General features: G+C 42.3%; 2 protein-coding genes across 3 annotated transcripts; both read right to left on the bottom strand.

Moving 5' to 3' along the window:
- Nucleotides 1–1,304: 1,304 nt before the first annotated feature.
- Nucleotides 1,305–2,183, bottom strand: LOC111140919 (nascent polypeptide-associated complex subunit alpha). Its single transcript, XM_022493182.1, has one exon. It carries the CDS (start codon nucleotides 2,069–2,071, stop codon nucleotides 1,424–1,426), a length of 648 nt encoding a protein of 215 aa, XP_022348890.1. The 5' UTR covers nucleotides 2,072–2,183; the 3' UTR covers nucleotides 1,305–1,423.
- Nucleotides 2,184–31,302: 29,119 nt separating this feature from the next.
- LOC111141196 (T-cell immunoglobulin and mucin domain containing 4) lies at nucleotides 31,303–64,575 on the bottom strand. 2 transcript variants are annotated; one of them, XM_022493602.1, is made up of 9 exons: nucleotides 64,474–64,575; nucleotides 59,351–59,689; nucleotides 56,719–56,973; nucleotides 54,947–55,030; nucleotides 53,763–53,846; nucleotides 35,254–35,300; nucleotides 33,742–33,832; nucleotides 32,413–32,452; nucleotides 31,303–31,502 (listed from the first exon to the last, which is right to left on the bottom strand). In XM_022493602.1, the coding sequence occupies exons 1-9, from the start codon at nucleotides 64,529–64,531 to the stop codon at nucleotides 31,418–31,420; spliced, it is 1,083 nt and encodes a 360-aa protein (XP_022349310.1). In that variant the 5' UTR covers nucleotides 64,532–64,575; the 3' UTR covers nucleotides 31,303–31,417. The 2 variants fall into 2 exon arrangements, with proteins under 2 accessions (XP_022349310.1, XP_022349311.1); XM_022493603.1 differs by lacking the exon at nucleotides 54,947–55,030.
- Between the last annotated feature and the right edge of the window lie 7,514 nt (nucleotides 64,576–72,089).

Here is a 72,089-nt window from a genome sequence, read left to right as displayed (position 1 = left end):
GGCAGGCAGAGAGAGAGGAGGAAGCAGGCTCCCTGGTGAGCAGAGAGCCCAATGTGGGGCTTGATCCCAGGACCCTGAGACCATGACCCGAACCAAAGGCGGAGGCCTCAACCCACTGAGCCACCCAGGTGCCCCACCTCATGACTTCTTATGTGAGAAAAATAAAGCTTCATTCAGTTAAGCATTTTGGACAGGTTTCTGAAACAGACAGTCAAATACAATCCCAAGGGACACAACATCTGTCCTTTTGTGAAGTCATCTCCTATAAGAGTTCAAGTCAATGCAAATATTAGGAGAGGAACTATTAGCACAAATAGAGGGAAGAAAGATAATAATGACAAATAAGGACAGGTCAGCCCTCTCTTAGGTAAAACACATGGTCACATGACTCACCCTAATAAAAACCTAAGTTACGTAAGTGATGAATGGACATATGAGCTATTGCTGTGGAAACAGAGAGGTAAAAATACAGCACACTGAGAGAAGAGAAGAAGTTTAATAGTAGATATGGTAATTCATCTGAGTCTTGAAAAACAGAATCTTGATAGGCAAGGGCTGACAGGGTACAGAGCATAAACGGGGGCTTGTACGTGTGTTTAAAGAATTAAAGAATTCAGCCAGTATGAACATCGAAATGCTTACTAATACTGATGATTGTCAATTATTGAGGACTTACCCCACATTAGTTGTTTTATGTCCATTTTCTCACTAAATCCTCCCTACAAACCACAACAAATAAATTATTATTACTATTATTATTACTTTATTAAATGATATTATTAACTAATAATTATTATTACTAATTATTATTAATACTAATAATACTTTTAGTATTATTAATATCCCCATTTTACAGATGAAGAAATTAAAGCAACAAAAAAGTTAAATAATTCTTCAGGATAACAGAGCTAGCAAGTGGCAGAGAAGAGATACTGGCCTGAATCAGTCTGGCTCTGGAGCCCAGCCTCTAAAGTCTCTTTACCCGAATGTTAGGTGATAACATTCTTATGAAGGATACCAAAAAGCCAAGAGTGGCTACTGGCACATGGAACTGAGTGGATTCCAGTAGCTAAGACTACTAAGTTTTGTAAGAGCTTTCTATTGTCAAGGTCCTGGACTAAAAGTAACAGACTATTTAAGACTTAAAACCACACTCGGGCCCCCAAACATCACTTGTCAAGAAAGCTGAGCCAGCTCCCATGTAAGGTATATACCACCTATGCTCACAATACTGCTGGCCAAGGAGAATAAAGAAAACAGAAGATTGTCCTAAAGAGCAGAGCCAAAAGCCAGGAAAGATAATTTTTTTTTTTTCATCCAACAAGAAGCCATAACTTTATTAATGATAGAAACAGTACAAATTTCAAACCAAGCTGCAGTTATTCTTTTGAAACACCAAAAAAAAGTCCTCGTTTTCAGATGGTTACATTGTTAATTCCATAATAGCATTTACAATGTCATTACTGTTGTTCTTCAGGGCTCGGACTGCCTTTGCTCTTGACACATTTGCTTGTGACATGACCAATTCTATGTCCTTAACCTCTACGCCGGTTTCATCAACCTCTTCCTCTTCACTCTCCTCTTGTACAGTTGGAGTTTGTGTGTTTTCTTGAATGTTTGAGACAGCTTCACCTTGAACTTTGAATTTCTCAGCAGCTGCCAGTTGTGCTTGCTGAGATAAATCCTCGATCTTGGCTTCCCCAAAAACTATGTAGGTATCTGAAGCTGGGCTCTTGTAGACATCTGGTTTTGTGATGACAAAGAGGATATTCTTAGATTTCCGGATAGTGACTCTTGTAACCCCTGTAACCTGTCGAAGACCCAGTTTGGACATAGCCTTCCGTGCCTTCTTTTCACTCCGGCTCTGTTTTGCTTTACTGACTGGTTCTTCGTCAATTTCAGCGGCTGCTGCCAGCTGGGCTTGTTGTGTGGTTGCCTGTGTGGAATCCTGTTCCTCAAGCTCTGGTACTGATTCATCACTGTCAGATTCTGTTCCAGACCCTGTCTCAGCCTGGGGCTGTGGCAACTCCTGCTCTGTAGCAGGGACGGTTTCTGTGGCTTCACCAGGCATTTCTGAAGGGAATAAAAAGGAGGCCTGAATTGACTGGGATCCGTTCTGCTGCCCAACCCAGAGTCAAATATTCTTAAAAACTCTGCGAAGGGTGTGCGGGGGACGCGGAACCCAGGAAAGATAATTTACAACAGAAATACTCTCAGGGAGCAGAATGGAAGCCTCATGAAGGAACATCTACCAACAAACCAATGCTGAGGCCAAGGGGGCTTTAGAATTGCTCCAAACCAGTGACTGCTCTATAACTCCATTCTTTTTCAGTCTAAATGGGAATAATTATTAAAATTATCCTGATACTCCCTCTTTCATAACTGTATGTTGTTGTCTTAGATGAAGAGGAAATTTTAAGTCCGCAAAACAGAATCAAGAATTACTCTCTTCAGTTTCCAGCAGTATTATGGAAAGGCCCGGCCCCTCAAAACAGCTAGATTCCACATAAAGCATACTTTTAATTTCATTGCTGGACTCACAGAGGAAAGTGTAATTCACAGAGAGAAGGTAACACACATGTGTACCCCCCTCAAAAAGCTGAGCTTGAATTAGAGCCATGAACAGGAAGCACCTAGGAACAGTAATGGCTATACTCAGGGTGAAACGTTTTACACGGTTTCATTTCTAAGACTAAGTTAATACCTAAGACCTTAAGTTAATAGCAATTTGAGGTAGAAGATAAATCTGAGTTTCATAAAATAAGCTAAGGAATCTAAAATGAAGTTAAGTGGTCTCCATATTGATAGTATTTCATTGTATAGCACACACAGAACAATTGCAACTCATCTCTGGATGAAATTATGTTCAAATAAAAATCAGCCTCATATGCTCTTTTAACCAAAGATTACCAGACATGCAAGAAAATGAACCACCATGAGGTGGCAACTGGCCACATGGCAACTGGCAAAATTGGAACATGAGTTTTAAAGTATGGTATCAATGTTAAATTCACTGATGTTGATAATTATATTGCAATCAGGTAAGAGAACATATGTATTCTTCAGAAATATCACCGAAGTATTGAGGGAGAATGGGGAGGAGCACACAAATGATAAAGCAAACAGGGTAGGATGTTAACAACAGAGGAATCTGGGTAACAGGTATTGAAATGTAATTCTGACACTATCCACCCAGAATTAACAGCACAGTCCTCCACAAGACTGGCCACAATTCAGACACCATCTATGAGTTCTCAGGTCCCAAGCCACCTATATTTCCTGCACACCTGCCTATAAATTGAGAAATTCTCACTATCTCTTCAGGTCTGATAATTTGCCAAACAACTCATAGAACTCCGGAAAACTTTATACTTATAATTGCAATTGTGTCATAAAGGATACACTTTAGGACGAGCCAGGTGAAGAAATGCATAGGGAGATGTTTGGGAGGACACCAAATGTTAAGTTCCAGGTCCTTAGGACATGTCACCTTGCCAGTATTGATTTATAATTACAATCAGGGAGGTTCTCCTGAGACCGTTTTTATTGGGACTTCATGCCATAGACATGATTGACCTCAATCTCCAGGCTTCCTCGCCTCCCCAGAAGTCAGGCTGATGTTACCGGACTCAAAAGCCCCATCTAGTCACATGACTGGCATTTGCAGCCTGGCAGCCCCCATCCTGACTCTTATGATTTGACATATGGACCCATATACCAAGAAGAGTTGTCAAATATCTCCCAAGAGTGAGGTTTTCTTCCCCATGAACTATAAGAATAAAGGATGATAAATTTCAGAATTCTTAAGACCTAATCTCCTACTCAACCAACAGACAATATGTTGGATTCATAGGAAATGAATCTGTCAACCCAGCCTGAAAGAATTTAAGAAACACAGACATTCTGTGTAAGGCAAACATTCCTGTGTGTCTCCCTTACTCTCCCATTGCCACCCCACTCACAGTACTTCTAACACCAGATGGGTGGACATTCCACACATCAAGCAACTCTGTAATACCAGCTGGGTGTCCTATAATTCAATTCTAACACTAAGTGCTCTAACACTAAGAGAAGTTAACACAGACTCCAAGGGCAAAGTCTCAGTCCCAGGAGAGATGGCCTTCCACTTCAGATGTCAACCTCAAGTAAAATGTCCCAGGTTACCAGGTTCCCATGACCATTCCCCCACCTTGGATTCCATTATTTGCTAGTACATCTCACAGAACTTGGGGAAAACTTACCAACATTTACCGTTTTTTAGTGTTTTTTTTTTCTTTTTTATAATAAAGGATACTGTAAAGGTTACAAGTGAACAGCAAGATGAAGAACTACCTAGGGCAAGGTCCAGAAGGGTCCCAAACATGGGAGCTTCTGTCCCTATGGGGTTGGGGTGTGCTGCCTTCAGCACATGATGAGTTTACCAACCCAGAAACTCCCTGAACCCATACTATTGGGATTTTTTTTTTTATTAAGGCTTTCACGTGGAGGCATGATCAATTACCAATTGAATTTTAAACCCCTCTCTTCTCTCCAAAGAGTAGGAGACAAGACTGAAAATTCTAAACTTCTAACTATGGCTTGATCTTTCTGGTGACCAGCCCCCATTTGGGAATACAGTCACTTCATTAGAATAAAAGACTCTGTTACCAACCGGGAATTTCCAAGGAATTAGGAGCCCTAGGTCAGGAACCTGAATCAAAGACCATATATTAGAACGAAAGATACTCCTAGTGCTCTTCTCACTTAGGACATTACAAGGATTTTAGTAGGTCTCCATCAGGAACTGGGGTCAATAACTATACATTAGTACAAAAGATTCTCCTAGCCCCCCAATTTACAAGGGTTTTGGGAGCACTGTGCTAGGAACTGGAAGCAGGAATCTCTATACATATAGTCAATATAATAATTATCTCCCAGTTCAGCCTCCCCATTGTACCCATTCGTGAAAACCAACTCTCATAAACCTTAGGACATCGTGGCTTCCTGAAGGTGTGTGTGCATTAGGGATGTCACCAATCTAGGTCGATGAGGCATCAGGTGATGAAGAGCAGAGCACCAGGGGAAAAGTCCTGAGAAGGACAAAGATCAACCTGGCAAGTCAGGTGGAAACCAAACAGCCTGGTGCTGCGGAGGATCGCCAGACCAGTGGTGCAGGTGTGATGGATAGGCCCCTCTGAGGCTGCCCGTGATTGAAGCCACATTGTCAAAAACAGACAGTAAACCAGGAGAGAGAAGCAAGAAGTTAGATGGTGCTGTCAACGTGCCAGGGGATATGCAGCAAAGAGTATGGACTTGCATGAAGAGTATGGAGAGGAAAAAAGGAGTAAAAAAGGGGGTGAGGCTGTGGATGAGTTTTTAAACAGCCTCCAAGGACACCCGTGAGAAAATCTGGGCCATCTGATAGCCTAACAATGATGAGTTTGCAAAAGGTAATCTTCTCACCTCCCAGGACAGGAGGTTCTCTGCTGGGAACTGGTCTGTAACCTGGCTGGAACCCGCGGAGGGCCCCCATCACCTAGCAAACCCCGGAGATTCCAGTGCAGTGCTGTGGAAGATGAGAGGGTCCCAGATCTCTCTCTCTACAACCTGAACAGCAGATAAAGCGGATGGGTGGGCCAGTCCACCTCCATCCCCCCCAGGAAGGAAGGGATGCATCTGGGGCCATTAGGAAGGTTTGGCTCTGTTCTAGAGCTGCGGCTCATAACTCCTGAGAACCATGGGGCAGCTGCTTCATGAATTTCATCTTAAATTTTACTGTAGAAGGACAAGCCTGTTAATCTGCAGCAGACCACAAAACCCAAAACCCCAGGGGAAAACTGGCAAGGTGCTCTACAAAGTCCTAGGCATTCTGTGAGAATGTCTCAGGGATACAAGTGGTGGGCAGTGAGGACAAACAGCAGATGGGGCTCCTAGGGGAACAGCTTCCCCTCCACGGGTGTCAAGTTTCAGCTAACATTTATGAAGGATTTACACACGCCAGGCACTGTGCTGAGCAGTTCCGCCTGCTTAGTTCTCATAGCAGCCCTAATATGGGGATGCTGTTAATATTTCTATTATACAGGAGAGGAAACGGAAGCTCAGAGAGGTTAAGTAACTTCCCCAGAGTCACACAGCAGGTATAATTGGCAGTGGTGAGATTTTAACTGAGCTCATCACAACTGTGTTCTCAGAGGTCCTCTGTAAGACTCCCTGTGATGGACCGGTTTTCTACCCACCCCCTGCCACCAACAGAAGAGCATTTATTTCACAGGCAGCCACCTTAAGACTGACAGCCTGAGTTGATCAAAATCTCTGATGGCAGCTCTGAAGAAGTGAGTGTCACAGCTGCTCTGCAGTTTACTCTGCCATCTGTTAAAATGAGGAGAATATTAAATATTGATCTCTTGTGGATCAGGCAGGCTTTGTGAGTTTTAAGGATTTAATGTCTGAAAAGTGCCTCTTGCAATAACACTAAGCACCTTACAGTAGCCCTCTGGCAGCATCAGGCTTTTTCCTTTCCTCACTCCAGAGATGATGAAGGAGCAGAAACCCATGTGAGGGCTTTCCCCACACAGTCACTGCTGAGGGCAGTGTCAAGAAAAGGAGGAAGGAGAGAAATGGGGAGACAGAGGTCTGGAGGTGCAGATGATGGAGAGAACTCAGAATAAACATGGGAAATGGATAAATTGATGTCTTTTACACTAAAGAAGGAAACAGTTTGTCTTCTGACGAGTCACTGTGTTGTCATGAGACCACTGAAAGACAGGCCTGGTGTTTCTACTTTGCCTGTAAGAGGACTTGGTTACATTTTATATCTGATTTTAATCTATTTCCTTAGCTTAGAATTTCGGCAAGCAGCTTCGCCCTGACAATAAAACCCAAAACTATGCAAAATGAGGTAACTGTGTCTTGTTATGATCAGGCTTCATATTCTTTTTGGGCAAGTGGGCAGAACGTAATACATTATTATGCTAAGATGAAAGAGTATACACTGGCCCAGGAAATGCACTAAAAGAGATTCAGTCCTTGATCACCCAGGATTTTCTCTGAAACAATCTCTACTTACTTCGGAAACAAAGTCTTAGAAAAAGAATAATAAGTTGCTTTTTAAAAACTTTGTACTTAATTTAGAAGTGTTTAAATTTTTTTTAATTAACTTAAAATGTTGATGATACAGAAAGAATCTGAAATAAACATGGAAATACTAGCATCTCAGTGGTAGGCATGTGGCTCTTTCTATGGATTTGAAATAGATCATACTTTTGAAAATAAACCCAAATTACTGAGAAGAGAGAAGTCCAGCTGGCATGAGAATTAGAAGCTCTGGACAGCCTCATTTGGGGGATATAAAGAGCTCATAATTGGAATCTGAAGTTGAGTGAGATTAAGGTAAGGAATAAAACTCTGAACAATTAGGAGGCTGCCAATTAAATCATCTGAAGACATTTATAGAGCTCTACTATATACCTGGGGCTTTTCCAGGCCTTGAGGATATAAGGTTGAACAGAATAGATGTGGTGCCTAACTCCGAGCTTCCAGCCTAGTGGAAGACCAGACAAGAAATAAACAAACGAGTGAATAGTTACGCTGTGGTAAGTGTTCTGACAGGGGTGCCTGGGTGGCTCAGTGGGTTAAAGCCTCTGCCTCTGGCTCAGGTCATGGTCTCAGAGTCTGGGATCAAGCCCAGCAGGGAGTCTGCTTCCCCCTTTTTCTCTGCCTGCCTTTCTGCCTACTTGTGACATCTCTTTCTGTGTCAAATAAATAAATAAAATCTTAAAAAAAAAAGTGTTCTGACAAACAAGCATGTAGGGCTGAGATAAAAATGATGAAGGGGCTTTGCTCAATTTAGACAAGGTGATTATAGAGAGCCTCTATGAGGAAGTTCAATTTAGCTAAAAACCAAAGGAGAAGGAACAAGAGAGGAACAATCCAGAGTGAGGTCAGTGGATATGTACATGCCTGAAGCAGGATTATACTGTATAAGTCGTGGGGACAGAAGACCAGAGTGGCTGGCATACATCCTTGAGGAGGGAGAGGAGCGAAGGTGTGGTTCAAGAAATAGTCAAGGGCCAGACCAGGCATCGCTCTGGACACACGGGAAGGAGCCGGCCTTTTATCCAAAACAAATATGGCAGCCACTAATCATCGCAGTTACAAAGGACTAACAGGTTCTGAGGATACCCTGAAAAAGATCACTCTGGCAACTAATATGAAGAGTTGGCTTGGAGATTGGTCGGAGTGGAGGCAGGGAGAGGAGGGAGAACAGGGATCATCTAACTGCAGCCTGAGAGCCGAATCTGGTGGGCTGCGCTGCCTCTTTTGTACGTAAAGTTTCATTGCAACACTACACGCTCCTGTTCCTGTATAGTCTATGGCTACTCTCACACTACAACAACAGAATTCAGTGGTCGAGACAGAAGCTATATGGCCCATCAACCCCCAAATATTTCCTATTTGGCTCTTTACAGAAAAGAGATGTAGTCCCCTGAGTTTGAAGTTAGCGTCACTAGCCCCAATAAAATGATAACAGCCAATCAGCTTTCATCCAACAGTTATTGAACATCTCCTGTGTTCTCAAGGGAAAGAAGGACTAGAAAGATAAATACTGCTAATAGACCAGATATTTTCTTTGGTAACTGTCCATCCCATCAGATCGATCCCCTCACTTAGGCTTACCTAATCCTACTCTTCTGATGCCTCCACTGTTTTCTGAAGCTGGAAATCTGGGTCAAGTCCTAGACCATCCATAAAGCTTTCCCTGACTTACAACTTACCCTATGTTTGAGCCCCAACCATAAGCATCTCCTATGTTATGTTCTTAGCCCTTGATTAGGCTCTATATACTTATGGTTTTAGATGACCAAAACAGTTTTCCTATGGTTATGAAAACATGAACTCTCCCCACCTTGTCCCCTAGCCTCCAGGGTGCCACTCAAGCTTTTAACCCAATGAGAGAACTCTAGTTCCAAGGTGACAGCAGTTGGTTCAGAGAAAGAACATGACCTGAACAAAAACTTTCCTCCAGGGTCATCTGCCAGAACCAGTGAAAATGATGATCCCTTGTCTTTGCTGTGATGGTATTAAAAGCTTCTGAAAGCCTAGGATTGCCAACATCCTGCCAAATGGGCCTGTTCAGATACACACACCTGACCCACCCTCAGGAAGGGGAGAGGTAATGGTGAAAGAATCAAACGGGAGTCTTGATGGTTTTCCCTGTGCGCTGCCTCTCACAGGACCTCGCATTTTTACTAAGGACACAAGCTGATAAGTCTTGACTATTTGAGTTGACTGGGTTTCTGCCATTTCCAACAGAAATCCTGGCCATTATAATAGCCTTCATCAACTCTGCCAAAAGAAGACCAGGTTGGGGTCATTGGGTAGCTCTATAACCCTCCTCCTGGTGCCAGGGAAACACAAATTGCCAATACACTAAATGCTGGCTGTTTGGCAGGCACATAGGCCTTTACACTTCGATCTTGGCAGTGAAGGCTTCACCTACAATCAGACTCTGCTAAGAATAAATCTAGGGAGGGTCTACTACAAAACCAGGATACTCTACCTTTCATTACTGTGGGCGCTGGCTTGGCCACAAACTTGCTGTGTGACCTCAGGTAAGCCCTCGATACCCTCAAGCTTTTCTCCCCTAGAAAATGAAGAAACTGGTCTTTCTGAACAACCATCTCCATGCCCATTCCTGAGCTTGGGTCTGCCCAGTTCCTCCAGGAAAAAGTGCATTTTTATCCCATCACTTTGGGACCAAGGTGACGGTTTCCACAGAGCATTATTTGATTTTGTCCTAGAAAATTTAATCTCCGAGCCACATGTAGAAGCAGGAGCCTGCTATTTACTCTGGACTTCTGGGTCGGCCTGGACTGGGCAGCCTCCACACACCAGGCAGGGACAGGCTAAGGGCGATGGGAACACTTCTGTTTTTGACTACGGTTGCATCATGGGTCTCCTGAAACACCTCAAGAGCTTCTTGAAAAATGTATCAAAAAAGGATAAAAAGAAGATTTTAAAAAGTCTTAGAGGCCAGTATGAACTATGAAGAATTCTAAAGCTGGCTGAAAATGTTGGTTTTCTTGTTTCCTACAAAGGCACCTTATTAAAAACAAAACAAAACAAAAAACAAACGATCTCTGGCAATGGTTTGTTTCTGTCCTTAGCTACATTTCTCATGAGCTCTGTTAGTCCTGGACAGCCTGGCTATAATAGGTCAAAGTCATCACAGTGTTTCTCAGCTAGGGCACCATTAACATTTTAAATGAGATTTTTCTTTGTGCTTCAAGGTTCCCTGCATTACAAAACATGGACTCTCCCAGCTCAATGCCAGACGTATGGTCCCCTATCATCATGATGCACAGTCCAAAAAGACTCCTAATCATTTCCAATAACCTGAGGCAGACAGGTACTTTTACAAATGAGAGAACTGGGATCTGAAGATGTGACAGGATTCCCCAAGATCACACATGAGAGGGCTAAGGGACGAAACTGAAGCCACATATTTTGACATCCAATCCCAGTAATCCTTATACTAGCTTAACCCATCTCTGATAGCTGTGGGTTTCAATTCTACAGCTGATGTTGTTATAAAACTTACAACAAGCCTATTAATATTAATCCCAATATCAGCCATTCCCTTCCAATTATACTTTGATTGCACTTGATACATTCCCATACTGTAGTTCAGCAAGTTTTTTCATATTCATGAGAGTCTTCCCTATCCTATGTAGCTCATCATACTCGCATTTGTTAGTAGATAAGAAGTGGCCTACAGAATCCAAAAGCAGACTCCTAATTCTTGCCCATTGCCCTCAAGAAGCAGAGGGAGGAACCGGTGGGCATTCCCCCAGAAGGTGGTAATCAAAAGATATTCAGCAACCGAGGAAGCTACTTGGTCCATAAAATCCTAGCATTTCTGACATTTGGAGTCCTGTTTGGTCAATGTTCAGGTCTTCTCATGAGTTGCTCCTAGTGAGTGATTCCACAAGTTGTCTAGGATACTTACAGGGGGATGGTCTAAGTTTCTAGCAGTAATCAGGTGTTAGGGGGAAATCAGCTCCTCTCCTATCCATTACAGCTCCCCAGATCCCACCCCATCACTAAGTGCTAGAGGAGATGCACAGATAGGAAAAGAGAGAGGTTGGTTACGTTATTACAGTAGCTGGCATTTGCTCTGCATGGTCTTCTTATAATAGAGTTGCTGGCAACAAGGATGGAAAAGCCTGCCCACATATCCTTGGTCTCAGAAGCCTCCTCACACTCCTGCACACCATATCCATCAATATTGTAGGAAGGTGAAAAAGGACAGAGCCTCAGGACTCTATGTTCTCATGGTATTTTCAGAGCAATTCATGAGCCTCTTTTAATGCATTTGCCTCCGCCAAGATATGCTTCAGACAAGCTCATATGATCAATGATCGAGCGATGCCAGGTCACTTTTTCAGAGTTTGGTAGACCAACAGGTCTAGAGTTGCATTTTAATAGCCAATTCTCTCCTATAATCCAGAGTCTTTTTTTTCCCCCTGCATAAGAAATTTGAAGACAGAAAATAGATTGACTCAAAAGTTTAATGCAAGAACAAAGCTAAGGTCCTAGGTTTGTGAGCGTTTAAAGCGGTAAATATAATGTCATGGGAATACCAATTTATAGCTAATAAACATCAGGGAAAAATGAAAAATAAATATATGTGTGACTGTGTGTGTCTGTGTGCATGCGAACCTCAAAAAAATGTGGTAGTGGCAGAGTTTTCTTTCCCGTTTTTAGCAGTGGTATTAGAAACTCATTAGGAGTCAATTACCGTTTTTATTTCTCTGTAATATCCAATTACAGTTTTGCTGTCGAAATGTTCCTGCATATCACATAGGCCATTTAAAACTAAAATTTTGCCCTTCCCTCTCCCCCCCACCAACAAAAGAGGGTCAATTTTGAAATACAAGCTCCAAAAGTCCTTTTTTAATTTTTGACTCTTATTTTTCAGGGAAACCAGAGAAACTGGCTGGTTCCTACAAAAATGCTGGCAGCTAAGCACAAGGATGCCCTCTTAATCTCCCCTCCCTTTGTAAAGCTGAGAGCTATACAGACTGTTTATCCAAATCCATTCTTCAACAAATATTTGTTGCAAACAAAGAGAAAGCAATACTGTTAGCAAGGAAAAAAATGCTACATTTGTGACGGAGAGGGGGAAAAAAGACCCTAAAAAAATGCAATTATCCAGCATGCCTTAAAGCTAGTCGTAACTATTTTAAATTACTCTGTATATAAATATCAGTTACCCCAATGGGAAAATGTAAAGACCAAAAAGAAATGCCAGAAAAGATGGAGTAATAAATCTGGCACTATAGTTGGTAAAGTTATGCAGGACAGAAATGCTTAACACCCCTCCCCACACCCCCCACTCACCTTCAAGTCTTTCCTGTGAGGCATATTTGCATGAAAACTTTCTGACAGTGGGGGCAGAGATAGAACTTGGAAGCAAATCAAAATAACGGCTTCAGACAAAAACCACTAAGACTGATTTCAACTCAATTATTTGCTAGGGATGAGGAGCTCTCACTACAATGTATTTGTAAATAATCTACTGGCATAGATTTGGTTTGCTTAAACACAGCTTTGCACCCTGCTCCGCCACTTTTTCATTCTTCTCCTCCCAAGACCTCAGCTTCATCCTCAAGAGGTCCCAATCCAGAAATAATCAGGGAGAAGATTGTTGTCTTGTTGCAAACTACAGGTGGTAAAGTAGTAGAAGTATTTTGAAAATCTTGTCACAATGTGGACAGCAGAGTTTTTAAAGCTGAAGTGATTGAACTTTGATCATTTTGGCTCCAAAATTCTTTGGCCAATAAAGTATCTCAAGCCTTTGGACCCTAAATTTAGTCAAAATCCTCAAGCAATAGAAAATCCTCTTTTGTATTCCCCCAGAGACCAATGTTCATGAGTAAAGATGCCCAGGCCAAGCATGTCTTGCGCCTGAGGACCAAAATTTGTTTATTTATGTGTGCGTGCATGTACACATACACACACACACACACACACACACACACACTCACACAGAGTGGGAGGATTGTTTAAATAAATTCCAAGGGCAGAGTAGAGGTTTTAGAAGAGCAGTCATCAGAAATACTGTAGATGAAAAAGGCAAGAACCTAACAAAGATTCTCTCCTAACCAAATGTTAGACTTCTTGAAGCCCTTTTTGATTAGACCTTATCCTTGGGCCTTGTTTTCAAGTACAAAAATCCCCCCCTGGGGGCAAGGGGTGGTGGAGCTGATCATCTAGTCAAATTCCTCATCCCTCCCAACCCCCAGGTGATACCTGATCATCCTGGCCCACCTTCTGCAAGCCTCCTGTGACATTGACTCATCCGGAAATGTCTCATTAGTAAATTTCCCATCCACTGACCCCCACCCAGCTCCGTGGCTCTAAAATCCCCACTGGTTCATGTTTTTTTGTTTTTGTTGTTGTTGTTGTTGTTTTAAGATTTATTTGGGAGAGAGAGAGAACAAGAGAGAGAGAGCAAGCAGAGGGGAGGAAGAGGGAGAAACAGGCTCTGTGCTGAGCGAGGAGCCTGTTGTACCGGAGTTTTCACGTCCGAGAGACCACCAAGGAGCCAACACCAATGCAATCACGCGAGGGTTTATTTAACAAGCTTAAACTTGGGCCCAAGCATGCCAAACACAGGGGAGTAGGGACTTGGACTCCGAGCTTAGTTAAGGCAGGGGTATTTATGGGTTCCCGTTACTAAAGCAGGGGGGTGGATTCCTGGAACCAGAGCAGGGTGGGGGTTCTAAGAACTAAAGTAAAGTAGGGGAAAGTTCAGCCCTTGGGCACAGGGGTCTGAGATGGCTGCTGGAGCTAAGATGGCTGTACTTATGCTAAGGCTAAACCTGAGGTGGGATGGCCCTAATTTTTCTCCGCCTTCACAGAGCCCAGTGTGGGGCTCTCGATCCCAGGGTCCTGGGATCATGACCTGAGCAGATACTTTTGTTCACGTTCTATTTGGAACTGAGCCCAGTTCTACACTGAGGTCTCCCTTCCCTGTGGCAATAGATCTGAGTAAATCCGTTTTTACCACTTTCACTACTGTTCAGCTCTGGTTTGCCTTGAGGGAAAATCATGGAAGTGCAAAAAATAAAAATAAAAAGCGTCTGTGGGAGGGCATTTCTGGGGTAGTTTGCATTCATGTGAGCACCTCCTGTCTTTTTGTGGGTTTTGTTGTTGTTTTATTTTGTTTTTCCATCGAATTGCCTCTAATGTTCAAAACACCATGAATGCAGGTATGTCTTTTCTTTTTGTTTTCAAGTCTTAGCTCAAAAATCCTCTCCTCACTTTCTCACTTCCACATCATAGTGAGTGATGGCTACATGAATTCAGGGTTTCCTGTGGCTCCTATGCTCCAAGTCTTAAAAGTGGCTTTTTATTCAGAGAAGGAGCCAAATGGGAGGGGTTGGGTGGTGGGGGTGTGCGGCGCAAAGAAGACCATCCTGGGTAACTGATCTAAAAGAAACTTTCAAGGTGGTCAGGTCACTGAAGCTTAATTGCTTCAACCTTTTTTTTTCCCTCGACCTAGAGTCTTCAATGATTATTGAGGTTCAGAATGTTACCCTAATAAAATTTTCTCTTTGTCATGTCAGCAATTACTAAGAGTAGAAATAAACATTTGGAAATGGTTTTAACAACAAAATCCAGGGGAGTTAGCTGTGATTGGAGGATGGGTTAAGGAAAAAAGAAATTTTTAACAATGCAGGAAATGCAGTTCACCCAGAAAATGCCAATCCCCACACATTCTGGTTTATTAAAGATGTGGAGCTTGCTTCTGAAATTGTCTTATAGGATAAAAAGCAGTGACATCAACTAGCAAGGCAGTGACGAGGGTATGGGTTCTAACCTCTATTTTGACCATTTTGGCAGAACAGAAGGCACTCCAAGGAAATGGTAGGAGCTACACTTGGAAAGGGAGGTGGGGGGGGGGGGCAAGGTGAACCAAAGATTTTGAAGAAAAGAAAGGCCTTGATTGGAATTATGACTTAGAAGGCTCCCTGGGAGAGCTAATCCTTGATGAACTGACAGGGGGAGAACACCACAGGCAGAAGAACCAGTTAGGAGGGTACTGGGACAGTGCAGACAGCAGGGAGCCGGGCAGCAAGTAGAGGAGAGGGTGGATCCCAGGAAGCTCTGGAAGGAGAAGCCAGGTAAGAGGCTTGGTTTGGAACATGCTGGCTTCCACGAATGGCATTTGGACCAGAACTGTTTGGAACAACGGGACATGATGGTGAAAATGAGGAACAGGTTATCGGAAATACAGAACCAGAGAATCAGAACCAGCTAAAATTCGTGGATTTCCTGCAAGGTGCCAGGCCCCTTTAACTGTATAGGAGGTATTGACACAGCAAATTCGTCTATACAACCAAACAGACGCCACCTGCTGCAAAAACCAAAGAGCACGAAGAGATCTCAGGAGTAGCCCTGCTCCGACAGCCGAGCCTGGAAATGGCTTCACATATGCCTCCCTCGCTTGGAAAACCCTTGGCCGTGCACGTGGGTTCCTCGGCAACCGTGTCCAGCCAGTTACTAGATTAATCCTATAACCCAGCTCCTCTTTCCTGGGTGGGGGGGTATGGTGAGCTGATAAATGCTGCAGCTGGACCGAGGGGCCGGCTTGCCCTGACCCCCAAGAGAGGGTTGTCTTTGGCTGCTCCCTTTTAACCCATCTCTGAGAACTTGAACACTAGTGTTTCGTTCCTCTGCCTTGATAAGAACCTTCTTCTCCCAGATCTTCATGGCCCCCAATCAGGGAAAAGGTCTTCCTCTCAGTGAGGATCCCCCAAAGACTCAAGTGGACCCCAACATTCAGGCACGTGTCACTCACTTATCTGGCTTCAGGCAACCATGAGCTTTCTTCCCTTTGTCCCACTCTCTACTTAGTAAAACTGCCAGTTAAAAATAATGGAAAACCTCTTAAGTGCCCAGCAACACTGCGATCGGTTCATAAATTAAGGATCCTCCATGAAGTCCGGCACCATTCAACACTTAAAAATTCAGTGAAGCTTATCTACTTACCACTGATACAGAACAATCCCTAGATGCTCAGTTAAATGAAGAAAAATGCTAATAGTGTGTTTTACCACCATTTGAGCCAGGAAAGAGATTCTGGGTACTCGTATCCAACGGCTGTGGTACAACACTGTTTTTTGAATGACAAGCAGTCACTCTTGGAACTAGCGCCCACAGGCTTGTCCCAGGGGTGGGGTGCTGGGGGTGGTGTCAGGGGGAAACAAAACTTAACAAGGAAATGAAGGATTCTAGCCACTACTTGACTTCTTCTATTCTACGGAAATCGGTAAAAACAAGTTTTCTGTTAGTGTCTTGTTACCAGGATACCATTTTTCCAATTACTCACAAAGAGCAGAGATTATTAACCCTGTGATTTTCTTCCAGTGGGACTATTCAAGATTGCACTTCCTACCATCCACCGAGGTTAAATAATGAATTACGCATAGCACAATGGTAATGAAATTCTCAGAATGAACTTCTGTACGCTCCAAATAGGTTTTCTGGGCAGGGTGGAAGGGGGCAAAGAGAGGAAAGGCAAGCATTAAGAGTGTGAAGGTCTGATGGACCCAATTTGATTTTGTAGAACAGTGAGGAAGCCCCCAGAGCCTCTGCGAATGTACCCTAATTCCATTCAACAAACATGAAGCCACAGTGTCTGGGAGATTTTAGAATGAAATGCAGCAGGAACCAGTTGCAATGGTGCCCGCTGTAGAATTTCCTTTGGAATAACCTCTTTGTAATTTCCAGCAAAGGAGGACAGCTTGTCAAACTCTGACCTCAGCAGCCTTCCCTGTACAGAAAGGGAGTCGGTCTGGAAAGGCCTGCCCTGGCTCATTATCCCTTATATTGAGTTCACGGGAGATCTGTGAGGCCCTCAGGTGAGCCCCCCACGTGCAGGTCATTGAGGGGCAGAAATGGGTACAGCTGTTCCTAGGAGGGGCTGAGGGCTGAGCCTGGGGCTCTGGCTGTTTATCACACCAGCAAGCCAAGTAAAAGGCAGAGCAGCCCCTGAGAGCTTGTCGAAAATGCAGAATCATGCGCCCTACCCCACACCTTCAGAAAATGCATTTTAACAAGAACCCCAGGTTATCTGTACGCACATATAATTTGAGTTGTACTGATGTTAAGTAGCAGCCATGAGAAGTGCTGCATTGAATACAAAACGGGGCGGGGGGCGGGGGATGCCTCCCTTTTCAGACTAAGCTTGCAGAATATTCGAAATTTATTATTTTCTCAAATTTTGGCATGGCATGGAGGTGTTGGGAAGATACTCCTGCCGAGAAGCATGGCCTCCCTAGTTCACCCCGTGCCAAGAGGTGGAAGAAGTAGGAACACTGCAGTAACGGTTCTGTTGCAGGTGTAATTACTAATTCAGTCTGATGTCGGGCAAGTTCTCTGCCATTTCTGCATCTCATTTTCCCCGAAAGTGACATGAAGACTTTAGAAAGAGAACGTCTTCTAAGGCAGTGACTGTCTACAGTTCTATCCATGACAAGAACAGTATCTGCTATGAGGTCTTCAATTTCCCCCCTTCACTGGCCCCTGGATTAGACAAGGCCCTCTTGCTGGAGCCTGTTTTGATCTTTTAGGCTTTCTTGGTTATGCTTAGCAGCCTATCACTGTGCCAGAAGCACTCAGATTTACCTGGAGGCCAGCCTGGTCTGCATTTCCAGGACTCTTTGCTTTAGGGGACCTCTTAGTCACTCAAAGGCACAGATTGTGAAAGTCTAAGCTTTTCTCAGGACATAAGGCTCCTTCACAGAAGGAGGGATTGCACCAATACACAGAGAGTTTATAAAGATGAATAGTTTAGCTTCTCTGGTATTTGCTATGTGGTGATAACTGCTAATATTTGCTATGTAGTGATAACAATCTACCACAACATAAGCCCAGCTGATTACCCTGAACACAGAATCCCAGGGTGAAAAGTCTCCTTAAAGATCAAGTACCCCAATTATTATTTAAATATCCCCTTTAGAACACAATGGCAAGCACATCTTTCAGTCACTGTTTAAGTACCCTGATTTGGGGGTAACTAATGACCTCCAAGAGAGCCCATACCATTCCACTTGCTCTCTAGAAGTTTCCCTCAGCTTATGGGTCACTTCTGGTCACTCTGCCAACTGGGTTTGTTCTTCCTCCTAAAGCCCCCCAGCCCCTCTTCTTCGGGGTAGGCTTCCAGCTACTGTTTTCTAATGAAGCGTCCCATCCCCAGTTCCTCCTAAGATGTCGTTCCACCGGAACTTGACATCTGTACTCTGGCTGTGGAAGGGAACAGGACTCATCGTGGCTGTTTTGCTCACTCTTTTTCGGGAAAGAGGTGAAGGGAAGGCATGATGTGGAAGGATGATGTGTTGAGATACATTTTATGTTTTGTGCTTCCTCTTTGTCTCACCATGCTACCCAGACCAGGTAGGGGGACCTTTGTGCTCCCACACTTCTGGGGTGGTTTGCATTGCAAAATTAAGAACAGAAGTTGCTCTCAGAACATTCTTGACTTTTGTTTTCCAGGATCTTATGCTCCTTGACAGACTTGGGAAATGGCAGGAAGAGCAGAGAGAAGGGGTGATGGCCCTCAAAACAGAATGGGTGAAGCCAAAGAAAAAATTGAGAGATTCTTCTAGAATGAAAAGGGGATGGAGGTAATCCACAAAGTAGTGGTGACCTTTGCCAAAGTGATGCTTAAGAGATGTGGCATCCCATGCAGAGGACCCTATTACATTTTTAATAACCATTCAATATATTGCTTAGGCTATAGTTTAAAACCTTGAGCCCAAAGCCAGAACATCTGGGTTTAAACCCTGGCTCTGTGTGAGTCTGTGTAACTCTGGGCAATCTCGTTACCCAGCCAACATTTCAATGTCTTTATAAAATGGAGATAATAATAGTAGCTGGTTTGCAGGGTTTTGTGAAAATTAAATAACATAATCCCTATAATGTGCTTGGTACATTTCTAAGTGTTAATTAACTATTATACACGGAGGAAGTTGACGTGAAAACATTTGACAAAATTAAACACATAATAAAAATGTAAGTCATCATTATTAAGTATTTGGTATTTCAGTTGACTTGAAAAGAAATTTCCCCATTTCCTAAAATAAATTAAACATCTGGATCTAAACATATAGAATTATAACAACAAAAGGAGAGAAAACGTTTACATCCACAGATGGGGAATATTACTTATTTAGGCCTAAAATAACCCAACACTGTCATATAACTTGGATCCTGTTCCATAAATAATCATAGGAAGGTTAGTGAGGGGACGTTAAAGCACAGTATTCAAAACTTCTTTTCTGCATATACATCTGAATACGAACATCTTTTAAAATTAAAGTTTTCCTTCATCTGCCAGGCAGATAATACAAAGGTCTTATCAATAATTCATCCTGCCAAAGAAACTCATTACTCAGCCAAGGCTATGACGAAAATCCTGTCAAGAAGCCTTGTTTTGGCTAAATAAGACAACTTAATTTAGTGCAAAGTGAATAATCCGACTCTAAATCATTCATTCTGGGATTAAACATTATGGATTTCTCCATTATATATGCATCCCAGGCCTGGACATGCTTGGCCCTGAGGGATGGCCCCAAGGGGTGGTCAACCCAGTGTTCTTGGAGCCTCTCTGAGGCTACGAGGTCTGGTGGGCAGAACAAAAGTAAAGGAGAGTTTTGGAGAAGCTAAGAATTTAGAGTTGGAAGTTCTCAAAGTCAACCTTTTGCATAATCTGGTTGTCCCCTCCATAACTACTCTGAAGGTTGGTCATCCCCTTCTATGGGAATACTATCGTGAATATGGAGTTTCTTACCCATTTTAGTTAAAACTTTCTACATTTAAAAGAACAGAAAAGCCAACTCAAGCTAGTAAAAGCAAAATGGCAATTTATTTCCTCATATAACACCGCAAGAACAGTCTAAGATTATACTTTCAGGCTTGGCATGATCGAGGCTCAACCAGTGTCACCAGGATTTGCTTTTTATTCCCCTGTCTGAGCTGCATTTCCCCTTAAAGAGTCGCCCTTGTTTGTGCAAGCACAGTGGCGGCAGCAGCCTCCCATTCTCTTCTTCACAGTCAGCAGAAAAAGATCAACATCCTGCATAACTGAAACAAAAGGTTTGGAATTGGGTCCTTGGGGCTCTAATTGGCCTAACTTGGGTCTTGTGTCCATCCCTGACCTACTCATTAGTGCAGAGAAGAGGGGTAGGGTGATGCAGTGCTCTGATCCCCCAGGCTCGGTTGGATAGCAGATAAGTCAGGTGCAAGGAAACTACAAATAGTGGAAAGGCAGAAGAGAAGTATCAAAAAATCAGAACAGATGAATGCTAGGTAACCAAAACCCTATTCACCACATATTCGAAGTTATTCTGGTAAAGCATTCCTTTGGTTAGATAGAACTTGATTTCTGGAATTTAAAGTTCCCAGTCCTAAATTTGCCTTCTAGAATTACATAGAACAAGACTACTTCCTCTTTTCAGTGGCAGTTCTTCAACTGTTTGTAACACATATCAAATCTCCCTTGCTCTATTCTCCTCCAGTTAAATGTACCAACATACCAGAAAGAAGACTTTTGGGATTAGAAATAAATCAATGCATACTATTAAACAGTAGAATCTTATTGTGGAAGTAAATATATTTTCGTTCTGTTCATCTTTGTTTCAAAGAAAATGGTTTTATTAATAAATTTGGTAATGATTAGTATTGGCAAGGCTATTGGGGAAATATACATTTTTAAGACCAATGAGTTCTGAAAATGTCCACTGGGTAATTTGGACTAACCATTGAAGACACAGAAGCCCAAACAAAATGCTTCTCAGTGTTCTTTAAAATATCAAAGAGCTGGGCACCTGGGTGGCTCAGGGGGTTAAGCCTCTGCTTTTGACTCAGGTCATGATCTCAGTCAGAGTCCCGGTCTCTAGGCCCAAGTCAGGTTCTCTGCTCAGCAGGGAGCCTGCTTCCCCTTCTCTCTCTCTGCCTGCCTCTCTGCCCACTTGTGACCTCTCACTCTCTGTCAAATAAATAAATAAAATCTTAAATAATAAAATAAAATAAAATATCAAAGAGCTAACAAAATAATGAAAAATCACTAGGCCTAAAACTAAAGAACATGCTAAATCAGAAAGGAAGTCTAGAACTCAAAGTTGCCTTTGTTTTGGAAGTGTTTTCTAATCTGGAAAAATATATCTACAAAATTAAATTGTGGTTTTGGCTGCCTCATGAAGTTAGATGAAAAATGTCAGGGTGTAGAACTCATCAAATTTAGGGAGGTTGATAAACCATTCTCAGTATTAGCTAGATCAAAAAGGGCTATACCCTCAGGATAAGGGTGAACCAGTAGGAACTCTGGGCTCTCAGGAGCTTACAACCTGACTTCAAGTCATCTACGTAATCCATGGAACTTGAAGCAGTAGACTTGATTTATTATGGTCCTAGACTGATGACACACAATATAGCAAGTGCAAGTTCTTTCTGGAAAAGATCACAATATGCTGGGACTCAAATTATTCCTACAAATACAAACCAAATGCAATAACCTTCATACAATCAAGATAGCCAGGCAGACAAGAAATTAAGACACCATGAGTAAGAATATGACAAGACAAAAGACAACAAAAACAGAGCCCAAAAGACCCCAAAGAGTGGAATTATCAGACAAGGATGCATAGTATTTTCAAAGAAATAAAGTTAAGCTTGAGTTCCAAGTCCATTCAATGGCAAAAAGGAACATCTCTTTAATAGATGGTGCTGGCACAATGGGGTGTCCACATTCAAAATAAATAAATAGATAAATAAAGTTGGACTCCCTACCTCATACCACACACAAATCAAAATGAACCAAAGGCCTAAATATAAGACCAAACCAAAACACTTTTAGAAGAAAACAGAGGTATATTTTCATGACCTTGGATTCAGAAATAGATTCTTAGATATGACACTAAGATAACAAGCAACAAAAGAAACCATATGCAAAATGGACTTGATTAAAACTAAAAACCTTTGTGTAAAGGATACTATTAAGAAATTGAAAGGCTAAATATAGAATGGGAATTATTTTCCAATCATATGTCTGAGAAGAAATCAATATCCAGGATATATAAAGAACTCCTACAACTCAACAACAAAAAGACAAAAACCCAATTTAAAAATGAGCACAGGACTTCAATAGATACCATCCAAATAAGATGTACAGATGACCAGTAAGCATATGAAAAAATGCTCAACACTAGTAGTCATTAGTGAAATGTAAATCAAAACCAGAAGATAACACTTCATACCTACTAGGATGACTATATATATTTTTTTCAAATAGGCAATTAACAAGTGTTGATGAGGATATAGAAAAATTGGAACTCTCATACATTGCTAGTGGGAACTTAAAAAGGTACAGTCACTGTGGAAAATGGCAGGATGGCTCCTCAAAAAACTAAACACCCAGAATTACCATATGACCCAGAAATTCTACCCTCAGGCACATGGCCAACAAAATTCAAAGCCAGTACTTGAATAAAGACTTGTATGCCAATGTTCACTGCAGCATTAGTCATGACAGCTAAAACACTGAAACAACCCAAGTGTCCATCTTTAGACGAATGGATAAACAAAGTGTTGTATATACCTACAATGGAGTGTTACTCATCCATAAAAAGGAATGAAGTTCTGATATATGCTGCAACACAGACACACCTTGAAAACATACACTATGTGAAATAAGCCATATATAAAAGGACAAATAGTATACAATGCTACTTATATGAAATATCTAGAATTGGGGAATTCATAGAGGCAAAAAAAGTACATGGTCATCATCAGGGGCTGAGGGAACAGGGAATGGAGAGTTATTGCCTAATAGTTACAGAGTTTCTGTTTGGGATGACAAAACATTTTGGGAATAGATCATGGTAATAGTTGTACAGCATATAAATATAATTAATACCACTGACTTGTATACTTAAAATGGTTAAAATGAAAAATTTCATATTATATATATATATAAATAACAGAAATAAATTTCATTTAATGAATTTTTCATTTTACCCATTTTAAGTATACATATATTTAAGTGTACATATATATCTCTCTCCACAATTTTTAAAAATTATATATCTATTTATCTACCTATATATCCACAATGTAAAAAGAAAAAAAGAATCCAGATAGAACCCAGAGCCTTTTTCTTATATTCTTCACCATTTGGCAGGGATGAAAACACCCCCACAATGAACCAAGATATATGAGGTGGATTTAAAATTGAAATGAAAAGTAACCCAGCATACATCTTAGGGGCAATAAAAATTCAGTGCAGGGTCCACTCTCCACATTTCTGGTGCTTTAAAATTATGATTCAAATTCAAAATGGTGCCCCTGCCATCTTTCTAGATCTTCATTCCATTGGAAGCCCAGAGGGGTGGCAAGTACAAAAAGCATGCATGAGAGGCAGGAGACAATGGCAAATGACAGCCGTAACTAGTGCATAGAAGCTTCAGGAGTGACAGGGTCACTTTGGAACAGTTTCCTGTGGAACACAAGATTAAGCCAGAGCCAAAGCTCAGGCAGGTAGGGGAAGCTGAAGGTATGAACCAGAGGGTAAGAATGTTCTGGGGCTGGCTATGGTGAACCAAGAAAGGACAGAATCAGAGCAAAACCAGAGCAGGGCACAGGGTCTGAAGACAAAGGAAGGTAAAAACAGGATCAGAATCCAGGAAAAGGTGTCAGGGCAGAGTGGTCAGGAATCAGGCTAACTACCATGAGGGCTGGTTAAATGTCAACCTGTGAGACACACTCTCAGAGGATCCATTGCCCCATGCTTCAGATCTCTACCAAGATCATTAAAAATTCAGGTAGCAGGGCCCAATTCCAACTCAGTGAATCAGCATCTCTGGGGGGTGGACCCAAGTAAATGCATTTTAACATACTCTCAGATGAGTCTTAGGCCATCTAAATTATGAGAACCCAGATCAGGGGACACATGTGCAGCTCTTGAGGTAGACCAGAAGTCTACAAGTTCAACATTCCAGTTCTGCAAGTGCACCATATGTATCCTCAGTGCGGAACTCTGCAGATCCTGCCAGCAACTTCCAGTTAACATAGACTTATAACTCTACACTGACTAGGGCTGTGGACCTGATCTAACAACAGTGCCTACTAGTCATAGAGCCGCTACCCTGTACCAAGCACCGGGCCAACTGCTTTTCTGGAATTGCTACACTTAAGGATGCTCCCATGACTATCCCATATTTACAAATGATCAAGCTGAGGCTAAGAGATGGCAAGCAACTTGTCCTGGGCCACCCGCCGGGCAAGAGCAGCTTTGGGCTCTAGGCCCATTTAACTCCAAGACCTGTGCTCTTTCCACACACCAACACATTGCAAAATTTTCCACAATAGTTTAAAAAAAAAAAAAAGGCAAAAAAGCAGGGGGCTGGCAGTGGAGGTTATAGCATTAATTGATGGTGAGTCTTAGGTTAATTAAAAAACTTTTTTCACTACAGCATACCCAGGGCACAGTGGTGAAGCAAGACTCTGCTGTCTTTTCTAATCATCTTGATCCCCAAGCCAGAAGGTATTGTCAGGTAATGTAATCTTGTTCTGGCCTTTTCTTCATCTAAGTGAAGAAGGGGCTGAGATTAAGTTTGGGAAGAGATTGAAAAGCAAAGCTCAGAGGAACAGATTAAAATGATGCTGAGGCATCCTGAAGCAGGAGAAAAAAAAAATGATAGGACTTTATTGATGGAGCTGCTGAAGGGAGATAAGACACATCTCACAGGGACCAGAGAAGGGAAGGAAAGAAGCTGAGGAGGAACAGAGATAAACAGGGTAGAGAGAAGAGATAAGAGGCAGCATGAGGGCGAGGCAGGGAAGAGGAAGACGGGATCAGGGGCTCTGCGGGAGAGTGGGACCCAGGCCCTCTGCTTTCTCTTTTCTCAGGTACATTTTTAAAGGGAGAGGGAGCCACACTCATGGAATAAGTTAAGTGCCAGATCCTGATTCATCTCTGAGCCCAAATAGTCCCATTTGAAAGTAAGGCTAAACTTGAGTCTCTTCAAGAATGTGAGACCCTCTGGCTTTGTGCCCTTCACACTCCCCCATCCATTTCCAGGTTGGCCCAATCAACACCGAACCTAAGACCCCCAGTGCAATCCCGTCCACCTCACAAGGGAGTAGAGTCATGAAAAGCTCACTAAGACCCTTCATATACCTGGAAGGTCCAGAGTGCAGGGGTGGAGGACATGGGCTTTGAAGCTGCTCCAGGGTTTGAACCCCAGCTCAACCGCAGGCTACCTTCTTTATGAATCTGGACTTCCATTTCCTCAGCTGTCAAACAAGGATAAAACTGGCAACCCCCTCATAGAGAGATTCTTATGATTCTATAAAATCATGCATGTAAAGGGCTTAGGGTAGCGTCTGACATCCAGAAGGGGCTCAAGTAATATTAGTGATGACTACTAGTGCTGTTATTAGGCTCAGGCGCAAAACTACATACACACAGTAGGCACCCCATGAAAATACTTATCCATTGGGTTGAGGGGGAATCAGGACATTTGCTTCTAGTCCTGTCTCACTCACCATGGTGGGAACACAGGCCGTGACTTTACTTCTCTGACAGAATATTGTGGGTTTGGAAACTCTTAGAAAAGTAGGAAACCGCATAGAAATACAGAAGAGGTTATTTCCCTTACTCTACCATTGCACTTTTACTCCTAGCTGCCTACTTTCTGACATACTTATGAAGTTTCACCATGGCTAAGAATTTTTGCCACAATTTTCTTCACTGACCTGGGCTGAATATTTCTGCCTCATTCTTCTACTGATGCCTGACATTCGCATGAGAGGTTCAGTTCCCCAGCTTCAAGAAGGTGTGTATGCAGAAATTCTAAGCTTTTATCCTGTTTACATCCCTCCATTCTTTTTGCTACTCAGGTACATTAAAAATGTTCCAAACATTTGGAATCACAAAATGCATAATACAGACGGAAGTGGTTCTGTAGACTGTAAGCCGTCAGAGAAGAGGGACTAGGTCTGTCCCGTTCATTTACCTGCCCCAGTACCCAACAGGACCCTTTGGCACACAGGAGACATCCAAGATACTTCCACTGGATGAATGTGTCAGAAATCAAGGTCGTTGACCCAACAGCCATTCCCAGTTTCTCCCTTGCTGATTGATTTTAAGTTTTGGCTAAACGGCTATGTGTACATCTTGGGGCTGAGTCATGTTTGGTGTAAATTAGTCCCAGATATTTCATTCTCCTTGGCCAAAGGGTAGGCATGTGATCCAGTGAAGTATATGGACGATGAAACATACGGGAGGGTTTTCTGGTAACTTCTATGGCAGATTTTCATTTTTGATAAAGGATAAGAGTCATATTAGGGGGAAAGTCCTATTCCCTTCCATGTCCTTCCTTCCTGTTTGGGATCCTTTGGTGTGAGGGCACATCAGAGTTGTGACAGCCATCTTGCAACCATGGGGGAGGAGCCAAAAGAAGTCACAGAGACTCTAATAGCTCATTTCCATGAAGCTGCTGAACCAACCCTCAAACAGCCTATATCCAGATTTCTAGTTACATGAAATAATTGTCTCTAAGTCACCACTTTTTAGTATTCTCTTACTTGCGGCTGAATATAATCTTTCTAAGACAATGAATAACTGTGCCCTGAGAAGGGTCTCCCATTATATATAGGTACAAGAGGGCAAAGAGTTGCCTATTTCCAAGTTCTTTACTCTGCAACGAAGGTTTCCACTTAACCAGTCTTCCATGTTTCTCTTATAATCTTAGCATCATTCCATTACCCCTCCGATGTCTCTGAAAGATTAATAGTACCACCTTGACCCCCAGACATTCTCTGTTTATCTTTTCTGTTTTCTCGTTATCACTTTCCACAGACCAAATATTATATCTTGGTTTTTAATTACTTTAATGGGCCTCATCCATAGTAATTGGGACATTTAGGTCATTATCATATCTCCTCAGATCTTCTTGAACAATTTTATTGATCATCTCTTTGAGCAAAATCATGTGGGGGTACTAGACCCACATAAACTTGTAACTTAGGCCAAAAGTTGTCCTGATTAATTAGCAACATTTCCTTCTGGCGCAAAGCTGCCCTCCCTTTAGAATCGTGGTTCTCAGTCATTTGCGTATTGAGGTGGCCTAAAAACTCCCCTGATAGCCAGGTCTCCCCCATGCCCATTAAAATCAGGATCTCAGAAGGGCGCCTGGGTGGCTCAGTGGGTTAAGCCTCTGCCTTCAGCTCGGGTCGTGATCTCAGGGTCCTGGGATTGAGCCCCACATCAGGCTCTCTGCACAGCGGGGAGCCTGCTTCCCCCTCTCTCTCTGTCTGCTTCTCTGCCTACTTGTGATCTCTCTCTCTCTCTCTCTGTTGAATAAATCAATAAAATCTTAAAAAAAAAATCAGGATCTCAGAGGGGAGTCAAACATCATTATATTTTGTTACTGAAATCCCCATATGATTTCCATATGCAGCTGACTTTGAAAATCAACCAATGCTTTAGGCCAGTTCTCAGTCTTTAATGTTCATACGAATAACATGGAAACCTCGTTAAAATGCAGATTCTGATTCTGGTCTCTAGGGTGGAGACTGACACTCTGCACTGCTAACAAGCTCACAGGTGATGACCATGATATGGTCTGAGCCCCATGTTTTGATTAACAAGGGTCTAGCATCTAGATTTAATAGTCTATTTTAAGACTGGACCATAGCAGTGAAAAAATGATCACTGCAAGAGAGCCAAGAACTCAGGGTGGTTGTTTCTGTGTCTGGTTTAGTTACAGACTTAAGTGGACAAATCGTCCCAGTTTGCCTGGATTTGTAAACATGTTATGGTCATTAGGGGTTTCTGAAGGGGTTCCCAGCATGTGGGACTTTGAGTTTTAAAATGGGAAAAATGGGCCGCCTGGGTGGCTCAGTCGTTGGGCATCTGCCTTTGACTTGGGTCATGATCCTGGGGTCCTGGGATCGAGCCCCGCATCAGCCTTCCTGCTTGGTGGGAGGACTGCTTGTGTTCCCTCTCTTGCTGTTTCTCTGTCAGGAGTGTGGATGGAATCTTTAAAAAAAAAAAGGGCGTGGGGACAACACCTCATTATGACAACACCTCATTACAGGGTGTTCTTCAAAAAGGAACAGAACAGCCAAGCTTCACAGTTCCACATTCTCATTCCTCTTTCTGGGTACGGCAGTCCACCCCAGGGTCAAGGGTATTCTGGGAAAGATGGTTCAAGGGAAAGAAACACTGAGTTGCATGCACCAGGAACTTAATGTGACCTCAAAAAGGTAAACAATCGGGATGCCTGGGTGGCTCAGTTGGTTAAGCAGCTGCCTTCAGCTCAGGTCATGATCCCAGCATCCTGGGATCGAGTCCCACATCGGGCTCCTTGCTCATCAGGGAGCCTGCTTCTCCCTCTGCCTGCCATTCTGTCTGCCTGTGCTTGCTCTCTCTCCCTCTCGCTCTCTGACAAATAAATAAATAAAATCTTCTGGGGCGCCTGGGTGGCTCAGTGGGTTGGGCCGCTGCCTTCGGCTCAGGTCATGATCTCAGGTTCTGGGATCGAGCCCCGCATCGGGCTCTCTGCTCAGCAGGGAGCCTGCTTCCTCCTCTCTCTCTGCCTGCCTCTCTGCCTGCTTGTGATCTCTGTCTGTCAAATAAATAAATAAAATCTTTAAAAAAAAAAAAAAGGTAAACAATCAGGTAGATCCAGGCTGACCTAGAAAAATCCAAGAACAGTTTTATGACATGGCCACAGAGAGAAGTCCAGGAGACGTGGTTTAGGTCTGTCCTCTGGCCCCATGTAGCCTGGGGTAACTCAGTCACCTTATCTGGGCCTCAGTTTCATCAGATAAAACATGAGAGTTGAATTGCTGGATGTATCAGGATCTTTCCTGGACACCCTCCCAGCCCCCACTCCCCACGCAGCACCAGTAAAGCACACAACTGCAGAACAGCACCTTTCCAGCTCAGATGGAAAGTAAACGCATCTTCTGTTTCATGAGCAGCTAGCTCCAGCACGCCTCAAGACCCTCATAACAATACCAGCATTCATCTTACTCCAGCATCCTTCTCTTTGCTGCTTTGATGTTCAGAGAGCTGAGAACTCATGATGCTTTTTTTCTTTTTAATGGCGATAACATGTTGACAAATCCAAATGAAATTCTATTTTGAGACCCAGCCTTTTGGTTACAAGTGGCTTCCTCCTTCTGATCTTGCCTTCACCCAGGGAGCTCACTTCTCAACTTTTTGTTTTCTTTGGAGAGACAAAGAGTCTCCCCAGCCACCCATTGCTGGATTCCTGTTAACCTTTCATTAAGCCCACTGACAGCTGGCTCCAGCTCTTCATGAGTTAGTTCAACACATTCCCATTTAAATGTGTCCCACCTGGCTTCATTAAGGTTCCTGCCAGGTTCTCCACTTGCGGCTTCCTCTGCAAATGCAAATAAGATTCTGAGTAAATAATATGGAGACAAGGGAAGATTGAGCTATAAAGGGGTTGGGATGGGGTTTGGGATGGGAGAACCATCAAAACACTCATGTCGCCGTGGATTTGAGCAAACTGAAATCCATTTGGGACCCACGCAGGCCAATATTGCAGTTCTGTATGCACTGAATGTTAAACTAAGGCCCTGGTTGTGAAGTACAGGGTAGTGGTTAAGAGCGTGGAGTCCTTCCAGCCTGGTTCAAGGCCCCGCTCTGTCATAGGGGGTTGGTCCATGCGACCTTAGGCAAGTTCCTTCACCTCTCTCTGCTTTTGTTTTCTCAACTCCAAAAGCAGGAGTAATATACCTGTTTGGCTGGGTCGCTGCGCGGATTCAGTGAGAAATAGCCTTGAAACAGTCAAGTACCTAGACCATAGCAAATGCTACCTAAGGATTGGATGTTATCTCTGATTTAGCCTAGAGAGACCAAGGTCAAGGTTGCAGAATTAGTTTGTCATAAATCCTCAAGGTTGGATTGTGGACCCACCATGTAAAAATCAACTGTAAGAACAGCATCTCCATCAAAGTCCTTCCTTGCACAAATGGAAAATCAACACTGATTCCATTCTGTTGCATTTCCCATGTATGTTTCATCTCATTTAAATTTTTAAGCTCTCGAAGGGAAGCGATCCTCTCTCCTGGGCCCTAGATATTAGGAAGTTATTTGAGGGTGGCTACCAATTCATCCTGATTGCGTGGAGAGGGAAAGAGGAATTACTAGACCAACAGTCTCCTCTGACCAGGGAGTCTCAGCTTAAAGATTTATGTATCTTAATTCTTCATTTTGTAAAACCCACACCCTGCCTCCTAGACTTTGGAGTCTCAGACTGGTTTCCTTGTTCTAGCCTGTCGTCCTGGGTTGCCCAGGACATTACTCTCACTAAGTTGGAGTGATAAGTCCATCCAGTGGACACAGACGCATTCCACTCTGAACAGCACCAGCACTTCCCTAGCCTCACTCATCTGTAGTAGCTGCCTGGCCTCAGGCAGAGCCCAGGGGCTTCTTCCACACCATGGCTAGAAGTCAGGAGATAGGACTCTCTGATCTGCATTTAGAAAAGGAGAGTTCTGCCACAGCATGGAGAACAAATTGGAGCGGGGAGGACTGAAGATGGGAAGTCTAACCCACGCAAGCTTAAATGAGGGTTCTGACACCCACCTCCACCTGGACCTTTACCTCCTGCTGCAGGAAACTCCTGACTCTGTGCCACCACACCCGTCCCCAGAGAGCCCTGGTTAAGGGAGAACCTTTTCTCAAAAAAGAAAATGTGAGCCAAAATGATGGTGAAGTTCAATATTGCTTCCGGCATTACTGATGAGACCCAGACTCAGGGTTGCTCCGACCATCCCTGGAGGGGGGCATGCACTCCAAAAGTTGGGCATAAACAGAGAGATACAAATGCATAGGAGGCAAGGGCAACTAGGGTCAAAAAGGAACCCAAAATTGTGTCCCAGATGCAAGGCAATTTGGAGAGACCTGAGGCCCTTCTTCCTATATCCGGATAGCTGCCAGAAAGAAGAGAGATTACACATGTTCTGACCCATAAGCAGATGCTATCTGGAGACAGACTTTGTTTTAAATATTTCTAAGTCTCAGAACTGTCCTGAGATGGAATGATCTCCTTTAGATGTGGTAGTGAGCTCACCATCACCAAAGTTACTCAAGCACAGCCTGGAAGATCACTTAGCATGATGCTACCTAGGAGATTAAAGCACCTGGCAGAGAAGGTGCTAAAGGTCTTTAACGTACTTCCACTTGTGAAATTAAGGCAAGACTGGACCATGACACCAGTGGAATGAACAGGGCTTTAAAAACAAAACAACACAAACAACACATTCTAAGACTTGTTTTGACGATTCCCACATCATGTCCCCATCCTCCATCCTGAGAAAAGGTGGCGCATTAGAGCGTGAAAAGACCGTCTTCGTCTTCTCTTCCATGCTGCATGTCACCAAAGTTGTTTTTACATTCTCCAACACTGTCTAGCCTGCAAGGAGAAAGGGGAGTCTGAGAATGGAAAACGCAATGACCAGAAAGAAATGGACATTGCTCACCCACTACATAACTAACCACGGTTGTTAGAGTTTTGAAAAGGGCTCAGACTCCGTCCCGTCTAAGCCTCTTCATTCACACATGGGAAAACCGACACTGTAGGAGATAAAGGGCTTTTGCCAGTCTATTCCAATAAGGGAATTAAATGTTTCTATATTAACAGAATATAAAATCAATATCACAATGTGTGTATGACTTTGGAAAGCTGCCTTGCTGAGTCTCAGTTTCCCTACTTGTTAATATTTATTTGATAACAGATAATTTGGTATTGATGCAATTAAGGGAAGGCTACAGTCTTCAACAGAGTTTACACCGCTTCTTTTCATTTCTTTCCCCAAAAGCTATAGAACAGGACAGATGTCCAAAATCTCTTTCCAGAGATGCTTCAAACTATTTAAAACAAAACAAAACTGTTCTGATGGTCTAATATTGGGCAGAGGAACCAAACCCGAAGAATGATATTCTACATGTTTCTCATTTTCCACAGTGCCAACTCTCTCCATAAACTTCTGTTTAATAATGTCCTTTTAAAACGTATTGCCCAGAGTTGAACAATTCTGAGCACAGAGGACAGAGGCATATCACCTTCTTTCTTTTGCATGCCATGCTTCTATTAATGCAACCTGCCTTTGTATTTATATTTAAGAGAAATATAACAGTGTTAATCAAGACAAAGGTTAATGCGAGTTAAATCCCACAAATTTTTTTCACCTCTAATGCCACACTTCTCTAACCCTTAATTTAAACAGAACACAAGCACAAGTCATTAAACCACTGAGTAGTATCTAATCATTTGTAACAGCTTGTACAGTCATTACAACAATCAGTCATGCAAGATTAATTACCTTGTGTGTTTCGAGAAACAACTGGTTTTCATGACTTTCCCTGAAAAGACAAGGCCATGGGTAAGCAGGGTAGCCGTGCTAGAACATGTGAAATTCTGGGAAAGCCCAAAGCTGCCTTACCAAGAGCAGAGTTGGGCCAAAGGTGAGAATTTAGGGGCTGGTTTTGGCAGACAAAGCCATTCCTTTTACTTTTTCGGGCCCCAAGGCAGTGCCCATCAGTTACGCATCTGTTCCCGCATTGTTGGCAATAATGTTAAGCTGCTTCATTCTTACGTCTTTGGCCACCCAGAGTTGAAGCACTCACTTGAGTTTTAATTCCTGTTAACCTGTTTAACCTGTTAAACTTCCTTATGAGACATACTCACAAATTCCAAAACTGTATGAGGACCAGTGGCCTCTGCCTTTACAAAGGGCTTTGCAGGAAGGCTAATCGCAGGCTTCCTACTGAGATGGGAATTTCCTTTGTCCGTGTTCACTAGGAACAGGTATTGAAACATGCAAGTTTCACTACTGTTGCGTGAAAGGGCCAAGATGGTTAGCAGTTCTATTTCCTCATTTACCACCTCAAAACAGTTTCTGTTAATGACTACAGAACAATTTCCCCCCATTTTACAACAGAACCAGATGTCACATACCTCTACTTTGCATGACAACTATAAACCCTGTTCCATGACTCCTTTTTGCAGTGTGTTAAAACTATTTTTTTGAAGAGGTGTGGTGGGGTGGGGAGGTGTAAGGTCACGGACAGGTGAGGAATCTAATATGACTGTGGGTCCCACCCCCTGAGAAGTGCAGATCAGAACACACAAGTACCTTTGCACAGGATTCCAAGGGAATCCCTTTCCCCTGAGGTCTCTATGTGGAGCCCAGGTAAACAAAGCTTGCTTTAAGGCAAGAAGAAGCCTGAGGTCATTCATGGCTTTCTTCCTGGGGCAGTCCTAGCCAGAGCAGCAGGCTGGACCAGGGTTTCCTCCACCCTAAGACAATGATAATAATAGCATTTTTCACTTAAGGCAGTCATGAGGAAAAAAGGAGTTAGACACATCAGGAAAATAACAGCAGGACTGTCAGTGATTGAGTTTCCAGAAAAGCTCTTGCTTTTCTTTTCCAAAATATAAACTCCATCAGGGAGATGATACGTGAAGGTTTTAGCATCCGAGGGAACATAAGTTTCCCTGTTACGGCCCTGAACAGGATGGAGTCAGTGATGGAAATGGGACTCTGGGGGAAGGAGACAGGGGCAGGAAGCGGAATCAGTCCACTCCTACATCCTCCTGGATGCTCCCCAATTCCGAAGGGCACCATCCCACCTGGGCCTGCCCTCCTTACCTTGGAGGGAAAGCGCCACAAGCAATGCCAACAGTACGAATCCCAGGGAGGGAGCAATGATCATTAGCAGGTCGGAGTTGATCATTTTTACCTGGTGAGACACAGGGATGGCGATTGGGCCCGTCCTTTCTGAACATTACCCCTGCATGATTTTCCTGTCCCAGTCATACCTTCCACTCGCCAGCGGCTTTACTGCTTCCCCCCACCCCCAACTTTGCCCGATAGGGCTCAAGATGGAGGCAAAGCAGCCTTGCAAATCAGAATTTTTTTAAAAATCTTTGCAAATCTGGAACATTTACCCAGACCACCCAATTCTCCTGTCTTTGACATCAGGCATATGGGCTGTGGGGTTCAGGGGTCTGAAGGTAGGAAATCTTTTGCCCAGTCCTGGGCAGCTCTCCTCACAGCTGATTTAGACCTCCAGAGGCAATGAGATTCAAGAGAAAAAGGAACTCATTTCAAATTTTCTACAGCACTGGTTCTCAAAGTGCAGCCAGGGGACCCATGAGATCAAAATTATTTTCACGAACATTATTTGCCATTTTCACTGTCATTCTCATAAGATGGACAGTGGGGTCTTCCCTGAGGTGGCTTGACCAGTGATGTGCTGAGGTCATCCTTCCGATACTAGAATATGTAAGCAGATGCGACATTCTCTCTCCTTCCCACGCAACCAGATAGTCAAGAGATTTGCAGAAATGTAAAACAATGCCACTAAGTCCATTTTTCTAATATAGTTTCATTGGGGAAAATATAGTTGTATTTCATGTTATTCATGTCCACATGTCATGGATTTGTTTTGTTATTCTTGCTTTTAAATGAATTCATCAACATCGTTTTCAATTTCCGTTTTAATGTTTGTGAGTATAAAGGGGTCCTGACACCAAATCGTTTGAAAAGGGCTATTCTTCAGGCAGCTCCTAGTTTTGGGGGGGCCATGTCACCCCTGCTGCCCAGGCCACGTCCATTTCCTCACCTGCCTGGCCTTTTCTCGGACACAGCAGCAAGGAGAGCCAGCAATCTCCCCCTCAGGAGGGAGAAGGGAAGGAAGAAAGAAGGGATGCGGGGGGGGGGGGGGGGGGGGGGGGCTTCCCTTTTTGCTTATAGGTGTCAGTTCTGCCTGCAGTTTTTACTTAAGCAGCTTGAATCACTTTGGTGACAATAAAAATTAATGAAGGGTACACTCAGCAACTAAGAAGGATGCTGGTGGCAAGTATCGGTCCTGCAGGATGTCACTAATCCTGGGCCACACACAAGGCACACAGGATGATTTTTCTATGTGTTTGTACTTTTTATTTCTTTTTGTTTTTCAAAACGTCTGCACATAGAGAGGTAACGATAGGAGCACGATTTCTGCCAGGAGCACAAGGCACCAGCCTACAAATTGCTTAACTATTCCCCCTACCTACAGTTGCTGCTCAGATGTATCTGCCTCCCCAGTTCATTTCCACAAACCTCTATTGTGGTTAAAAATCAAAGTCATATGCTTCCAATACTTCTCAAAAATTTTACCTGTTCTGATTCAACTCCATTTTGCACAGGCATTTCTGTCTCCGTTGCTGGGAAGGAAGAAGATTGGGGGAGAAATGTTTATATTTCCTCTGGGGGAATAAAATACCACATCCTGCAACAGGCATTTCAAAGCGCATCTGGAATTTCAGTTGACATGTTTAATCTTTTAATCCCAACTTTCCTTTTTCGTATAATTTATTTACAACACATTTGTTTTGAGATGGTTTTATCTGAAGCTCACCAGCTATCCAACATTATCCCCCAGGAACATCTCCATTTTATAGAAGGGCAGGACGGGGCATTGGGCCAGCAGGCGACTAGGTCTAAATTTTCGGCTGGTGCCAGCAATGTGTCTGGGGTTTTTATCCAGCAAGAAAACAGTCCGTCTATCAGTTAACAAATACTTTTTAAGCATTTGTCTGCTAGCTATACTATCACCCTTGTTGACAAAACTTACAAGTTAATGCAGAAAACCAAATTTAAGCAAATAAGGTGAATAGCTGAAAAAATGTTATAATTGTGCAACGTTCTGGGAATAAAGAGTACAACAGTGCAATGTTCTAGGAATAAATAGTACAATAATTGTACAATAAATAGATATGTTTAGGGACATACCACAAGGATGGCTGACCTGTTCCGGAGGAACAAGGGTAAATGTCCTTGAGAATGTAAATTTTAAGCTGAGACATGGACTCATTTATTTATAACTGATAGCTGAGTTCAACAAGCGAGACATACTCTGCTAAGCACTGTTCCAGGCACTAAGAATACTAAGATGAATTCAGCCCCTCCCCCCCAACCATGAAATTCACAGTACATTAGAGAAGGCAGACCAGAAGGTCATCGCAGCCTCACAGGCCACTGGTGATGATGGGGTATGCGAGGTTGCCAGGGAGCACAGAGGGAGGGAGAGGCACATAGCCCAACATCATAGCTCAGTGAGAGCTGTTAGAATCAAACTCCTTGAGGACAGTGTCCCTCTCTGCTTCCTCAACAGAGGGACCCTAACACTGCCTGGCACACACTCGGTGCTCAATAAGTGTTTGCTGAATGACTAACATCTGAGCTGAATTAAGATTGTGTTAGAATTAGGGCGCCTGGGTGGCTCAGTGGGTTAGGCTGCTGCCTTCTGCTCAGGTCATGATCTCAGGGTCCTGGGATCGAGTCCCACATCGGGCTCTCTGTTCAGCAGGGAGCCTGCTTCCCTTCCTCTCTCTCTGCCTGCCTCTCTGCCTACTTGTGATCTCTCTCTGTCAAACAAATAAATAAAATCTTTAAAAAAAAAAAAAGATTGTGTTAGAATTAGCAAAGAAAGATGGTAAAGGCCTCTTAGGTAGGGCAGCATCAGCAAAGCCATGGAAGTGTGAACCAGTGTGGTTCCGTGTGGAATGGCAGGCAGCTGTGAAGGCAGAAGATGGGTGGGAGAGGGGAACGGCAGGGATGACCACAGAGATGGGCAGGAGCCAGTCAGGGAAGGCCTTTGTTTCATGCTGGTAAGTCTCCGTTTAATTCTGTAAGCAGTGGGAAACCGCAGAAACATTTTAAGCGTGCTATGGTCCAGTTAAGACGATAAGGAAATAGCCAAGATGAGAAGATCAATTATCCTCTGATGCCAGGTCTGAAATTCAGAGCTAACAGAAATGAAGGGAGAGAGGTGGATTCTAGAAATGCTTGGAAGGGAGATCAAGAGGATGTGGACACTGAACATGGGGGTGAGAAAGAACCAAGTCTTAGATAACTCACAGATTCTTGCTTGAGACTCTGGGCCATCGCTCCACTGTCCACCAAGACTGGACACAGCAGAAGCAGAAGGGTCCGTCCCGGGGAGACAGACGCCAAGCTCAAATTCACAGTCATGGCGTAAGGCGCCCGAGAGACTCACACAAACACCAGTCGCCTCACATGCAGCTGATGGATTCGAATCTGAATCAAACTCGGGGAAGGTTGCAGTTGCAGATACTGATTCGGGAGTCATCAGTCTCCAGGGAGCAGTTAAAATCCTCTGAATGTATAAGAAATCCAAGGGTCACGTGTTCAGAGAGAGAAGAGCAGGGATCCCAAGAAACCCCAGCTCCTGAAAGGTGGACAGAGAAGGCGGGGAAAAGAGAGAAACAAACAGCAAAGAGCAGCAAGTGAAACCAGGGTCACATAAGCCGGGACAGGAGAAGATGCCTAGAAAGGACGCGAAATCATATGGACAATAAAACCTGCCTAAAGAAAGAGAACATAAAGCCACACATATACGAGGCCTGAGTAAAATAAAAATCAAGGTGAATAATTACTGAAATTGATCATTGTTTCTCCCAAGCTTCTTTGCACTCTAGGTGTAAGAAAAATGTGATGGGTTTTCTAAAGCTCATAATTTGGTACAAGAGAGCTTATTTGTTCGACAGGGAAAGTGACTTGTTGAATGCCTATGAGCCTAAAACTCTGAGGGGAAAATTCAGCGTGTTTTCATATCCTACAACTCAGTTATTGTTGTTTTTCTCTCCGCTATTATTCCCTAGAGCTGGAAATTACAGGTAAGAATTCAAAACTCCTACCCCTGTTCTGTCAAAATCCTGTAGTATTACAATCATTTGTGATAGATAAGACCGAAATTGAAACCATCAAAGAGAAAAGCCCGCCTAGGTCAGTTTTGTCAGAGCTAATCTGTATTTTAAGTTGGAATTGTCGAGTAGGAGAGACATTTTGCAAACACAAACACTGCCAAGGAACACCGAACACTACTTCCTCTCCCTGCTCCCTTCCTCCTCCTCTTCCTTTTCTTCCTCCTCTTCCTCCTCCTCCTCTTCCTCCTCTTCTTCTGAAAATGCCAAAAGCCTGAGTGGGAAGCGCTCCACAGCGACAGTGTTAGACACGGAAGAGCAGCAAGGAACATGAGTGGACAGCCATGTTTGATCCTTGGGAAACAGCAATGCTAGCAGCTGGGGGGTGGGGTAGACAAGCGAAGACTACTCGTTTCCTAGTCTTCTGTGCTATCTTGGCCCTGACATTCTTAAGACCCTGAACCCTTAAACAAGCACATCCAGGCAAAGGCAGGACTGCCCCATACCCCAAACTTGCACAAAAAGCAATTCTGGGAGAGGGGAACTATGGTAGGTTGAATAGTGTCCTCCTCAAATGTATGAGCACTCAGAAGCCCCGACTGTGGACTTTTAGAAATAGGGCATCTTTGCAGCTGTAATTAGTTTGAGGATATTGAGATGAAATCATCCTAGATTTAGGATAGGTCCTAAATCCAACGGCAGGTGTCCTTATAAGGAGAGATGACACAGAGAGACACACACACAAAGAAGGCCACATAAAGACGGGCAGAGATCGAAGAGATGTGGCCTCAAGGCAGGGAATCCTGAGGCCACCAGAAGCTGGAAGAGGCAAGGAAGTCTCTTCCCTTAGAGCCTTTAGAGAGAGCATGGCCCCCCCGACACCTCAATTTTAGGGCTTCTGACCTCCAGAATTGTAAGATAATACATTTGTGTTGTTTTGCACCACTACATTCTTGTAAATATTTACAGCATCCCTGGGAAATTCATACAGAGACACAGACTCTGTACAGGCTCGTGGTCATTAAGATCTTCCATGGGAATCTCAGCCCTGGGGATGGGCACGTGCGGGGAAGATTAACCTTTCATTTAAATGTTTTTTTGTACACTTTGTACCTTTACCATATATATGTCTTCTATCTAAAAGAAATTAATTAACATGTAATAACAATAAAGAATCTTCAACTTAACTGCACTTTTCCCAGGTCTATGGACTCACCAATACTTCTGATTAATATTAGATTTGCCTACAGGGTGAGAACATATTTACATTAAAAGAAAATACCCAAATATGGACCCGCTAGGCAGAGTTCTCATTGTAAATCAGTAAATTGGCTTTCTGGTTTAATTTTAGGCTCTTGATTGAGTTCTTGATAGGCATGGGTACTTGAGCAAAATGGAATTCCTACAAAACTTAATCCCAGACCTTGAGCACTGTGAGGCTGTCTCTGAGCTTCCCCTACCCTTCACTGTCACTGAGTATCTGTATGCCCCACATTTCTCGGCTGGGTGACCTCGGGCATGACATTTCCTCTCTCTGAGCCACAGTTTATTCATCTGAAAATGATGGTTTGCACAACTGATCTCCTATGTCCTTTTTATCCTTTATATTTCTGGATGCCTTTTTACAAAAAATTTGAATGACCCAAGAAAATGATCATTTCACAGTAGTTTTTTAAAAAGGATTTGAAGCTATACTTAGTATAGGAAATGAATATGTAAATATTTAAGAAACACATGCATACCTCTTCCTTCACAAAGAAAATTTAAAAATACTGAAAGACTAAATACATCTGACTTTGGGTGGAAATATTATAGGCAATTAAAATTTTCTATCAGTACTCCTGTATACTTTCTAAATCTTCTCAAATGAGAAAACTTTAACTGTAGAATATATACCATGTGTTAATCACTGAAACTTGGCAAGATGCCTGAGTCAAGAGCCAACTCTTGTAGCATTTCTCTGAAACAACTCCACAGTGACCGTCTAAGTGAAACTTTGAAGACTGATGTTAGAAACCCATTAACTCACAACTAAAGAAGAGCTAGGTGATGCTATTGGTAAAAGACACACCCCTAGATATAAGAGTCTGGCATACAAAAGTGTTCAGGATATGTATATACTTTTTAAAAGATTATTTATTTATTTATTTGACAGAGAGGCAGACAGGGGTGGGGGGAGCAGGCTCCCTGCTAAGCAGAAAGCCCAATGCGGGGCTCAATCCCAGGACCCTGAGATCATGACCTGAGCTGAAGGCAGAGGCTTAAACCACTGAGCCACCCAGGCGCTCCTGTATATATTTACTTTTTTTTTTTTTTTTGGATGGTTTTAAAGAATGAATGCATGTAAAAACTGGGGAAATCCAAGTAGAGTTTGTAGACTTGTTAACTGTATGGTGCCAATGCCAATTTCCTACTTTAACCATGTGCTATAGTTATGTAAGATGTTGGGGGGAAGCTGGAGGAATGTAAAGATTTCTCTGTACTATTTTTGCAAGTTTGTGTTGAGTCTAAAATTGTCTCAAAACAAAAAGCTTTTAAAAAGTGGTTTAAATACCAGCATTTCATATGGTTCAATCTAGTATCTGCATGATACACAGTGGCTTTGCAATAAAGATTTGTTGAACAAAAATTGTTGAATAAATGTTAAAGCAAGTTTGAAAATGATTTTGTAAAAAATTTTAAAATTTTTGTAAAAAAATAATGATAGATGTTACTATGTCATTAGAAAAAGAAAATGAGCCAGAGCTCCTGGGTGGCTCAGTCGGTTAAGCATCAGGCTCTTGGTTTCAGCTCAGTCATGATCTCAGGGTCCTGGAATTGAGCCTCACATTGGACTCCAAGCTATGCCTGGAGCCTGCTTCGGATTCTCTCTCTCCCTCTGCACCTCCCTCACTCTCTCTCTCTAAAAATAAATGTTTTTTTAAAAAGAAAAAGAAAATGATCTGAAAGGATATAGACCATATGGTTAGAGCAATTATTTCTTCTTCTTGGTCATTTGGGATGAAGAGTTGGGGAGAATGTTTGGAATGCAAGGAAATTCACTTTCTACTGTTTTACTGTTTTCTTTTACAAGAGCATGTACTTATCTTATAATATAAAAAAAATTAAGGGTAACTGTGAAAACAATAACATAAAAACACTCGCTTTACCTTGAAAGAACTTATAATCCAGTAGGGTAGGAAGCAGTTTTCAGTGCCCGTGCTGGATGAACCCTGTTGAAATAGACGCACACTGCCCTTTCTAAAGAATGTGTCATATGTCTGGGTGGTGTAGATCAAGGGTTGGCAAACTATGGCCTGAAGGTCAAATCCACTCTGATGCCCATTTTTGTACAGCCTGAGAGCTAAGAATCATTTCTGTATTTTTTAGTGATTGAGAAAAAAACAAAGTATGACTAACTCCTAACACATGTAAACTACTGGCAATTCATATTTCCACACCCATCGATGAAGTTTTATTGGAGCAAGGCAGTATCCATCTGTTCACTTTACCTCAGGCTGCTTTTGCACAAAAGGGCCAAGCTGAGTAGTTGAGACCAACAGCATGGCTTGTAAGGCCTAAAACAGGTACCATATCACCCTTTATAGGAAAAGTTTGCTGGGGGCGCCTGGGTGGCTCAGTGGGTTAAGCCTCTGCCTTCAGCTCAGGTCATGATCTCAAGGTCCTGGGATCGAGCCTGGGATGAGCCGTGCATCGGGCTCTCTGCTCGGCAGAGAGCCTGCTTCCTCCTCTCTCTCTGCCTGCCCCTCTGCCTACTTCTGATCTCTTTCTCTCTCTCTGTCAAATACATAAATAAAATATTTAAAAAAAAAAAAAGTTTGCTGACTTCTGGTGTAGTTATCAGAGCATAATTTTAATCTTAAAACCTTCAGACCTCAGGCCCTAAGGTGATGAGACTTCCCCTTCAAGGTGATTATGCCTAAGTTAGGAGACCTGAACCCACCCACTGAAATAAAACTTTGTGCTCTGTGCAGATCTGGAGTGGCACTGAATTTTTAGATAAGAAAATCTTTTAAAATCCACTTTGAATATCACCGCTGTTCCATCCACTGGGCAGAAATTGGCTTCAAAATTACTTGGTACTCCCTGTCAAAATCAATTTATTGAGCCTTTATTGTCAGTGTGCCTGACATAGTGATAAGCACTTCATGTAAATGATCTCATTTAATGCTTATACTATCCATTCTACAGATGTATAAACTGAGGCTGAAAGAGTTTAAATCACTCACTTAAAGTAACACACATAATATAAGGAAATTTGAACCCAACTCTGAATGACTCAAAAAATCATGATTATAGCCACTCCGAGAGAAAAGATAAAGAGCATATTAAAATCCTGTTTGAAAATACAGACTCTCTAGCCACTGGGCTTCATGCCAGAAATCACCTGGAAATAAAACTGATATTACATATTTTGATTCATCATTAAATTCATAGACACAAGGACTTAACTTGTGTCTCTCTACTTTTAAAACAAATTTAGTTCTGATATAAGTCAACTCAATGATACAATCTTAACATAATCATAGAATTTTTAAAAAGTGACAACCTGAGGCCTTCAGTAGTTCTTTCATGTCAGGATCTGGCTTATGCTGCCCCTCTCTGGACGACTGGTGGTATGGTCTTAAATAATCCAAAGGAAAGAAAAAAGATGCCCAAATCCGTCAGAGTATTTTAGACTTGAAAAGAATTAGAAATTATCTCCTCTGATACCCTCCTTTTTTATCATCACCAAAAGAAAAATTAAAATCTAGAGACAGTTTCATTTACTCAAGATTTCACACCAATGAGTAACAAAGGAAACGACTAGAACCCATATTTTCTGAACTTGCCTGGCAGCACTCACGCAGATCTGGAATTTCCAAAAGTCTTTTGAAAATACAAACACACATTTATTGACTTCACAAACTTCCGTTAAATTTCAGAGACCAGGGACGCCTGGGTGGCTCAGTTGGTTAAGCAGCTGCCTTCAGCTCAGGTCATGATCCCAGCGTCCTGGGATCGAGTCCCACATCGGGCTCCTTGTTCTGTGGGGAGCCTGCTTCTCCCTCTGCCTCTGCCTGCCACTCTGTCTGCCTGTGCTCGCTCTCTCTCTCTCTTTCTGACAAATAAATAAATAAAAAATCTTAAAAAAAAATTTCAGAGACCATTGAATGTTTTTAATATGAGCAATGATCAAAAAGAGCACTATGTACTTAAATAAATCAATCATTATCTCCGAGAGTCAGATGTTCTTTAGCACCAGGGGCAAAATTGGGTGAGGACCTTTTTTTTTTTTTTTTTTTTTTTTTTTCCCAATTCTGGAAGGGAACAGAGACCAAAATGTTTTGGCACCCAATGTGGTTCCCAAAGCAGAAGGAATGGTAAGATGACTTCACTTTTTATGCTGATGAGATAACAGAAGGAAACCAGGGATTGTAGAATACCATTATTTAAGACTCACTGACCCTGGGTGGCTCAGTGAGTTGGGCCTCTGCCTTAGGCTGGGGTCACGGTCCCAGGGTCCTGGGATCCTGGGATCAAGCCCCACATTGGGCTCTCTGCTCTCTGCTCTCTGCCTGCCTCTCTGCCTCCTTGTGATCTCTTTCTCTCTGTTGAGTGAATAGATTAAAAAAAAAAAAAGACTCACAGAGTTCCAAACTTGGCCTCAAGATTCCACTGCCTCTAAGGATTCCCCACCAACAAAAACATCATCATTGTGAGAACCCAGAGCTGTCACCTCAGGCTTCTGCTCTTACGTGCCAATATTTGAGGGTCTCACTGAGGCATAGATAAGACCCCATCCCTAATCTTTCCCCCACAGAATCCTCTCTGAAGGGCAATGTCTGTATGGCTCTTCCTACACCCAGATGATCAATAAATCTTGACTGAGGGAGATCGCAAAGTCCTCATTTTACCAAGAAACCTCAGAAGTATTAATAACAACAAGAACAATAATAATAAACAGACACCATATACCAAGAACTAAACCATACTACATGCCAGGCATAATGAGAAGGACTTCCATGTTTGAGCTAAAAAAAATGCTCTGCAGGAAATTCCATTATTGTGCTCACTGCACGGTGAGAATCCTATGGCCTAGAGATGTCAGGTGACTTGCTCAAGTCACATAGGTAGGAGAGGAAAGAGAAAATCTCAGAGCCAGGGTTATCTACCTGCAGAGCCCAAGCTCTTATCCTCTGAGCTCTGTAGCCTTTGGAAAACATGGCAAGTGCTCACACACACGTGCTATGGAAAGATCAGTACTGGAGAGTGAATGATCTTGCTACTTGGTAGCGATCCATTTGGAATGGAACCCTAATCTTTGGCTGCTTTGGTGGGTGCAGTTTCTGTAAAGGAGATTCTAACTATTATTATTGGTGGTGATGATGATGAGCATGAGGTAAGCAGCTCAAAGTGCACAAAACACTTTCACACTTATTATCACTTTTGAACTTCAAAATAATCTCCTGATGGAGCCCTCGGGTGGCTCAGTGGGTTAAGCCTCCGCCTTCAGCTCAGGTCATGATCTCAGGGTCCTGGGATCGAGCCCCGCATCAGGCTCTCTGCTCAGCAAGGAGTCTGCTTCTCCATCTCTCTCTGCTATTCCTCCTGTTCATGCTTTCTCTTTCTCTCTCTCAAATAAATAAAGGAAGTCTTTTTTTAAAGTATTTTTTAAAAGAATAAATCTGCTGAGGTAAGTAAACTTGGACAGAATTATTGCAAGAGGAGGAACCTGAAACTCAGGTCCCACATCTTGCCCAAGCCTGCATAGCTAGTAACAATTGCTAATAAATGGTAAAGCTCTGCTCAGTGGTAGCGTCATAACCAGCCAGGTTTACCTGAGGCATGGTTATTGTTGATTGAAAACTTTTGCCAGTTATATCTGCTTCCACACTCCACGTCTGCCCCCTCGCACCTCCTCTGCCCCCCACCCCCCTACCCGGTGCTGTGCTTCTGAGCATCCCAGGCTTCAACAGGCTGCCAGGGCTGGGACTCTTGCCAAAGGGTATGGGTACCTTTAGCCAATGACTTGATCACAGTGGGAGAACAGATGCTTCACCTCCTCCTAGAACTTGCCGAGGTGTACCGTTTATCCTACCCACTGGGAGACCAGAGATCTCTCCGGTGCCTAGCTCCATGTCAGAGGAACATTCTGGTCTGCAGAGTGTCATCCAGCTCATTTGGTTTTCCAGTAACGAGAACCCATCTTAGGGCGGACTCCGGGTTCTGTTTCAGTGGCTGGCACCTTCTTTCTATTTCACTGTTTGCTTTCCACAGCCATACCTCTCTTAAAGCTTGGCAACCCTCTTTGTTCTTATTTGGTTGACCTTTCTGAAGGTGAGCAGTTAGATGTTAGAATTACACAGATTCAATCCCAACTTTATTAATGAAAAAATATCATTTGTACAGTTGGTAGAATAGAAATACTATTGTGAGAAGAATCATGAGAATACATTCTTTGTCCTTTGCCTTTATCCCCAGACTGCCGGCCTACCAGCTGATTCGAGCCTGTAAAGAGCGTGGCCATGAGAGATAAAACAAATCGGCTAATGCCTCGCAAAAAATGTTGACTTTGAAATCAACTGCATCCAATTTCTTTCCTCCTAACAATGACATTTGTGAGTGAAAATGAGCTTTGCTTCATTCCCCTGCCTTCCTCTGTTCCTTCTGCTGAACTTGGACTGAAAATGGTAATCCCCCTACAATTTTTTTGTGTCCTTGACCAACTGAGGACCCAGAAAAATGTCAAGTTTTGACACGGTTCAATTTTTTTTTTTTAAGATAGATTTATTTATTTATTTATTTGACAGACAGAGATCACAAGTAGACAGAGAGACAGGCAGAGAGAGAGAGGGAAGCAGGCTCCCTGCTGAGCAGAGAGCCCGATGTGGGACTCGATCCCAGGACCCTGAGATCATGACCTGAGCCGAAGGCAGCGGCTTAACCTACTGAGCCATCCAGGTGCCCGACACGGTTCAATTTTGTCTTTAATAAAATAGCACAATGTAGGGGAAAGAGCTCTGCTTTGAGAGCCAGAAAAGAGTCCTACCTGGGGCCTCATTCCCACTTCTCTTTGAACTTTTTTTAATGCCTCTCTGCCTCAGTTTCCTTCTATGTAGAACAAGGAGTGTGCACTACACCAGCAAATCCTAAATGCCTTATTGGGGCCAGGGATGGGCTAGCTTCAAAACAGTCTCCTGAAGAAGTTTGTTAAGCAAACAATTTCTTGGACTTACACCCAGAGGTCCTAATTCTGCAAGTCTTGGGTAGACTAGAGCAATCCATATTTTTACTAAGCACCCTGTGTTTCCAGGCCATGGCCAAGTCTAGTAAACATGGACTGGATGACCAAAAAAGTTGAAGGTCTCAATTTCTCAGTGTTCTCCTATTCCCCTGGGAAGTCAACATGAGATCAGATGGCTCCACACCTTCATGTATTCTAGCCTCATTCCCTTTTCTCTTCCCTCCATTTCTAGACCAAACCCTACCTCCCTCATGTTTGACTGATCCCCTTCTCCTACACCAGGACCACCCTTGCTCTACTCATTCTCCCCTTTTCTAAATTATTCATCCTCAAACCCCTTGAAAGAACACCTAACATTCATTTCTTAACAGTTTGGACTTATTCTTTAACATCTTGGATTTCAGTAACTCCACCCATAGAGCTAAGGCTGTTCTCCTAACGGTCCCCCTGGCACAGTTCACAGCCACCTAAGTGCTCATCTTACTTGACTGGCATTATGAATTTCCTAACATTGGACTACTCCCTCCATTACCTTTGTCAGCCCAGCCCTCTCTGCACTCCTGCTCTCCTGGATCCCTTCCTACTTTTGCTGTCTCCCTCTCCGCCTCCTCTCCCAATGTGGTTGTTTAATTTACGAGCTTCCACCTCTTCATCTCCCTCTTCATCTCACACAGTATCTTTAGGTGATTCCACAGGAGCTTTAGTTACTCCTGTGCTAATGAGACAATATAATAAAGTGCTTAAGAGCTCTTAATATAATAAAGTGTTTCAAGAGCCAAGAGACACAGGTTCAAACTCTGGAAAAAAATTTTTAAAGCTTATTTTGTTTATTTGGGGGGTTAAAAGAGGGACAGAGGGAAAGGGAGAGAACCAGACTCCCCATTGAGCGAGCGTGGAGCCTGTCCAGGGCTTGATTCCAGGACCCTGAGATCAGGACCTGAGAGGAAATCAAGAGTCGGACACTTAACTGACTGAGCCACCGGGCTCCCCTTGGCAAATTTCTTTTTTTTTTTTTTCACCTTTTTTTTTTTATTAATCATTTTTTTAAAATTTATTTTCAGCATAACAGTATTCATTGTTTTTGTACCACACCCAGTGCTCCATGCAATCCCTGGCAAATTTCTTAACATCTCCAAACTTGAGTCACTTTCCTTTATAATGGACATAATAATAGAATTTTTCTCACAGATCCAGACAATGCCTCACAATAAGACAATGTACCCAGGCTTGGTATATAATAAGCAATCAGTAAGTATCATTTACTATCAATGTTTCCCCAATTTATATCTACAGCCCTGAACTGTCCCTTATGAGATAATGTGTATTAAAGTATTGGTTAAGTAGCAAGTTCCTGTTCAGCAATTATGTGAATCACAGGAATTATTATTTGATCAGAGGTAAGTGCCAATCATCAAAGACCCCCATCCTCACCCCATCCATAAGTCAACCCAGCCCCACATTTCCAAGGGGCTCTTTGAACTCCAGCTCTCCCAAACAGATTTTACTCTTCCTCCTGGGGTTCCTTACTAGTTAATCTGCCACATTGATCTAATCTCCCAAGTACAGAGAATCCATCATCCTTCATTCTTACTTCGGTGACCAAAACCTCGCGATCTCAACTCCAAAGTGGCTCTGACTCTGTCGCCTCTCATAGTTACTGCTGCCATCATTCTAGTCTAGACACTCATCCCTGGCCTGAATTATTGCAGGAGGCTCCTGGGTAGTCTCTCTGCCCCCAGGCTTGCTCTCACTCATATACCTTTCACACTCTTACCAGAGCAATGTCTCCTAAAACAGAATTGGAAATGTCATTCCCTACCAAGAAAGCATGAATTGTTCCTTATCATCCTGGAATAAAAATCTAAATTCTTCAGCCTATCAATCAAGTCCTTTAAGAACCTAGACCATACCTTGCTTCCTGTCTTCACTAGATTAAACTAGACTATTAGACAATCTCTAAAGATTTCATGCTCTCAAGTCCCCATCTCTTTGTTCATGCCATTCTACCTGCCTGTTCACCCTTCCCTGCACAAAGAAATGTTCTCATCCAAGGAGGAAAACTTTCCATACTTCTATCCCAAAACAAAACCCACTGGGTGATTGTTTGCTATGCACAGCCTGTCCCTCCCACTAAAGTGTGACCCCTGTGGAGCAGATGTCACAACTCTTTTATTCCTGTGCCATGTATAGAGAGGCCGCTCAGTCAGCCATGATTAATTAATGACAGATTTGAAAGGCTTTTTACCAAAAATCACGTTACCTATTTCCATGTATCCAAACCATATGCCAAGATAAAGACAGAAAATCTCATGTCCAACCACTTTGTCCTCTGCGAACCCTTTGACTCCATGGAAAGGTCAGTTTGCCCTGGAGCGTGAAGCTTGGGATGACTTTGTAAAATGGAAAGGTACAGTAATAGAACAGATCTTTCTAAAAGCATTGCCTCCCTATTCTCTCACCATCCTACCCTGGGACCAAAAAAAAAAAAAAAAAAAATTACTATAAAACTCTTAAGAGGGGGGAAATATTATTATCAAAACATGTTCATGGGGTTCCTGGGTGGCTCAGTTGTTAAGTGTCTGCCTTCAGCTCAGGTCATGATCCTAGGGTCCTGGGATCAAGCCCCACATCAGGCTCCTTGCTCAGTGGGAAGCCTGCTTCTCCCTCTGCCACTCCCCCTGCTTGTGTCCCCTACCTCTCTGTCTCTTTCTCTGTCAAATAAATAAATAAAATCTTTTTTTTTAAAAGCATGTTCTTTTATTTTCTAATTTTATTGGATTGATAGCAAAGCCCTCATGCATATATAGGTGCCTTAAATTTGAAACCTTTCTGCAGCTTTGACTTCTTGCTGGTGATGGGTATAATGCTCCATCTAGGGGCTGAGAAAAAGTGAATCCTAATACTTTAGGAGCAAAAATGAAATCTCCTCTTGGGGAAGCTCCATTGAGAGACAGTGGCTGCTAGTCCTCGAACAAAGGCCAACTATTCATGGAATCAGGAGAACTGGCCTTTGGTCTCATCTCTCTTCCCAAGTCACTGCACAGCCTCTCAACTCACAAGCCTTTCCTAGGTCTTAGTTTCCCATCTTCTCAGTTTTCCAGTTTTCCACAGAAAACACCCCTCCCCAGGAGTTCATGAACACAAGTTTAAAACCCCTGAAACCTGGGTGTGAGTCTCAGCTCTTCCCCTGTCTAGCTGTGTGATCTTGGGCAAGTCATTCCACGTCTCTGAGCATCATTTTCTAGGCAGCCTTAGAGTGGACATGAGGATTTGCCAGCCTGGGTAGGGCCTCTTCTAATGATGTCTGCAGCAAATGCCTTAAAAGTAGAGGGGGTACTGAAGCAGGACATACATCCCTGTAGTTGTCTTATAAATGGTATAACATGAATCTGGAAGCTCTCCTATGACACACTCAACTACAGCTTTTTCCAGCATGATTCGGTTTCCAAGCCTACATTATAGAGTGGAGCCTCCCTAGACTGAGCAATGCGAGATGGACAAAAATCAAGGGGCAGAAGATGAACAGTGTCCAGAAGCAGGAATGAAACCAATAATTGGGAAATCTGAGGGCCCATGTAAAGGGACTCAGTGAAGAGCTTTCAGAATCTCAGATTTCCTCCATCTGTGAGTACAGAATGACTACTTGATATTTTATTTTATTTTTTTAAAGATTTTATTTATTTATTTGACAGACAGAAATCACAAGTAGAGAGGCAGAGAGAGAGAGAGAGGAGGAAGCAGGCTTCCTGCTGAGCAGAGAGTCCTATGTGGGGCTCGATCCCAGGACCCTGAGATCATGACCTGAGCTGAAGGCAGAGGCTTTAACCCACTGAGCCACCCAGGCGCCCCAATGCTTGATATTTTAAAAGCTTTTCTAACTTCCCCAAGTTTGTAATTTTGTCACTCATTGGCTGTTTCCTTGGTATGGTTAGCAGTTTAAAAAAAAAAAAAATCCTTAAACCAAAAAGTGTCTGTGTACTTATAAGGAACAGCAAGCCAGCTGGGAGCTGGTGGCAGCGGCCTCTTGTCACCTGCTGGAGTGGCCTACAGATGAAGGTGTGTGAGTAGGAAAAGCAGAAGAGGTGGAAAGAAAAGAGGAAATAGGTGTCGGGCAGGATGACTATCATTTACCAGCCACTAGTCTGTCTCATGCATTTCTTCACTGAATATTCCTATGAACAAAGCATTCCTATTATCTTCACTATACATTTTGAGGAAACTGAGATTTAGGAAAGGATAAAACAAGTAATTCCCCTGAGGTTCTGTTAAAAAAACAAAAACAAACCAAAACCCCCAAACAGCGCCTCCATACACACACAAAATGGCAGAGCTGAGATAGAAGCCTGAGACTTGAGACCCTGTGGTGAGCTCTCAGTTCCCACTCAATGCTACCTGGGAGACAGTGAGGGGGAAAGACTAGGAAGAAAGGATCAGAAATGTTACTGAGGCAGTAGAAGGACCAGAGGCATAATCAACAGAAGACTTGATCCCAGGCTAATTGATGACAGATTCAGAGTCCCTCCCTAGTTAGAGACTAGATCCTAATGGAACAATCTGGGACCATTTCACACATTCCTGTCTAGCTGCCAAGAAAGCAATGAAATTAACGCTCAGGCTGGACAGAATGATTTGAGTCCCTAAGCACCTGGAGGGGTCAGAGCTTGTATTCCTCGAACAGACTCTCTTTAGCTGAGGGAAGACACCTATGAGTGTTTTTATTGTTGTTGTTTGTGTTTGAATTATGGTTCCAAACCATCTGGAGCTTTGTAGCATTCCTGGAGAATTTCAAGAAATGTCCTAGACTTTTCCCTCCGAAAAAAAATGTGTGTGCACATATATACACAGAATGATATGTATAATTTCATGGGGTTCATACCCTCTAGCCCATCCATAGACACTCCACCCAGGAGCCCTGGACATAGTTTAAAATCCCTGAGGTCTAGGTGTGATTCCCAACTCTCCCTCTCCCAGCTGTGTGATCGTGGGCAAGTCACTCCACATCTCTGAACTCCATTCTAGGGAGCCATGGAGTGAGGATGAAGAATTGTCACTCTGGGTTATGCTAATTTTAGGGAATAATAATTTTGACCAGATCTTCTTGAAGGATTCAAACCAGCCCACATTTACGGAAGGCTTGTCGTCCAAAATTACATGAAGAAATGAGGAGGGGGTCAGGGATATTTAGCCAAGGGAAAACACCCACAGAAACATGTGGGCTCTGAAATGAGTTGAAACCATTTTCATGCAGATGAAGAAGTAGGATTCATTCTGAATTATTCTGTAAGTGGCTCCAGCAGAGGGTACTGGGTGAAGCGTGGCGGAGCAGAAAGCCGCTCAGCATGGTGTCAGACCTGCATCACAGTTGAACAGACACAGGTTACATTGAGGCTGTCATTGACCAGATGAGTTAATAACCGCTACGGGCTCTGAAACGGAGGTGACAATGGTACCCATCTCCTAGGATTTTGTGAAAAGTCAACTGAAGTAATGCACTTAACATGCACAAGGTTAAAACAGAGACTTCAGTGGATGGCAGCTTCTCTAATAATGTCTCTGACCCTCCATTTCTTTGTCTGTAAAAGGGGGATATTCTCTATACCCAATCAGGTCACTGTGAGATTTAAATCAGAAAATGCACACAAAACACTCTACCTACATCATCTGATACAGAATCGAGTCCTCAGCAGGTGGGAAGTGCAATGATGATTATGAAGTTTTCGTGACAAAAATCAATGGGAAGAGAGGACAGTAAAGGAAATGAACATAACCTTTTATTTCAAAATGGAAGGGGAGGCAAAAATAAATAAATAAATAAATGTGTATATATATGTATGTATGTGTATATATATGTATGTATGTGTATATATATGTATATGTATGTATGTATGTATGTGTATATATGTGTGTGTGTGTATGTATGTATGTATGTATATGCACAAACTCAGAGCTAGACTTCCTACACCTGCACTTGAGAGCAGTGTGGCTTGGGAAAGTTGCACAAAACAGGGATATGAGCATCAGCTAAAAAGGAATTGAATGAAGTGACCCATGAGAAGAGCTTGGCTCCACACCAGCACGTAACACGCATTCAGTAAAATCCTGGTTTCTTCCATAACAACTAAAGGTAACACAGAGATAGACCTTCTTATAACAAGCTCCTCTTCAGCGGTGTAGGCGAGGGTTCTCTCTCCTCCGGGATTTATCAAGGAAGAGAGAAATGAAATTACCAGGGATATTACAGAAGAGGGTAAAACATCAAGATGACCTCTTGTTCCCTTGCAATTCGGTGTAAGGTAAGTCTGAGTTTAAATGAAATGAATGGTAACATTTTGAAAAGTCCTTGCCTCCATGATTTTTCCAGTGGCTACCTTCCCTTCTGCCAGAAAATAGGCCCCCACCTCTACCCCACACCACGGACAAAGAAGATTTGGAACTTGGGCATCTAGCTTCCCTTCAATTCACAACTAGTCCAGATTTTCTGTCTTGCTGCTGGAAAAGGTAGCACCTGCCAAAGCTTTTCAACATGAGATCAGCCTTGCATTTCATCTTGACTTATAGTCTTCCTTCAAAACGTATTCCCCCTCCACTCACTCTTGTATGTCCCCTCTGATTGTGTCTTCTGAGCCTTTGCGAGTGATGTCCCATTGCCTCCTTCACAGAGCTAAAGAACTATCATTTTCTAGCTAGTAAACATATAGAAAGATGCTCAAACTCTTTGTTAATCAGAACAGCAAAAAGCATAAGATGACATTTTTTCCTTGGGAGATTAAAAAAAATTAAACAAATGGTCATATCAAGTGTAGGAAGGATGTAGGAGGGCAGACACTCTCTGGATGGGAAAATAAATTGGCAAGGCCTTTCCGGAAGACAATTTTGCAATGGCTATTGAATTTAAAAGTGGACATTTCTTTCAGCCTAGCATTTCTCCTTCTAGTCACCCCCCTAGTGATAGAAACACCAGCATAGACACTTAAGGCAACTGTCACATACAAGGATGACCCCTGCAAACTACTTATGGTAATGAGCTATTTGAACAACCTCAATGTCCCTTAGTGGGCAATGATACTATAAGTATCCATAGTATAAAACACCATACAGCAATTTAACACAATGAAGCAAATCTACACGAACTGGAAAAGAAAGTGGTCCAATATATAACGTCAAATGAATAAAACAAAACGCAGAAGGCTGTGTACACTAGGACAGAATTTTTTTAAAAATCCACATACAAAACAAAGCTGAATTTTTTCTATATCTGTATACACACATAAACAAATAGAAAAAGATCTGAAGAATGCTTCTTTTCAACTAATAGCAATGATTATCTCAGAGGAAGGGCTGAGATTCAAGACAGGGAGTCAAGAGAATTGTTGTCTACTCTTTTTATGTCTCCCTAACAAAAATACATTAGTGCAGTATTTGGGCAATCTACCATAAATTACTAATTTTTTTTTTTAATGAATGAATGATTTTCTGGCACTTCTACCTTCAAGACAGAAACAGCTAAGGAAGAAGGGGAATCCCAACAGAGGGGTTTCAGAAATGAGGCAGAGGAGGGAAGAAGCCAGCTCAGAAGATGTTAGCACATTTCACTTTCATCCTAGCTTGTGGGAAGACAGAGGATGTGACCACAATGGAACCAAAAGAGCTGAATCCCAAGAAAAGCAGGCAGATGACAGATCAGATTGTTCTCACGGCCAAAGACAAAACCACGCAGGAGCACAGCCCCTTACCTCCTGTCTGAGGAAAAGTCACTGGGTCACTCGTCTCCCACATGGAGGCCTGGGATGTTGACTGGAAAAACCAGGCTTCAGACTCTGAAGAAAAAAAAAAAAAAGGAAAAGAGAAAACAAACTTAGTAAATACCTCTCTTTATTTATTTTTGGTGCCTCACTGCCCCCTAAACTAACTTCTGTCATAAAAAATAAAAGAAAGCCAATGTTTACTGAGCATGTAGTACATGTCAGACAGTGTTCTAAGTGATCTCCGTGCATGCTCTCATTTAATCCTCAGAAAGAGACAAGGATGGGTGTTATTAGTCCCATTTTACCAATGTGGAAGCCAAGGCCCAGAGAGACAAAATAACTTTCCCAGAGTCACACAACAGATAAGAAGCAGGACTTAGGCCCAGGCACTGTGACTCCAGAGCACACACATGATCCCCCATCATACTACCTCCCTATACTGTACTAATTTAAGAACTGATTGATTTTTTTTACACTCCATAGATGTCTGCTTCCCTCTACTTGATTATAACCCCATAAGTAATATCTTCTACTTGAGGCATTCAGCCATGGCCATTATATGCGTGAAGTTATACAGCTCTCCAACTCACCTGGGAAGAAACCGAGGCCAGAGACCCCTGGCAAAAAGGAGTAGAAGAGGGAGCCAAGGCTGGGCAGTTCTCTCTGGCAGCCCCATGGATGTAAATCATTCCTTATCTTTAGGGTAGTCTCTGCCCTTGGGCCCTAGTAAATACCTAAAGAAGGCTTGAGGGATGGATGAAAGGTCACATGTATGAAAGAATTCTCCCTCTACTACAGAAAGCCAGTGAGACAAGTGAGGATATCCCTCAAAGGGATCTACAGAGATCCTTGTGCTTGGAATTAGGATGAGACAGCTACGCACTACCTCGCCTAAACCAGAAAGGCAAATATTCCAGAGAGTGCTACCATGAAGAATTGCTCAAAAACAATTCAAGGTCAGTCCCAATCTCTCTCCCTCTCTTTCTCTCTCTCCCTAGCCCCCTTTCTCTCAAAGCCACAAGAGTGAATGAGCCACAAATATTGTCCAGTTTGTCCTACGTGGTGTTCATGGCACACAGGACCCAAAAGTCATCTCTAATCATCTGATTCAACAATACTTTACTCTCCTCAGTGTAAGAAATGAGGAAAAGAAAAAGAAATTGTCCATGTACCCTTGGATGTCAGCAAGGCAGTGCTTCCAGAAGTCACCTCAGTGCTTATCTCAGGGTCTTTGGAGAGAAAGAAAGTTTCTGACTCTGGAAGAGAAAAAAAGTTCAGTAAAAGGGAGCAAAAAATAAGTGTTTGTGCTGAGTGCTGGGATTTGGGCCTATTTTTATAGTTGTCTTTTGTGCTTTTTTATGTATTTCAGGTTTTCTTCAAGGATTCCAAGTAATTTTTAGGCTCAAGGGGAGAAAACTATAAAATATTATATATTAAGATGATTATTTTAAAGGCCAAAAGAATAAAAAATACATACAAAAATTGACTGGCTTATGGTTCATGGACTTTAGATGACTACTCAGAATATACAAGGACTAGTAAATTCAATGTCGTCAAGCTATTTAAACTATTTAGGCCTTACTGAGGCAGCTGGGACACCTAAGAAAGACTTCACACTATCTCTTAATGGTTTTCTAATATTACATTGGAATCAGAGGTTGAAACATGGTGGGACCTTTGATAGGCCCTGTAAGTAATAGAGCTAGTAACTCAATGAGGGTCCAAGACGCAGGATCAAAAAGGATTGGGCAGAAGAAGGGGGGGGGGGGGAGGAACAGAACAGAAGGGAGGGAGGAAAGAAAAAAGGAAGAAAAAAAAATAAGGGAAATTGGGGCGCCTGGGTGGCTCAGTCATTAACATTCTGCCTTCGGCTCTGGTCATGATCCCAGGGTCCTGGGATTGAGCCCCACATCGGGCTCCCTAATCAGCGGGAAGCCTATTTCTCCCTCTCCCACTCCCCCTGCTTGTGTTCCCTCTCTCACTGTGTCTCTCTCTGTCAAATAAATAAATAAATAAATAAATAAATAAGCAAGCAAGCAAGCAAGCGTAGAACTTGTTCATCATCAAGGGGTATTTTAGGCGTCTGGAGACCTTTCCTCAGTCTCTACTGCCCAGGCAGAGACTTAGCCCCTGACAAACTGAAACCAGATTCTGACCCTCGGTGACATTTCCTGGTTCTTCAGTAAATATCTCTGAAATTCCTGGAAGGTCAACTGGAGAACCAAAACAAAACAAAACAAAACAAAAAACAACAAAAAAACTGACTTTCAAAAAAAGCGGGGGTGGGGTGGGGTGGGAATAGGGTGAAAAAAGAAAACCATAAAACAAAGAAAAGGAACACGTAGTGAAACCACAACCTTTGCTGAGACCCACACACATGAACACATGCACACACATACTGCTATAAGCTGAATTATATTCCCCAAAATTCATATGTTGAAATCCTAACCCCCAAAACCTGAGAATGTGGCCGTATTTGGAGAAAGAGGTAACTAAGGTACAACGAGGTTATATGGAAGGGCCCTAATTCGATATGAGTGGTGTCCTTATAAGAAGATAACTTTAGGCCACACACTCACAGAGGGAAGGCCATGTAAAAACACAGGGAGAAGGTGACCATCTTAAGCCAAGGAAAGAGGCCCCAGAAGAAATCAATCCTACTGAGACCTTTATCTCAGACTTCTAGCATCCAGACTGTGAGAAAATAAATTACTGTTGCTTAAGTCTCTCAGTTTGCAGAATTCGTTATGACAGACCTAGCAAACCAGTACGCGCGCGCGCGCGCGCACACACACACACACACACACACACACACACACACACACACACACATATCCAAGAGCAAGTCTCTGGACTGCCCCATTCAGTAAAAAGAACCCTGTTTCAAGGGACCAAGATACATGTGACCCGCAGAAGGGAAAGAATGGCCAAATGTACCACGTACCTGCAGTGAGGATGGTCCCCTCCATGGAAAGCTCAGTGGTTGGAAGAACTGTGGTGGCTTCAGAAAGAAATGTTGATGTGGCTGGAGGGCATGTCGTTGCCACTGTTGTGAGGGCAGTGGTGGTTCTTGTCTGAAGTGGTGTTCTGGTTGTGAGCTCAGGTGTAATCATAGCTCTTGTTGGAAGCACAGCTGTGGTTGTTGTCAGAGCAGTGGTGGTGGTTGGGAGACGTGTTGTGGAGCGCCTGGTTGATGGGGCTGTAACCAGTAGAAGATATGTCTGGTACCAATCAGAGACAGAGGAGAAGGGAAACCATAGAAATATATGTGGGATCTGTCTATTTCTCTTCATTTCTGCGCCCTTACCTGGTCTCCTGAGCTGAACCACTGTACTGCCCATGAAAGTTGGGTTTCTTACCTCTACTCTTGGCCTTTCCAATCTGCTCTTCATAGATTGGTTAAAATAATCTTTTTAAATGACAAATAATTATGTCAGTCCCCTGTTTGAAACTTTTTACTGGGTCCTCCATACCCCTAAAATAAAGGACCCAATCCCCAAACTTGACCCACAAAACTCCACCTGATCCTGCTCTTTCTTTACAATCTCAAGTCCCCACTCTACTCTTCTTGCTTTTCCCCAGCCCACTGACCTTTCTTCATCTCTTTGAACAGTGATCTCACCTTGGAGGGACTTTGTACCTGTTGCTCCCTAGCCTCTCCCTTTATTAGTCTGACTCCTACGGAACCCTCTTGTAGCAGCTAAAAGGACACCGCTGCAAGGAGGTCACCCATATTCTGCCATTGTGATTAGGTTTCTTGGTTTTGCACTGCCATACTTTGCCTTCACAACATTTATTGCATTCCTAACTGCACATTTTATCTGACGATTATGGTTTAACACCTTCTTCTCTTGACTGCAAGCTCCATGAGGGGAAATCTGGTATTTACTTTGTTCTCTGCCACAAATCTAATACCTACCCCAGTGTTGGGCACATAGTAGGTATTCCAAAAACATTGCATCAGTGAGCAAATGAACAATTGCATAAAAAATGAGCCCAAACAGGGGCGCCTGGGTGGCTCAGTGGGTTAAAGCCTCTGCCTTCAGCTCAGATCATGATCTCAGGGCCCTGGGATCGAGCCCCACATCAGGCTCTCTGCTCACCAGGGAGCCCGCTTCCTCCTCTCTCTCTGCCTGCCTCTCTGCCTAGTTGTGATCTCTGTCTATCAAATAAATAAATAATATCTTTAAAAAAAAAAAAGTGAAACCAAACATAAAATTTCAGTCAAATAAGATGAAGAAGCTCTAGAGTTGTGCTGTACAGAATAGTACCTGTAATTGACCTGTAATTAACAATAATATATTATACACTTGAAAATTTGCTGAGTAGAACTCATCTTAGGTGTTCTTTCCATAATAAGATAAAATTAAAATCTAAAAAAAGGAGTGAGCCCAAAGTATGCAACATGGGTTGAGAATATAGTCTCTTTCAGATATTATAGGTAAACTTACGCCAACACCACTGACCCCTAATATTTGAATTTGGGCTCATCAGCCACAATTATTCTATATGTGCTACTCTCTCTTAAATATGACAAATTTCAATTAACTCTAACAGATTCCAGTGAGCTTAGAAATGACCCATGGATATTGAGTTCAAAAGGTATTTTATAAAATAATAGCTGGTTATACCAGGCTTGAAAAGAGAGTACTTGGATTAGCATCATTTAACTTCAATAAATCAGAAAAAATGCTTTCTTTATCACAAAGTCACTTTCAGAGAAAAATATACTAATGTGTATGAATGTTCTCTAAGGAGAAGCATCCATATAAGTTGTTCTCAAATTCTAGAGTGCATTGAAGTCCCCTGAGAATCCTGTTAAGTGTCTGGCTATAAGCATATGACTCTGCCTCCCAAAATGCCTACCCAGTTAGGAACAGAGCACAAGAATCTTCCATCTTTGATGCAGGTTGAACACAGAGCTTACTCTGAAAGGCTCCATTCCAAACAAGCAGGAAAGCTGATTACTGTTAGCATAATTCAATCCTAGCCTGCTTTCCATGCATCTCAAATCTTTAAGAGTTCCACCATCTTCCAGTTTCTTCAAAAGCAACTAATATTAACAGAAGGAAAGGCCACCTGAAAACTGTTACGATGGTCTCCAAATCTCATGCCCTTTCCCCTCTGCTGGAAGTCACAAACTATTGGCTGATGGGCTGAAGCTGACCCATGGACACATTTTATTTAGTTTACACGGTAGTTCTTTTTTTAATCTTAGGCAACATGCAAAAATCAATGCCATGCACATAAAAATTGGGAGATCTGAAAACACTGCACACAAATTTCTGCAAAGTGACAATCTCCTAGGTAAGAAGCAGATGCCTTCTGCACATTGATCCTGAAATTCACTGGTAGTCTTCTCCATGTACCCTCCACTCACTCATTTCTAAGGTCTTCTTGGCCCCCATGCCATTTGCTTCCTACTGTGGCTCCTCTAGCCATAGAGACACATCTTAGATTTCATCTGCCCACTCATGCTTAAGCACCTACAGCCTGCCCAACAGCACCCACTGAATCCATTCCTCATCCACTGCTGGCATCTCCTTTTGCAGATACAAGCCCCTTTGTGCACGTACCTCTCATCAACCGCAGGCGAATGTTCTTCTTCACGTCATTGAACCAGCCAGGGACCTCTATGCGGCAGCAGTACACACTACTGTCATCTTCATTGGTGTTGAAGATGGTCAAGGAGACATCGCCTCTCCAGATAGTGCCCAGAAGTTCATATTTTGGTGACTTCTTGGACAGCACTGACTTCCCATTGGTGTAGAGAAGCTCATTATTGCATTTGGATTTGGGACACTCGCCCTTGCCCCAGCACATGCTGTTCCTGTTGTGAGACCAGGATGAGTATATACAGGGCAAAGTCACCGTCTGACCCAAATACGCTCTCACAGTCTCTTCTGCAGCTGAACCTGTGAGGAAAGATGAGAAAAATAGGCTGTGTGGTTCTAAAATCTCTCAAATATGCTACATGGCATTTGTGTAGATAGCTGCTTCCAGGATGATGAAAAGAGTAGTAGTGTATATCTTTTTAGCTTAAATTCCAACATATCCTTAGCTGCCGCTGAGTCCCTAACTCCACACCCTTTTGTACCCTAACTGGAAACAGCTGACCCATGTGAGTATCCAGACTTGTCTCCACAACAAGACGTTTTGGCTGATCTTGGGGCACCTGGGTGGCTCAGTTGGTTAAGCATCTGCTTTTGGTTAGGTCATGATCCCAGCCTGCAACAGGCTCTCTGCTCAGCAGGGAACCTGGTTTTCCCTCTCCCTCTGCCTCTCTGTCAAATAAATAAATAAAATCTTTTAAAAAAGCAAATAAATAAATAAAAATACCAATCCATAAACAAAAAAATGATCTTGAGTACCATTCCATAAACAAAAATTTCTCTCATGAAAAGGCCATCACTTTAATCCAATTCCACTAACTCATATGAGCAGATCCAAAACCAACACTCTACCCATTGTATCTCAATAAGCAGTGAGCATGTACTACAGACCCAAATGCTTCAAATGGGACTCACTCCACCCTCCCACCCAGAGAATGCTATGGCAGTAACATAGGCTTTTGAACTACATTCTATTTTCCTTCTCTTCTTTCAGTACTGGATGCAGAAATTAATTGCTCTGGACCATTTATTCATTGTTAGAGAATATGAAGTTAGGTGGAGTTTAAAAACATTGTTAATGTTAGAACTGGAAAGGACCACAGAAATTAGATACAATGGCAGCTGTGACATACAGAAATGCTGGAAGGTTAGTCTTACCAGATAAGCTGTGTAAGATGGAAGGCATCACTATTTCTAAGATGAAGTAGTCATCTTTACCAGCTTTGGTTGCTCATCAGCATGACCTGGGGAGCTTGTTAAAAATGTAAATTTTATTGTCCAACCCTGAATCAGAACCTCTGAGGCCATGGAAATATACCTAACTAAATTCTCCAAGTCATTTTTTTTTTAAGATTTTATTTATTTATTTGACAGAGATTACAGTTGGTGGAGAGACAGGCAAAGAGAGAGAAGAGGAAGCAGGCTCCCCGCTTAGGAGAGAGCCCCATGCAGGGCTCAATCCCAGGACCCTGGGATCATGAACTGAGCCAAAGGCAGAGGCTTTAACCCACTGAGCCACCCAGGTGCCCCTCTCCAAGTCATTCTGATGTCACTTGCTACTCACCCACTGTTTGAGGACCAAGAGACAAGCTCTTCTAAGATTACTTCCATCTCTGAGAATCTATTAAATATTTTCACTGCTGCAAATATCAAGCCCAGTAGTTTAAGAGAGCCTCAGCAATTATTCTAATACCCTCATCCCCCAAAAAATGCTCTTGAAGATAGACTGAAGCTCCAGACCATCAGGACTTCATCCTGCACCTGCTGGGGTCTATAGATCCTGCTTATTGTTTTCTCCAGTGTAACTTCCTGTGAGACTCTCCATTCACTAACTTTGTGGACCTATACGACTAAGCTATATAAGACAAGGCCAGCATTACCAGGTTCCTCTCTAACTCAAGTGTCAGGAATGTCCACATATCCCTCTCTAGAAAAAGGTGAGCACAAACTTTAAGAGTCACCAAATTCAGAGCAGCCTAGAGCCTTCCCTGATATCACAGTTTCTTCATTTCATCCTAGTAGAAATGTTTCAATGATTATAAATGCTCTGGAAGTCCCTTCGGCCCACCACAAAACAAGGAAAAATAAATAAATAAGAAATTCATTGTCATCCCTTTCACCTATATTAACAACACAGAACATATGCTCCTAAAACTAGTAACTCCTACAATGTGAACTTATTCTTATATTTGGAAAATTAATAACAAATACGTGCAGGAATTATTTCTGCTGGAAACTGGACAGTTTATTTTCTTAGTATCATAGTATGGAAGGAGGCATCCTATTACTCAGTAAGAAAAGACCAGATACAGCAGACAAAACAGGCATAGTTGAGGAAATGTGAGCAGCCAGTAAATTTCACCAGTGAAACTGGCAAAAATTTAGAATGTCATTGATATTAAGGTTGGCCAGACAGGGACCTAGGAAATGATTTAGACTACTGGAGTATACTGGAATAAAATGGGAAGTTAATTGATAGAGCCAAACTATGGGGCAATCTGGCAGTTTCCATTAATACCAAACATGCGTATATCCTAGCTAAGCCTTAGCAATTTTATGTTTTGTTATGCACACTAGAAAAACACATATCCGCAAAGAAACCTATTTGCAAATGTTTGCTGCAGCTTTCATGTATATATGAGTGAAATGAACAATGCGTGCATGGGGAATGGCAGAACCATGGCATATGCATTCCAAGGAATCATGAATGAATCATTCATTCCCTGTAACCATTCCAAGGTTAGTAAAAGTAGAGAGATCTATATCCGTTGACGTGAAAATTCCTTATTAATATATGAAAAGGACAAATTCATAACAATACATAAAATATAAAAGCATCTCTTAACATAAATAAGACAATTTGCCTTTTTTTTTTTTTTTGGTGGGCACAGACGAATGAAAGCAAATGCATAGAAAAATGTCTGGTGAGATATACACCTAACTCAGTGTACCAGTCACCTCTGTGATCAGAGAAGAGGAACTGGGACTAAAAGTAGTAGTCAAAGGGATTTTAGCTTTATAATGGCTACTGTTTTTTCACCAAGAGTGTTTCTATATCACCGATCTGATTAAAAATTAATATTAAAAAAAGGAAGCAGGCAATTTGGTGTGGCAGAAAAACACTCATTAAGCTTACATTGTAAACCTCATTCTGCCAGTTACTGCTTTTGTGTTCTTGGAGGAAATCCACAACAATCCTAACCTCATTATCATCAAAAGACAAAGGGGATATATAATACTTGCTTCAGAAATAGTTCAGAGTTTCACATGCCATGAAGTATCAAATGACACATGAAAGTAATAAAGTATTGGTACAAGTAACCAAACATTTCAGAATTTATAAATAGGATGGGAACCTGTTCCTTGCCATTATAAAAGGATCTTGGAGTAGAGGAATCATTGGCATCAAATCAATTCCCCTCTTGAGAAATGGTAGGTGCAATGAAGGTTCTGGTGCCAGCTGGTTTCGTTCTCCAGCTGGTGACCTCAGAAAAGGTCCTTTACCAACCTGGGTTTCAGCTTCACCATTTAGAGAATAAAGGGTTTCATTCCACATCTTTTTCTTTTTTTTTTTTTTTTTACGATTTATTTACTATTTATTTGAAAGAGCAAGAGAGCACAACAGAGGCAGGGGGAGGAGGGGCAGAGGGAAAGAGACAAGCAGGATCCTCCTGACACGAGGCTAGATCCCATGACTCTGGGATCATGACCTGAGCCGAATGCAGACACAACCTAGTGAGACACCCAGGCTGCCCCCTCATTCTGCATCTTTCAAGAGCATCTCCAGCCCTGACAGATTCTTTGTGATTCTGAGCAGTCACTCTCCTTTAAATTAGTCATTTTGGAAAAGGCACAAATGAAAAACAAGCAACAGACCATTCTCCAGGTACAGCTTCCTACATGTAAGGTTGGAGAAGCCCACACAATCAGTGTCCGGCCAGTAGCAGGAAATGTGGACCTAGACTCCAGCAACCTTCAACATAATGAAACCTCCACACCTCAACTTACTCAGGACAAGATAAAGAGTGAAGACACTGATAAAGTGACAGGGACTGCCTTCTTTCGGTGAACTACAGAGTACCCAGAGAGGGAGGCAATTAAATGATCAGTTACTTCAGGGTGATAAATTTTCTAACGAATGATTCCATGGCAGATAAGAACTCAGAGCAGAAACACCTAAACCCCTCCAGAGGCTCTGGGTGCTCAAGAAAAGCCTCACTTGGGTGGAGACCTGAGAATGCATGTAGTTTCAGAGGAAAGAAAGTCAGACAAAAATCAGCATGACAAAGGTTCAAAGGGTAGAGAGAATACATTTGTTTTCCTTGGAATGGGCTGTTTTCTCATGCAGCATATTTGAAAGATCATGTGCAAATAATTATGAACTTTAAAAAGTGCTAGGGACATTAGATACTGCCTAGTTCCAGAATCATGGATTGTTCAAATTGGTCTTACCAAAGCCCCTCATTTTATACATAGAAGAGACAGCAATCTTCGAAAGGTTCCCAATGTTAATGGTTAGTGACCAAGACACAAGGGCAGCTCAGTGCAGAGCATTTTGCCCAATGCTGCCAGGATGCAGAAGTCTAAGCTGGCCCAAACTGAGTGTATACATCTGCAGCATCCAAAACCTGGAAACAATGCACAGAAAAGAAGCCTCACCTTGAAGCCTCATCCTCAGCAAAATAAAACAAACAAAAAGCAAACTATAACTCCTAAAAATCAAGAGGAAAAGTAAGAATTATAATAAGAGCTCTTGTAGAACAAATTCCCCAGACTCCAACTGTGCTAATAATACCTGCAGAAGAAATTTCTTTTTCCCATCTCATCTGACCCTTTATTTTGTGTTTCTTCTTAAATGGTCCTTTCCGATATGAACACAAATCATCCCACCCTAAAACTCCAAAACCAGTTGCAGGATAAAAATCCTGTATAACAAGAAAGGGGAGAGACCCTCAAAGAAGGAAGCCTGGAGAGAAGGAAGAATGAAGCAGGCTTCTGCTCTATTGAGGCCTGATCAGCCATGAGAATCCAATACAGGATGCCAAGCTATCCAGAGACTCCTGCATGGAAGGATTCAGAACACTTACTCAGAGAAAGCCGCCCAAGTTCAATCAGCAGCCAGAGAATAAGAGGCCCTTTGGACATTTTGATGGTTGGCAGGCCCCAGGAGTCTGTCTGTCTATCCAAAGCCCATTTCTTATACTCCAGTGAATGCTGACAGGGCAGGACATTTTAGTTTCATTTCTCTTTCTGCTTCATAATCTTCCCTTTCCCCCCTCCTGAATGGCTTCCCTGAATCTGGGATGTACGACAAAATGTGCTGAGCACTTTTCTCCCGGCCACTAGTGTATGTCAAATGTGTGCACAGATCATGAGGTTGCATGTGTATTCCTTTGTCCATGTGTATCGAGGGATTTCCTACCTGTGTGTTAGCATCCATGCATGTGCTGATGTGTATGTGCATGTGGGAGCTGTGCTCAAGCTACAGTCCTCCTGGCTACTGTGCAGCTCAGAATAAAATGCCATGAACTCTCCTCACTGACAGCTGTTTACAAATGGACTCCTCTTAGGGGCCAAAGGAAAGTTAGCCTAGAATTTGCCTCTGCTCCCTTTGCCTGTTTCACCTGTTTCTCCATCACTCAGACCTTTGATTCGTTTACCCCAATAACGGAAAAAGAAAAGCAGGGCTGCAATCAACCATCACATAATGGTGATTAGAGTTTACTAGACAAGGAAAGAAGAATTCAATAGAAGAAGCATACTGTGGCCATTACCGGATGGGCTCAGATAATAAAGAAACCCAAGGTCCAGACCCAATTCTACTGCTTTTTAAGTGAAGCCACTTGATAAAATATAATTCACAAACCAGATTACACAGTTTGACTCTATAGATTCAATGATCTATACAAGAACCACAGAACCAGTTATAGAAGGAACCAAATTAGTCAGTTGTGTTTTCTAAAATAGACTTAGGGGCACCTGGGATACTCAGTCAGTTAGGCGACCAACTCTTGATCTCAACTCAGTTCTTGATCTCAAGGTTGTGAGTTCAAGCCTCATGCTGGGCCTACAGCCTACTTTAAATTTAATTAATTAATTAGATTTAGATCATCATCATTGGTTATTGAAATCTTAGTTATATACCAGGCACTCTGCTACATGATACAGATGTATTATTTAATTGTCACAATCCTAAGAAATAGATATATTTTTTCTCATTTAACACATAAGGAAACTGAGGCTTAAGGGAGCTACATAAATGACATTGACAGCTAAGAAGGTGTGAAAACAAGGCTCAAGCCCAAGTCTCCCTGATCCCAAAGCCCATGCCCCTAACCACTGCATCCTCCTTTGACCTGTGATCCTTAGGGTAACACAGCCATGGGACTGCCCACACCAGTGGCCATCAGATCCCACCCAGCCCCAGAGAAGGAATTTAAGGATGCACAAATGCTCTAGATTTTTTTAAAAAATCCTCTTTTGATTATAACCAGTCAAATGAGACTCAGACATTCAAAATGGCTCCCAGTAAAAGTATTTGTGAAAATACAAATATTGGATGGGGCTTTGGACTCAGAGAAGCCAGAAAAATGGGGGAAGAAATGAAAATGAGGGACTCAGGGAAAACCCTCCCATTGAATACCCATTGAATTGTGGAATCCTCTCCCTAGGGAACTGGGGGGTTTATTCTCTGGATAAACTCAACAGCCCTAATAAAACACTTGCAGATACTGATATTTGGGTTTTCCCCAATAATATAAACACAATTGCCCTTCAATAAAGTCACCAGTGCATGAGCCTCAGTCTTGTATGCAGCACTCCTAATTAGTGTCATTTTAAGTAAAAACAGACAACCAAGGATCTGAGACATGTGGGGAAAGTCTTTAGGATGAAAAAGATGACAACATCCAAGATGACTTTTCCCCCTCACATATATAGCAAATTGATAAGATGACTAGAAGACCAAAGAGTTGGACAGGCAACCCTTTCTCTCCACATGGCCTTTCCTCAAGGCATCTTGGGCTTCCTTACAGTATGGCAGCCTCAGAGTAAATGAATTTCTTTCATAGTATCTGGCTTTCTCAAAAATGAGTGTTCCAACAAGCTCAGGAAGAATCTGCAAAGGTTGTGACCTAAACCTACACATGATTCAGTATCATTTCTACTGCATTCTCTTGGTCAAAAAGTAAGTTATAAGGCCATCCCAGATTCAAGTAGAGGGAACAATATGAGAGTGTGAATATCAGGAAGTTCGCTGGAAGTAAAGGGGAAGCATCTTTGCAGACTAGTTACCACAATGAGCAAAGCAGGCTGGAGCAGAAGGGCAGAGAGATAAAGTTTGTGGTGGTGGTGGTAAGTGTAACTGGTAGATCATCTCATGCATTTAGGTATTTTGAAAACAGATTCAATAGATCTTTGACAAAAACGGGTAGAATGGTTTTCGATGAATTTTGATAAACACTTGGAACATTAAGAAAAGGAAAATGTGAGACAATTATTACAATCAGGAAAGATAAAATATTGTACAAGAAAGAATATGTAATTATAGTACATTTGCTCAATGTGAAACACAGTTATATGGTCATGATAATGTAAACTCTGGCTACTAGTTTAACACAAAATTATAATATGAATACATTGGGAAGATAGGCAGAGAGGAAGTGGGGGGGAGGGGAAGAAAGCCAAACCCTAGTCACCCTTAGAGGAGGTCAATAGACAATGATCAGAGTAATCAGTCAAACAATACCAGTATAAGCACATTATTTGTAATATGGAAGGGGAAAAAAAAACAAAACAAAACAGAGGAAACAACTCAGAAGAGCTTACATTTTATGGGAAGGAGTAGGAAAGGAACTATTTTTTTAGTTATGCCTTTTAAGATAATTTCACTTAAAAAAAAATGTACATATTGAGCACACCTGGCACCCAGATATTAATTTCTAAATACCACTCTCCAATAGAAGGAACCAGGGATCTTTGAAGAAATGGCTGATTCTAGGACTAGGGCAACAAGTACTTCAGATGAATCTGGAACATCTTGTACTAGAAAGTATGAAAGTGCTAAATAAACAAATAGATGTTCAATAGATAGATAATAGATAGATCGATAGATCAATAGATAGATAGATGATAGATAGAACCCACAATGGTGCAATTGTTAGTGGAATACAGGAGACAACTGAAAGAGTTCTCAATGACCAAAGCTGGAACAACCTGACCAACAAAATAAATTAGTACTGGATTATAGCACAAAGTATAAAAAAGAAGTCTATACTGATATAATGACTGAATCAATAAATAAGTGAGGGAGAAGAGACAAATCTTCCATTCAAAAGAATTCCAAATAATTTATGTAGAGACTTCACCCTTAAAGGGAAGGTGGAGCATAACTCCCACTCCTTGAGTGTGGGCTGGACACAGTGACTTTCTTCCAAAACATCCAGCCAAGACAGTGAGAACAAAGATTACCTTTAGAGTGAAGAAATCTGGCAGATGTTACCTCAGGCATGTGATCAAAGTCAGCATCAACAGATAAGTCACGTTGATGGTTTGCACCCTTGATAGATGTGGTGTGAATGGCAATTCACCTCTGTGGTAAAGTCTTCCTCCCAAGAATACAATTCTAGTATAATCATGAGAAAAAACATTTAACATCAACCAAATGGGGCACATTCTACAAAATTATTTGACAAATACTTCTCAAAACCATTGTGTTCATATAAAATAAGGAAAGTCTGAAAAAATGTGAACAGCCCAGAGAAACCTAAGGAGATGTGACAACCAAATGTAATGTGGCATCCTAGATAGGCTCCTGGAAGGGGAAAAGGCCAGTAGGTGAAAACAAAGGAAATTTTGGACTTTGGTTAATAATAATGTGTTAATATTGGTTTATTAATTATTACATATACACCATTTCCACAGTGTAAGATGTTAACAGTAGGGGAAACTGGGTGTAGGGTATATGGGAACTCTCTATTTTATCTTCATCATTTTTCTGTAAACCTAAAACTATTCTAAAACAAAGATTTTCTTAATACACATATTCTTTTATTTTAAGAAATATAAATGTTAATTTAGTATCTGGAAGGGGTTACACACTGGAAAGACAGACTGAGACCAATCTTGGTTATCTTCTCTTCCTAAGTAAGGGTCCCTGGACAGTCTTTAGGGAATTCACAAACATCCTAATATTGGATGCTCAATTTGTATTGCTGTATTGAGGCATATTATTCTTGGAAAAGGGCCATAGCAGTTTTTGGTAATTCATGTCCTTGCCACCTTCCTCTGCATATGGAGGTTTTTGTCTGGAGAGCCAGTCCTTCCTCATTCTCAGTCAGTGCAGTTTAGACAGCATTGATTTCATTCATGGCCATGGTGTTTGGATCAAGGATGAACAAATGATCCAAATAAAGTCAAGGATACATAACCTTGACACTTTACTTGGAACTTTTGAGAGACAGGAACAACTCCTACTTTCCACAGATTTTTTAACTGTGAGGATATGAGCTGAATCCAAAGATATCCATTATGTCACCAATGGGTGAAGACTGCCTGATGAGAGAACCAATCAGGCAGAAGGTAAATGGAGAAATAGAGAATCCTAGGTCCTTGACAAAGTTTGAATCCCTGAAACAAGACACACCAATGTGCCAATAAATTTCCTTTTGAGCATAAGCCAATTTACATGGGGTCTTCAGTCATTTGGAATCAAAATGCCCCACGTTCTTAAACCTAGAAGGACTTCTATATAGTGGTAATTCAGCTGATGACTAAAGTTTTTCCAATATTAAGAGTTTATACAATTATCTGGCCCAGGTACTGCTTCACCAAACACCTGCTTCATGCTAACCTTTCAATCATTCAGCGTGGCTTGTCAACCTATTATACTTTTGGCCTGTGGGAATTCTGCTAGGCTCTGGGGATAAAGATAAATAAGGCATAGATCCTACTCATCAGAACCTGACAATTCCAAATTTTAAGCAAAAGAGGTATTATATAAATTACTATTTAAAGATAAGGTTATTGGAGGCCATAGAAGATAAAAGACTGTTAAGTAATATGAAATAAATAGAACCCAGGTTTTTTTTTTTAATATTTCATTTATTTATTTGACAGAGAGAGAGAGATCACAAGTAGGCAGAGAGGCAGGCAGAGAGAGAGGAGGAAGCAGGCTCCCCGCTGAGCAGAGAGCCCGATGCCGGACTCGATCCCAGGACCCTGGGATCATGACCTGAGCTGAAGGCAGAGGCTTAACCCACTGAGCCACCCAGGCGCCCTAGAACCCAGGTTTTTAAATAAAGAGTTCTTTATGATAAACAATACTTCTGTTCTGGCAAATGAGGTTAGATATAACCCCACTCATTCATTTTTATTCATTCATTTCTTCATCAGTTATAGCAGAGGTCAGCAAACGGTGGCTCATGGACCAAATCCAGCCCACCATCCATCTTTGTAAATAAAGTATTAATGCAACCCATATGTTTACATATTATCTATGGCTGCTTTCACACTACAATGGCAGAGTTGAGTAAATGCAACAGATAGTGCATGGTCCACAAAGCCAGAGATACTTACTATCTGGTCTTAAGAGAAAGAGTTCACCAACCTTTGAACTATATATTGAGCTCATGCTATGTGCCATGCACTGTGTTAAACACTAAGACGGGAATATTAGACCAGTCATTCTTATCCTCAATAAGCTCACAGGCTAGTGCCTACTAGTGGGAGACAAGCAAGTTAGCAGACAATATAGCATGTTGTGATAGGAAAAGGACAGAATAGTATGGGAGTGTTGAGAGAAGATTCCCAGCCAGTCTTAAAGGTGGAAGAAGAAAATCAAGGACACTTTTTAAATATAGACCTCAAGGACATTGGAAGGGGTTGGGATGTCATGGAAAGAATTTCAGGCAGAGTAAAGAGAATGTAAAATCTCAGTGATGATAACAGTGAGGTATTTTAGACTAACCAAAGAATTTCAGCTTCACAGGTCTTTATTATAGTATTTAAAAATAAATGTAGAACTGAGGTGCCTGGGTGGCTCAGTCAGTTAAGCATCCAACTCTAAATTTCAGCTCAGGTCACCATCTCAGGGTTGTGAGATTGAGACCCACAGAGGGCCCTGTGCTGGGCATGGAGCCTGATTAAGATTCTCTATCTCTCCCTCCTTCCCTTCTCCTTTCCTCTCTCCCTCTTAAAAAAAAGGTAAATGTAGAACTTAAACGTTCACACACACACACACCGCCCAAATGAAGAAACAGAATAAAACCATGCTGTGTGGGGTGCCTGGGTGCCTCAGTCCATTAATCAGCTGCCTTTGGATTAGGTCATCATTGCATGGTCCTTGGATCGAGTCCCATATCAGGCTCCCGGCTCAGTGGGGAGTCTGCTTATCCCTCTGCCTTTCCCCCAACTCATGCTTCCTTGCTCTCTCTCTCTCTCTCTCTCTCTCTCTCTCGAATAAATAAATAAATAAATAAATAAAATCTTTTTTTAAAAAAAGAAAGAAAGAAAAACAGGGCTATGTGTAGACCAACACTGAAACAATGTAGTGATCTAAGGATTATGATCTGTGTGTGTGTGTGTGTGTATATGTGTCTGTGCATGTGTACACGCTTGTGTGTGTAAATTTCTCCATGGCTGGATCTCAGATCAGGAGGGAAGAAATGGAAGTGCTAAGTGAGAAGGCTGGAACACAGGCCAGGGAAGATCATGAAGGACCTGATAAGCCAGAAGGTGGGCATTGTCTGAGTGTAAGAGGAATCCATGTTTTTGGAATGATTACTGAGCTTGAGAGCAAAACCCATAAAAGAAAGAAGTCTATAACTGAGAGCATTTTCATCAGAATGTGCCTAGAACTAACTAGTTGTAAGATCTTTAAATCTCTTCCAGCTTTGGCAGGTTATGACTGTATTTCTGAGGTCAGGAAATGACTTCAACCTGGGAATGGAGCTATTTTCTGAGTTCTTTTACTGAGGGGTAGAAGGGTACTCTCTCTTGCTTATTATCAACCTTGGGAGTCTATTTGGCAAGCTTTCTCTCACTCAATGACCCCAGCATCAGCTTCTCTATTTTTTGTGATTTTCTGTGGGGTGAGAAATCACACTACCTGGGTTCCATCTTGACCACATACCAGTTGTGTGGCTATAAGCAAATTACTCAATGTTTTCATGCTTAATTACCCTTTATAAAATGGAGATAATAGTACCTACATCTTGGATTGCTGTGAGCACTAAATGAGATGGTCTATGGAAAGCATTTAGCAGAGTGCCATACAAATAGTAAACCCCCAACAAATAGTTATTATTCAAGTAGCTATTACCCAGGGAAAGTTAGAAGAACACAAAAGCAAGAATGACCAATTATAGTGGACATATCTTCTCATTACCTACTCTGAATCCCTTCCTCTGTGGAACCAACCCTTTTTCAGTCTATGTGGATCCAGTCTGTCATATAGTAGGGTAGGCATATGCCTTAGGTATAACCTATTCCCTTGTGGGGATTGATACAAAGCAAAGAAAATAGACTGGTTTACTTGGAGAAGTTCGTTCAATCACATACATGGAGAACCATGGACTCTTGGAATCTTGGGGGAAAAAGACAAAGGATCACTAATTTACCCATCAATCTGAAACTTGATATATGTGGTCACACTTCTGCCTGCATACTTCCTTCCAAGCAGTCCATTCTACTTCTATGTAGCCTT

Source organism: Enhydra lutris, unplaced genomic scaffold (genome assembly GCF_002288905.1).
Source record: "Enhydra lutris kenyoni isolate GAN:26980312 unplaced genomic scaffold, ASM228890v2 scaffoldscaffold5, whole genome shotgun sequence".
Classification (NCBI taxonomy): domain Eukaryota; kingdom Metazoa; phylum Chordata; class Mammalia; order Carnivora; family Mustelidae; genus Enhydra; species Enhydra lutris.
Note: the sequence above shows the minus strand (reverse complement) of the source record. Positions and strands in the feature narration are given on the sequence as shown.

Excerpts from the sequence above, each read along its gene's own strand:
- LOC111141196 (XM_022493602.1), bottom strand. The coding sequence starts at position 64,531 with ATGTCCAAAGGGCCTCTTATTCTCTGGCTGCTGATTGAACTTGGGCGG. Across the intron at positions 56,974-59,350 it reads TCGCCTGCGGTTGATGAGAG|CCCCATCAACCAGGCGCTCC; the intron begins GTACGTGCACAA and ends TACTGGTTACAG. Across the intron at positions 35,301-53,762 it reads GACTTTTCCTCAGACAGGAG|CAACGGAGACAGAAATGCCT; the intron begins GTAAGGGGCTGT and ends CTTCCTTCCCAG.
- LOC111140919 (XM_022493182.1), bottom strand. The coding sequence starts at position 2,071 with ATGCCTGGTGAAGCCACAGAAACCGTCCCTGCTACAGAGCAGGAGTTG.